Raw genomic sequence first — 72,089 nt, 5'->3', positions numbered from 1 at the left:
TTACCATTAGTACCATATTACCATTATTTACCATTATCCACCATTAATGTTGATGAAGATGGTAGCTACCATCCTGTTAAGGGTTTAATACATGTGCAATCTCATTTAGTCCTCGCACCTTCTCTGTAGGGATTATATTATTATTATTATCATCATCATCATCCCAATCTTTGAGAACAGGAAACTCAAAGTTCTGCCCCTCTGACTGCAGAGTCAGAGCTCTTGCATCATAGACTATACTGCCTCTTAGGAGTTGGGGTAAGCTTACCTCACCCACGTCCTACCAAAGGGACAAGCACAGTTCACACAGATAATTTTAATATTGGGTTCATTTTTATATAAAAAAATAGATTCCTTCTCAAAAGAAATAAAGCTGTCCTCTTCATTCACAAGCATTAATTTGGTAAATATCCGGTTGATTTCAGCAGTGCTGTGTGTGCTGTCTGGCCAGGCTCCCTCTTTAAATTAGCCCAGTAGTTGGAGATTTAAACAGAAAGTGATTTTCAAAAGTTTGTCATTCATCTTAATGTGTTAGCAAAAATGTCCCACCTCGAAGTACATCAAGATGTACAAAAGAGTAAATGGCTCTTTTAATGGACACAAAAATGATCCCAAGAAGTTCCTCACCCCTGGGAGTTTAACAGGGAGAGCAGGCACACATACAATTGGGACAAGAGTCTTCTCACTGAGCTTAGCCCTTGCCAGAGACTCTGGACTCCAATCTCCCATGACATCACAAGTGAGAAAAGTGGGGTTCAGAAGTCAAAAAGACTGGGTTTCAATCTCAATGTTCTCACTTTTAACTTCGTGAATGAGGGCAATGTTATTGAATATCTCAGATGTTCACTTTCCTTCAGGTAAAATGGCAATTATATTATTTACCCCAAAGCTGAGTTGCCAGATGAAAATATAGGGGATCCAATTAAATTTGAATTTTGTATAAACATTAAATATTTTTAAAAATATAAGTATGTCCCAAATACTGCACGGGGAATACTTACACCAAAATTACTACATGAGGCCATAATGTTAAAATAAATATTTTGTTATCCAAAATTAAAATTTAATTGAGTATCCTGTGTTTTGTCTCTACCTCAAGGGCTATTGTGATGTTGAGATAACTATAAAGCCTAGCCCACTTCTTGGTACATAATAGATAGATAACAGATGTTAGTCTCCTTCCTCCTGTCGAAGAACCTTTGTCATCGATTACTCCTTCTTGGGCCAGCTTCTTCAGCTCTCCTCTCTAGAGTTATCTCTTCTGTGACTACAAATATTCAAGTCTCTCATATCCATTAAATTTAACACACACACACAAAATAAAATCCGACATGTCTGCCATTTAGCATTTTTTCTCCTAATGCTTTCATTCCCAAATTTACTAAAAGTGTTTCTCACTGAGTTCCAAGACCTCTTTGCCTTAAGCTCTGTCATTGTTCACTTCACAAATGATTGAGGAGCACCTGCTATTTGTCACACACAGTGACTGGAACTGGGGACACACTGGGAGTGAAAACTGACTCTGTCCCTCCTTCCTGGTGTCCACCATCTTCTTGAAAATGTGACTTCTGACTCATTGTTCTACTGATGTCTTTCCTTCAAAAGTCACCACGGCTCACCTAACTCCTCATTTTTCTCTTTACTGCCCTTCTACAGAAACACATAAATCTCTTTTCTCTCTCCCTTGGGACATCATATCCTCCTGAGTCTTTATCCTTCCTTAACCCCCATCCCAGGCCAATTCCTCTCTCATCTTTCTCTCTCAACAAAGAGCTTGTTCAAGCTAAAAACCCAGAGACTCTTGATTCCCTCTCACCTCTTTCATCTCATCTACCAGCAGGTCCTGTTGACTCTACCTCTAAAATACATCCCCAAACTGTTCATGTCCCTTCAGTGCCGTGGTTACTGCTTTGCCTCAAGAGCCATCCACCTCCCACAGAACACTGTACAGCCTCCTAACAGGGCTCTTTTCTTCACACAGCCACCAGCTTGAACTTTTAAAAAAGCAAACCTGATCACATTGTGTCCGGAATTGGTGGGTTCTCGGTCTCACTGATTTCAAGAATGAAGCCGCGGACCCTAGCGGTGAGTGTTACAGCTCTTAAGGCGGCGCGTCTGGAGTTTGTTCCTTCTGATGTTCGGATGTGTTCGGAGTTTCTTCCTTCTGGTGGGCTCGTGGTCTCGCCGGCTTCAGGAGTGAAGCTGCAGACCTTTGCGGTGAGTGTTACAGCTCATAAAAGCAGTGTGGACCCAAAGAGTGAGCAGTAGCAGGATTTATTGCAAAGAACAAAAGAACAAAGCTTCCACGGCGTGGAAGGGGACCCGAGCGGGTTGCCGCTGCTGGCTCGGGCAGCTGCTTTTATTCTCTTATCTGGCCCCACCCATGTCCTGCTGATTGGTAGAGCCGAGTGGTCTGTTCTGACAGGGTGCCGATTGGTGTATTCACAATCCCTGAGCTAGACATAAAGGCTCTCCACATCTCCACTAGACCCCGCAGAGCCCAGCTGGCTTCACCCAGTGGATCCCGCACCGGGGCTGCAGGTGGAGCTGCCTGCCAGTCCCGCGCCGTGCGCTCGCACTCCTCAGCCCTTGGGTGGTTGATGGGACTGGGCGCCGTGGAGCAGGGGGTGGCGCTCGTCAGGGAGGCTTGGGCCGCACAGGAGCCCATGGAGGGGGTGGGAGGCTCAGGCATGGCAGGCTACAGGTCCCGAGCCCTGCCCCGTGGGAAGGCAGCTAAGACCCGGTGAGAAATCGAGCACTGCTGGGGGACCCAGTACGCCCTCCGCAGCCGCTGGCCTGTGTGTTAAGCCCCTCATTGCCTGGGGCCGGCAGGGCCTGCCGGCTGCTCTGAGTGAGGGGCCCGCCAAGCCCACGCCCACCCGGAACTCCAGCTGGCAGGCAAGCGCCGCGCGCAGCCCCGGTTCCCGCTCGCGCCTCTCCCTCCACACCTCCCTGCAAGCTGAGGGAGCCAGCTCCCGCCTTAGCCAGCCCAGAAAGGGGCTCTCACAGTGCAGCGGTGGGCTGAAGGGCTCCTCAAGTGCCGCCAAAGTGGGAGCCCAGGCAGAGGAGGTGCTGAGAGCAAGTGAGGGCTGTGAGGACTGCCAGCACACTGTCACCTCTCAATATCACTCCCACACCACAATAAAACAAAACAAATTAACAAACCAGAAGACTCCAGTGTCTTCCCATTGCACTCAGAATAAGATCCATACTGGCTTCCCAGCCAACACTGGCCTTCATTATCTGTATCCCGCCTGCTCTCTGCCCTCACCCCGTCTCTCTCCACTTGTTCATCACCTTCAAACCTGGAACCCTCTGCCAGATCCTCGCAGCAAGGGCTCCCACCATCAATCAGGTCACAGCTCAGACATCCCTGGCATAGGGAGGCTGTCCCCCACTCTCTTCACAGCACTCACATCATTCACTCAGTTGTTGATGGTTCATCATCTGTCTTCCTCATTGGAAGGGAAGCTGCCAAGGAGCGAAGACCTTGTCTGTCTTATTCACCAGGAGATCCCTGGTGCCTGGAACAGTGGCTGGAAAATGGTAGATGTTCAACCGATATTTGCTGATGAATGAATGAGTCAGTGAATGAAAGAGAGAAGCAGATGAAGAGCAGGAGGAAGTGATTAGGAACAAAGTCCCTGTGTTGGTAAATCTATGTTAACCTTCATATCTGAGTCAAAGAAGACAAAAACAAAATTATAAAGGCATTGGAAAATCTCTTGCTTTAAAAGCATTTTCTTGCCTCGTTCTAAACATTTCAGATAAAAGTGTCCCCTGAGCTCCCTCCCAGACCTGTTCTGTAATAAATTTATATCAAACACCAAGATTAATTAAGGAGGGAGAGGGTGGGAAGAACGCTCTCCTCCTCAGCAAACCTAGGGTACCTCTTCTCTGTGCACAGGACTCTTCCCCCAGGGAAGGGGAACATGTTTGTTCTTCTTAAGTCTTCTCAGACCCACAGCTCATCACTTTCCTTCCAAATGATGGCATCCAGCAGGGTTTCTGCTTGGTTCCTAGCTACTCTTTTCTTGTCTATTCTAACATGAGGCAGAAATAGAGGGAGGGAAGAAAAAAAGGAAGGAGAGTTGAAGAGAGGGAGAGAGAGGGAGGTCATAAGAAGCTGAGCTTGCTTCTCCAGACATCACAGGCTGCACTAGGTGATGCTGGACATTGAAAACACAGGGACAAGGACACACACGCACACACGTACACACACACGACTCATGGGGACCCGGGAATCTGTGACCATGGTTCCCATGGCAACGAGGAGTGGAAGATGTTTCAAATGTTTGTGCAGCAACTACTACTTCTGATTTTCTCAGTGAGGGTGGCTGGCAGTGAGGAGGTCCAGGAGCTCCTAGGTTCCTATGGGCTGTGCTGATGGAGGGCCTCACTGGCTCCCAATACACATGGAATTGAGAGAAAACAAAGTTAAGTAGAACATAAGGATTGCGAAAAAGAATAGCCGTACCCTGCCCCACCAGTTGTCCTGATCCCAGGAAGCAACCATTCTTATCTTTTAGCTCTTTTTTTTTCTTCAGATATTGGCCTCCATGTTTCTAGATAATATGATTATATTAAAATTTCCTGATTTTTCAATTATAGACATTATTAATTTCCTACTAAAAAGCGTAAGACTTTATCTTTTTAAAGTGAGTATTATCCCCATCACCATACAACTACTGTGACCCTATGCACACACATAAATGCACACAGCCACTCTTTCCATACTTTGAATTCTCTTACAATTTTTGGTTAAATCAGTATTTAGTATTCAATTATTATGACCTGGTAACTATGGGTTACAGGTGAGCCACACACTGAACTATGAGTACATTTTCTTTCTTGAACCCATTTGAGAATCAACTTTATCCACATCAGACTAGCAAAAGTTAAACAATCTGATGCTATTGAATTTTGGTGAGGATGTAGAATAGTGGGGCCTAATTGCTGGTGTGACTATGAATTACCACACCCATTCTGAAGAGTAGTTTCTCTGCACATGGTACCTCAGCAACTCCAATTATAGGTATATACCTTAGAGAAACTCTCATCTACATGCACATAGACACTATACACTCATGTAGCATAGTTTGTAATAGCAAAAATGTGGAAATAGCCAAAATGACTCATAGGAGAATGGATGAACAAATTCAGGAGATGAAACCTTGTACAGGACTTAAGCTTAATGAACTTTAGCTACATATATCAACATAGGTAAATCTCAAAAACCTGATGTTGACTAGGAAACAAAGCTACACAATAATAAATGGAATGATAATATTTATTCAAAGTTTGAAAATAAGTCAAATAATGTCATTTATTATTTATGGTATTATACTTTCAAAGTAATAAGCATACAATATACATAGGATAGGAATGATAAATGCCAAATTCAGGATCATGGTTACTTCTAAGGAGGGAGGAGAAATAGAAAGTGGTAAAAGAATTCAAATGTGCCTATAATTTGTGTTGGTTTTTTTTTTTTTTTTGAGATGGAGTCTCACTCCGTTGCCCAGGCTGGAGTGCAGTGGTGCAATCTTGACTCACTGCAACCTCCATCTGCTGAGTTCAAGTGATTCTCCTGCTTCAGTCACTCAAGTAGCTGGGATTACAGGCATGCATCACCGTGTCTGGCTGTTTTGTAATTTTTTTTTTTAAAGTAGAGATCGGGTTTCACCATGTTGGCCAGGCTGGTCTTGAACTCCTGACCTCAGGTGATCTGCCTGCCTCAGCCTCCCAAAGTGCTGGGATTACAGGTGTGAGCCACCACTCCTGGCCTATAATTTGTTTTAAGGAGATGAATATGGTACAGTGTCAAGGTTTGATAGAGCTGGGTGGTGGAAACAGGCATCCATTATGTTTTCTCTATACTTTATGTTATGGGTTATATATATAAAAAAATTTTAAAGTAAAAAAAAGAAAAACTTCCATTACAAATGTTGCCTCTTGAGAGGAGTCTGGTAAGGAAATCCCATTCCAGTCTTGCAGCCTGAATTTAACATAGGAATAAAGTTATCTTCACTTGTGGAAGTGCATCTAGCATTTGTTTTGTTGTTATTTTTCTTTGGCTTGAATTATAAAACTAAAGGTCTAAAATTGTTCAGTGGCCAGATGCTTCATCTAGAATCAGCAGATTAATTTGAGGGGAGTGGTGAACACTAAGATTTGGTATAAACTTGTGCGTGTGTCCACACACGCATGTGTGTATGTGCGTCTGTGTGCACTGCTCTGAGAAGAGGATCCATTGCTCCCATCCAATTTTCAAAGGGTCTGCTGTGGAAAAAACTAACCCAAAATCTAGTAGAATAAAACAACAAGCATTTAATTAGGCTCACAACACTGAGTCTGGAATTCAAGCAGGGCACAGAGGGAACGACTGGTGTCTGCCCAGTGATGATTGGGATCTCAGCTTGTGTGGCTCAAATAGCTGCATATTCCTGGGGCTTTGGTTTTGGCTGTTGACTTGTTTCTTCAACTTTTCTCCTTGTTGAGTCTGTTAGGCTGGAATGACCAAGATGGTTTTTCCACTCATTCTTGGGACCTGGACTATGATGGCTACAGCAGCTAAAGATACCAGGTGTCTATCTCAACATAGCCTCTCCACATGGCTGGCTTGAGCTTCCTCACAGTATGGCAGTCTCAGGGTGGTTGGACTTCTTACATAGTGGTTGGCTTCCCTCAGAATGATTGTTCTAAGGGACTGGAGTTGCAAGTTCCTTAAGGCATGGGTCTAGAAACTAATCCAGTGAATCTCTTGTCATGTTCTGTTGGTCAAAGCAGTCACAGAGGCCGTCTGAATTCAATGGATGGAAACATAGACCCCACCTCTCTATTAGGGGAATGTCTAAGTGTTTGTGGCCGCAGGGTATCTGCCACAGGGCCCATGACCCTTCAGACATTAAGAACCCTTGATCTAACAAATGTCAACCCTAAATAATGAGATTTAGAAAACATGATTAAGTATAGAGTTTATTTGAGGGCCAAGCTTGAGGACAGCCACCTGGAAAACACACACTCCAAAGGAATGGAGTCAGTGATCCAAAGTGGAGAAGTTAAGTTTTTGTTTTTTTTTCCTTTTTTTTTTTTTTTTGAGACAGAGTCTCACTCTGTTGCCCAGGCTGGAGAGCAGTGGCGCAATCTTGGCTCACTGCAACCTCTGCCTCCCAGGTTCAAGCAATCCTCCACCTTCAGTCTCCCAAGTAGCTGGGATTACAGACATGTGCCACCATTCCTGGCTAATTTTTGTATTTTTAGTAGAGGCGAGGTTTCACCATGTTGGCCAGGATGGTCTTGAACTCCTGACCTCAAGTGATCCACGTGCCTTGGCCTCCCAAAGTGCTGGGATTACACATGTGAGCCACCATGCCCAGCTGAAGTTAAGATTTTATATGGCAGAGACTGATAAATTTAGCAGGGTTGCAACGTTTGCCATATAAGGTTAATACATATATTACAGTGAATTGATGGGTTAGAGCTTGCTACAGCCGAAAGAAGATTGCTTTAACATTTTATAAGGAAGGATAATGATCTCGAGGGGTCCGATCTCTGGCAACGACTTTCAGTCTGTTCTCATTATTACATGAAAAAACAAAGCTTCAGCTGCATGCTACATGACTTGGGCCACATAGCCACATTCCTCTCAAGGCTCGAAACAGCTTTGAGTTCCAACACCTTTATTTAATTTCACATAATACAACTGGTTCATGGTACAAAGGGGAGCCAGGCTTTGGCAGCAGATGTGCTAGGAGTTCTCCTGATACTTGTTCTTTGTTCCTCTGTTGTAGGTGGGGGTGCACACAGGTTAATGATATAGTCTCTGTAGTCATACAAACTTGGGTCCAAATTCCAACTTCATCCCTTGTTAGCTGTTTCACTTTGGGCTGGTTATTCTTCAGACCTCAGTTTCTTCTTGTATAAAATGAAAATAGTAATGGGCCCTATCTCATAGGGTTGTTGTGAGGCTTGGCAGGTGCAGAGTTAGTGCTTAAGAAACATTAATTGTCATTGGCCTGAAACTCCCCATATAAACTTTAAAAAATTAATCAAAATTAATCAGGAAACAGGGAGAGGGAGAAACCAACATAAACCTAGCCTGTAGCACATTCAGCATTAATCATGAAGTTAGCTCACTCTCTGACCTGCTTCCTCATAGTTGCTTGTTATCTGTTGTCCTAGAATCATGTAGACCATGTTATAAGATTACACTTCCCCTTAACTGCTCTGTAAAGAACAACTTGAACATTATGAAACATTAAGAAGTTTTTTCTTTGCGATACTCTTTCAGGTTATGCATACTATAAAACTACTACATCAGCAGGTCCAAAGGACTCCACTGACTCAACTGATCTGAGGGACCCCATGAGAAGCCTACTCATCAAAGAATGCAGTTTCTAAATCCTGATGAGTTCACCCACCTTGACCTGACCAATCAACAACCCTAATTCTCCAGTCCCTTGCCCTCCATGATCCTCTTAAAAACCCTAGCCCAGAATTCTTCAGGAAGATGGATTTGAGGGTCTCCTTCCAACTCCTCACTCAGCGCCCTGTGGTCATTAAACTTTCTCTGCTGCATCCCTGCTGTCTCAGTGTAATGAGTCTGTTATTGTGCAGTGGGCATACAAACCTGTTCGTCCTATATCAGGCAAGTCTCCCTGTTATATATTTTTATGGCATTCTGAACTTGCCATTTGTAGCATTATCACAATTGTAATCAATTATACTCTAACCACTGTGTGGTATCTGCCTCCTTCATCAGACTGTAAGCACTTTGAGGGCAGGAATCATATCTTATCTCTTTCTTGGCTTTATATCTAAGGCCCAGTAGAATGCCACACACAGGATACATATTGAATAAATAAATGAATGAATACTTTCATGTGTGGAGATTTTCTGGGTGTAAGAGCTAAATGTTTTTAAAAGCACAGAATTTGAAACTATTAATTATGGGGTTTCTATGCTACATGTCAGCAGCATCAGTCCTCCTGTAGAACTTCTGCTGGTTTATTATGAAGAAGGTTAAGTAGGATTATTCAGATAATAAAAGAGACAATTACCCTCTTTGAGAAAAGCCTGGCTCAACAGTGACAGGATAAAGTGGAAAGAAATGAATGTAGGCATCTGTGGGCTGGAAAGTCATGAGACCAGAGGAGACATGACTACAATGATGACATTAAAATAGTTTTGGACTGAACCAAAGGGAAGGGTCCGCAGTCAGTTGTCACATCCTTCTGTTGTCAATAAGGTAAAGCACCATAAGTTAGGAAGCACGTGCAAAGAGGATGCAAGAAGAAAGTGGGAAGCAAGAGGGATTTATAGATGGTTTTCTAGAAAGCAAAATGGGAAATGTAGTTATTCCGATTGGTTGAGAAGAAAGAGAGGGAGACATCCTCAACCTCATGTAAGCCAAGAGTGGGTCCTCTGGCTCATGGGTTTTAGGGCACTATTGGTTCTTTGTGGTAAAACATGTGCCTGACATGAGCTTGGGTCAAATTGATGGCGGACTCCTTGTCTTTGTTTCACACACTGGGATTTACAAAGAGCCAGTTGAGCACCAGGCTATTAGACAATCCGCAAGGATCACACACCCAGACAGGAAGGTGATCAGGATGTCATGACTTGTCCCAGCTTGTTACCAGTCAATAGTCTATCCATTGTCTTCACATCAAGGAGAAAAAAGGCATAGGGAATTTTTTAAAATACAAAAAAAAAAAACCTCATTTTTTTTTAAGTTAAAGTTTTTTAATCTGACAAGGCAGAGAATAAATCAATCACAGACAAGTAAAGTTCAAAAGAGATAGGGCCTTGTAATTACTGCCATTAAAAGCTTAAGAGTCTGGATGTCAAATGGCTGCTATTTATGGATTTAATAGAGGAAGAAAATGTCAGTATGTGCTTAAATTTCTAATAAGCTTCAGTTATTTTTACCATTAATAATCTATAGGCAAAAATGCATATGCTCAACTTCTTTCATGAAAATAGGTGACTAAAGTAGCTCTTTGAATATAACATGTGACAGATCATCATCAACTGATCTTCCTGTGTGGTTTGTGGAATTCTAATAGACTTAATTACTGGTGTCATTAATTCTGATAGGCTTAATGACTAGTGCCTCTAACATTAACAACAAAGTGCCTCATTGCTTTGCAGTCAGACCAGAAGTACCTTCCAAGGGGCTCCACACTGGGAGGACCTAGGAGGGTTTGAGAAGGCTGTAAAGAAAATGTAGGTCATTGCTGGATTATGTAGCAATTTTATTTTTAGTTTTTTAAGGAAACTCCATGCTGTTTTTTAAAATGGCTTTACTAATTTATGATATCATCAGCAGTATACAAGTGTTTCCTTTTCTCCACATCCTCACCAACACCATCGTTCATCTTTTTGATAATATCCATCTTAACAGATGTGAGATGATATCTCATTGTGGTTTAAATTTGTATTTCTCTTAGAGATTTTGAGCATTTTTTCATGTATCTGTTGCCTTCTTTGGGGAAATAGCTATGATCTCATTTATATCCAGAATCTAAAAATTTCAAACTCATAGAAGCAGAGAGTAGAATGATGGTTACCAGAGGCTACTGGAGGGGAGTTGTGGATGGGAAAGGGGAGGTGTTGATGAATGGGTCTGTATTAGTTTATTTTCACACTGCTGATAAAGACATACCTCAGACTGGGCAATTTCCAAAAGAAAGAGGTTTATTGGACGATAAAGACATACCTCAGACTGGGCAATTTACTAAAGAAAGAGGCTTATTGGACTTACAGTTCCATATGCTGGAGAGGCCTCACAATCATGGCGGAAGGCAAAAAGCATGTCCCACATGGCGGCAGACAAGGAAAGACAGTTTGTGTGGGAAAACTCCCATTTTTAAAACCATCATATCTCATAAGACCCATTCACTATTACGAGAACAGCACAGGAAAGACTGACCCCCATGGTTAAATCATCTCCCCCAGGTCCCTCTCATAACACATGGGAATTATGGGAGCTACAAGATGAGACTTGGGTGGGGACAGAGAGCCAAACCATATCAGGGTCCAAAGTTTCAGCTAGATAGGAGAAATATGTTCTGGTGTTCTATTGCACAGCATGATGACTACTGTTAATAATAGTATATCATATTATTTCAAAATAGCTAAAAGAGAGGATTTTTTATGTTCCTACCCCAAGAAAATGATAAGCATTTGAGGTGATAGGTATGCTAATTAACCTGATTTGATCATTCCTAAATGTATACGTCTATCAGAACACCACACTGTTCTCCAGAAACATATACAATTATTATTTGTCAACTGAAATATAACTTTATAAAATAAATAAAAAGATAAAATTTAATTTAATTAAAAAAAGAAAATATAGGTAAGATTATGGGAAAATGCAAAGGCCTAGGAGTGGGGAAAAAGAGCTTAGGGCAAGGGTTGTGTGATACCTTCTCATTGGTATATCTTCAGCTATAATTTGTGGATGTGATTATGGCATGTGACGAACACAAGAGTTCGTTCTGTGGTCATTTGCCTAAAACCAAATCACACAGGATACAAGAGGGGTCTCTGAAAGATATGATTACACTTAATCCTTATGATTAATTACCACCAAAACAGACCTTGGGACAATATCCACCTTTTGGGAGCCAGCATCACCAGTCTGGGTAGTCTTGGGGTATCATCGTTACCTACCTCACGTGATCTCAGATCACTGCTCCTGTCAATGGGACCAGCTCTAAATTTTCTTTTCCACTACTTTACTCTTTCTTCTCTCTCCTTAGTCTCTGTGTGACCCAGCTTTTACCAACATCTGTAGACCCAGACAAGGCTCACTGGTAACCACATGGAGGAGATTGTATACTCTAGAGTTAACAGGTTTTTAAAAAATATATTTTTTAATTTCAAGAGCTTTGTGGGTACAAGTAGTTTTTGATTATGTGGGTGAATTTTATAGTGGTGAAGTCTGAGATTTTAATGCTCTCATCACTCAAACAGTGTACATTGCACTCAATATGTAGTTTTTTTATCCTTTTTCCCCCTCCCACCTCCCCCTTTTGAGTTGCCATAGTCCATTATAACACTCTGTATCCCTTTGTGTACCCACAACTTAGCTCCCACTTATAAGTGAGAACATGGTATTTGGTTTTCTATTCCTGAGTTACTTCACTTAGAATCATAGCCTACAGCTCCATCCGAGTTGCCGCAAAAGACATTATTTCCTTCTTTTTTATGGCTGAGTAGTGTATATGCACTGACTAGTGTATATGTAGTAGTGTATATTCCATGGTGTATATATACCACATTTTCTTTATCTACTCATAGGTTGATGAGCACTTAGGTTGGTTTTATATCTTGGCAATTGTTAATTGTGCTGCAATAATTATACACATGCAGGTATCTTTTTGATATAATTACTTATTTTCCTTTGGGTAGATCCCCAGTAGTGGGATTTCTGGATTAAATGGTAGATCTACTTTTAGTTCTTTAAGAAATCTCTTTTTTCATAGAGGTTACATTAATTTCCTTCCATTCCCACCAGCAGTGTATAAGTGTTCCTTTTTTACCATGTCCATGCCAACATGTATTTTTTTTTTGACTTTTTAATTATGGCCATTCTTGCAGGAGTAAGGTGGCATCTCATTGTGGTTTTAATTTGCATTTCCCTCATGGTTAGTAATGTGCATTTTTTCATATGTTTGTTGGTCATTTGTGTATCTTCTTTTGAGAAATGTCTGTTCATGTCATTTGCCCAGTTTTTGATGGGATTATTTGTTTTTTTCTTACTGATTTGTTTGAGTTCCTTGTAGATTCTGGATATTAGTCCTTTGTTGGATATCTCATTTGAAAATATTTTCTACCAATCTGTGAGTTGTCTGTTTACTCTGATGACTATTTCTTTAGAGCTAACAGTTTTAGGGGGAGCTCATAAAGAGGGTCAGTCACTGAGTCTGTCACCAAAAATAACCAATCAGCAAGCAGCAGGATTAACATGAGGAAACCATGGAGAGGTAAAATTAACCTAGGACTCAAAGTCCAATGACAGACATTCACTCATACACGGCCACTGTCTAACTTAAGTGACTTAACCTCAAAGACTCTCAGTGTCCTCATGTAAACTGTAAATGAAAATGTGTCAATGGTGAGAGAGGTGGAAGTCTGGCTGTGGTTTTCTTTTTTTCATAGCTCAAGCCTATCCATGTCAGTACGTGTAAAATTGTTCAGGCAAGTGTATTACTACAACATACACGTGCTGGATGCCAATGGATGACAGACGAAAACTAGACATATCTACTCCACGAATGTTTGCATTGCAGGAACCCTATTTAGTTTTTCAATAACCAAAATAATTAGCATGATGCGTTTCAATAGTATTCTGCTATAAATACTTGTAGTATTTATGTTTACTTATGTTTACAGTTGTTGTTTATTTTTAAGTACACAACTCTGAACCTAAAATTTTTTATTTAATACTTTTACAAACTTTGAATCTATTTAATTGAAAACTGTTCAGAAATTCACAAGCTATAAAAACACTATTATTATTTGGCAAGTACTTTTCTGTGCAGATCAATAATTTTCTCAAAACTGTACAACTGAAACAAAAAACTGAAATAAACTGGATGTAGATATAAATTTGCAGCCAACAGGTGTTTTCCAGTTCCACATTTTTTGTCGATTTTATAATAAGTAAATGTTAAAAGTTTTAGTTTATAAAATAAATTTATACTAGTAAAGTAAATGTTACTTATTATGATGGGGTGCCATATGAGATCACCTTAGAAAAAGTCCTATTACTACTTTTTTAAGTGACAGTTTGAAGACCAGTGTTTTAAGAAAATTTCTCTGAATAGTCTTTCTGCTATTTGATATTGAAACTTTAAAAATGACTATGACTTTGACTTATCTTGCTTGTGGAAAAGGTAAAAGAGGCCATAAACCAAGCACACTCCAAACACCGTGATGCCTGTCTGTTTCACCAGTATCACACAGGTCCCCAGAAACAAATTGAGCAGCAATAAGAAGAGAGAAACCCTGGGAGGAAAATATTCCTCAACACAGCCCTGATCCAGGATCCTGAAAAACAAATTAGAGATCTTTTTAATCTAAGGAGGAATGATTGCCATGGGAAGTCAGAGAAAGGGAATAATTTTGATTGTAGGGTCCAGGAAGGCTGCACAGAAGACCCAGCCTGTGAATGAAGATTTGAGGACAGATGCAGAGGATTTCAGGAAGCAAAAGTGAAGGAAAAATGCATTCAAAGCCAGAGAGAAAAAGTGTATTTGAGGCAGGGGAACAAACAAGAGTGAAAGAACAGGTGTCTAAAACAATATGGAATGTTTTCAGAAAAGGCATAAAATCACAAGAGCGGAGAACACATAAAAGTATGGAAGGGCTAGGGGAGGGTGATGGCAAGACGAAGCTGGAAGTTAAATTGGGACGAGAATATGAAAAGCCTTGACCATCACACTAAGGTGGGCAGACTTATTTCTGTTATAATGAAATGCAAAACTGTGAGATACTGAGAAATTCGAAAAGGACTTGGTCAACTCATGGTCAACGAAACATGCATACAAATAGGCAACATATATTTTGGCTTCAAACTGAAGGCTGCCATGCCAGGAAGGTGAATGGAGCTAGAACTTCAGATACCATCAACACTTTCAGGAGTTCCCTGGAAACATCACCAAGCATTCTATGCTGTCACAAAATATGCAGGTGAATATTTGTAGAAAGAATGAATAAATGCACAAATTATTTTCTGCCTACCCAAGTTAAAATTAATTTTCCTCCTGGCTAAGGTTCTTGTTTGGATCTCAACACACCACTAGTTCTTGTAGTTTTTTTTATGTTCTTTTACTTTCCCATGAGATCTAAACAACTCATGGGCAGGGACCAAGGTGTGTCTGTGTGTACCAACAGAGTGCCTTAGGCCCAGTAGATGCTTATTAAATATATTGTGTAATTAATATGGTAGATGAAATACTCTAGTGCCAAAAAAAGTAGTTTCAAAATGTTTTTCTTGCTTTCTTTGGTCAGTTATGGTCTATATTTTGTTCCTAATTCAATGAACGTGTGCTAATTCTCATTACCCTTTTGTCTGTGTGTGTTAGTATGTTCTCACATTGCTGATAAAGACATACCAGGGACTGGATAATTTATAAAGTAAAAGAGGTTTAATGTATTCACAGTTCCATGTGGCTGGGGAGGTCTCACAATCATGGCAGAAGACAAAAGGCATGTCTTATATGGCGGCAGGCAAGATGGAGTGAGAGCCAAGCAAAAGGAGAAACCCCTTACAAAACCATCGGATCTCGTGAGACTTATTCACTACCACAAGAACAGTATGGGGGAGACTGACCCATGATTCAATTATCTCCCACCACGTCCCCTCCCACAACATGTGGTAATTATGGGAGCTACAATTCAAGATTAGATTTCTGTGGGGATGCAGCAAAACCATGTCACTGCATAATCTTAATTTTTTAAAAATATAATTTATCTTTATGTTTTGCACAAAGCACATCTATTTCTTTTTCTCTCTCTTACTTTGTAGAAAGCTGAACTGAGGTCTTCTTTTTAAAATTAATCTTTTTGTTTTTCATTTTCTATGGTAATTTGCTTTACCAAATAATTTTCTTGACTTCTTCCTATATATCTCCTATCTTCCTGTGAATGCAAATGGCCTTTTTTAACATCCTTCCCTAAAAGAATATCTGCTTTCAGACTCCTTTGCCCCTTTAATCTTGTTTCCATGGCTTTTTTGCATTTAGTATCAAAGCCTGCTGAAACGTTTTAAAAAGTCATTTTACTAATAGAACTTTCCTTTTTCCTTAGAATTCTACCTAAACTTTATCAGCTTGTCATCACTGTCTCCAAGGTCACCTGCAGTTTCATGTACTCCCTCTCTGCAAGCATTGAATTAAGATGGTTACCTGCCTTGCTCATTTGTTCCTTCTTCTGATCATTGTCTCCAAGGTACTTTAAGTACAGATTTTCAACTAGACTCAAAAAAATCACTTACCAGAACTATAATGCTGACATTTAAAGCAATGTAACACACTGCCAGTGACCTATTGTCAGAGTTCTATAGAGTTCACAGTAGAGGCATTTTACCTTTTTGCCTCATAAAAGAATTTTTAAAAATTATGTGTCCTCTCTCATCTTTTAGGTTAATATTTAAATTTGCACCATAATTTTAAATAAAAAGATTTTCAGTTCATTGTATATACTGACATTTTAAAATAAAACCTTAACATCACTGCTTTAAACGTGCCCAGTGGAGTCTAAATGCCATAGCAATGTGAAACTTCATCATTTTTCATTTATAAAAAACATGAAGAAACTCTTCCTTAAAAGCTAAGATATTTTACATCCTTTATCAGGGAACCTGCCCCAATAGTCACGTAAGTTCTTTTCTATTTTCCCTAAGTGTCGGCTGGTTTGAGAAATAAAGGGACAGAGTACAAAAGAGAGAAATTTTAAAGCTGGGTGTCTGGGGGAGACATCACATGTTGGTAGGTTCCGTGATGCCCCCTGAGCTGTAGAACCAGCAAGTTTTTATTAGGGATGTTCAAAAGGGGAGGGAGTGTACAAATAGGGTGTGGGTCACAGAGATCACATACTTTACAAGGTAATAGAACATCACAAGGCAAATGGAGGCAGGGCGAGATCACAAGACCACAGGACCGGGGCAAAATTAAAATTGCTAATAAAGTTTCGGGCACCATTGTCATTGATAACATCTTATCAGGAGACAGGGTTTGAGAGCAACCTGTCTGACCAAAATTTATTAGGTGGGAATTTCCTCATCCTAATAAGCCTGGGAGTGCTATGGGAGATTGGGTCTTATTTCATCCCTACAGTCTCGACCATAGAAGACGGCCACACCCAAGGGGGCCATTTCAGAGGCTCACCCTCAGGGTCTCATTCTCTTTCTCAGGGATGTTCCTTGCTGAGAAAAAGAATTCAGTGATATTTCTCCCATTTGCTTTTGAAAGAAGAGAAATATGGCTCTGTTCTGCCCCGCTCACCGGTGGTCAGAGTTTAAGGTTATCTCTCTTGTCCCCTGAACATTGCTGTTATCCTGTTCTTTTTTCAAGGTGCCCAGATTTCATATTGTTCAAACACACATGCTCTACAATTTGTGCAGTTAATGCAATCATCACAGGGTCCTGAGGTGACATACATCCTCCTCAGCTTACGAGATGACAGGATTAAGAGATTAAAGTAGACAGGCATAGGAAATCACAAGGGTATTGACTGGGGAAGTGATAAGTGTCCATGAAATCTTCACAATTTATGTTTAGAGATTGCAGTAAAGACAGGCATAAGAAATTATAAAAGTATTAATTTGGGGAACTAATAAATGTCCATGAAATCTTCACAATCCACGTTCTTCTGCCATGGCTTCAGCCAGTCCCTCCATTTGGGGTCCCTGACTTCCCAGAACATCCCTTTCTTTCTTCCTGGAAGAAATATTTCTGTTCTATTTTACCCACAGCATTTTAACTTACTGTAATATATATTTATGCTTCAAAATCTCTTATTAATTGCTTGATCCTTCAACATCACAAATATGTGTATAAATTTAAATTATTTTTTTTTTTGAGATGGAGTCTTTCTCTGTCACCCAGGCTGGAGTACAGTAGTGAGATCTCAGCTTACTGCAAGCTCCACCTCCTGGGTTCAAGTGATTCTCCTGCCTCAGCCTCCTGAGTAGCTGGGACTACAGGCACCTGCCACCATGCCCAGCCAACTTTTTGTATTTTTAGTAAAGACAGGGTTTCACCGGGTTAACCAGGATGGTCTCAATCTCCTGACCTCATGATCCGCCTGCTTCAGCCTCCCAAAGTGTTGGGATTACAGGCTTGAGCCACTGCATCAAGTCAAATTTAAATTTTTTAATGTATTGTAATCATATGATTTTACATGCCAAAAATTAAATTTGCATTATTACCTTTATTATTAATTCAGACTTGATCAAACCACACAAATATGTATCTATAGATATACCTACATACATATATATGCACACGTATATATAACACATTTTGACAATTAAATGTTAAATGTAAAAATGCATTTTTGGGGGCTATTGTTCTTGTATCTGAATATTACCTATTGCTAGAACAAAGCATTGAGCAACATCAGTAGTATTCCCAGTTTTTTCTTTATGGATAGTTCATATAATAGGAAGAGTTGTCTCATAGGAATGATTCAGTTCTATAAATTCCTTTCAGAATGCCAAAATTCACATAGTGATTTATCATCAAAAATTATCTTTAATGTTGTAGCAACTGAAAACTCAATTCCTTTGTGAAAGCAAATAACTGGAACCCGCCTGATGCAAAGTGATTTGTAATTCTGTCATTAGAGTCATTTATTTACTCCTCTACTTTCTGAAAAATGCACCAAAAGCCTGGCCCTTTATCAAAGGAGTTTTTATTTATATTTGTTACTCTTTCAGCTAGAGGCACCTTGCTTAATCCAATAAAGTTAGAACTGGGTTATGAAGTGAACATTCTTTTAATTTTAATACACATTTGCAAGAAAAAATTTAAAAAATATATCAAATTTTAAAAATAGAATACATTTATTATATATTTGTATATAATATAATATGTTTTAAATATTTTCATTAAAATGGGGAGATTTAACTCATTCCATTTATGAAAGATGTCTACCATTTAGCTTAATTGGCAAAATTCATTTTCATTATCAAACCAATTGCAAATTAGACTAACTTTCTTTTTTTTTTTTTGAGACGGAGTCTTACTCTGTCGCCCAGGCTGGAGTGCAGTGGCGCAGTCTCGGCTCACTGCAAGCTCCGCCTCCCGGGTTCATGCCATTCTCCTGCCTCAGCCTCTCCGAGTAGCTGGGACTACAGGCGCCCGCCACCACGCCCGGCTAATTTTTTGTATTTTTAGTAGAGACGGGGTTTCACCGTGGTCTCGATCTCCTGACCTCGTGATCCGCCCGCCTCGGCCTCCCAAAGTGCTGGGATTACAAGCGTGAGCCACCGCGCCCGGCCCTAACTTTCTATCAGAAACTATCGTTTCATGTTTTTAAATCAAATAAACTGATGGTACCTATTTTGATGGGAACCCTTCTGAATTCAGAACATTGCAACAGAGATCTAAATATGCTGTTTCTAATGCCATGCTTTACTCTTTAGAGAAAGAGACTAGGTTTAGGAAGTGGACTTTGGCTTTATGGAGCCTTAATTAAAGGAGATTTTTGTTGACCCCAGCACTTCAATCATCCATTTGCACTACCTCAAGTTTCTACACCAGAGGTGTAAGGAAGGCATTAGTAAGATTCTGGAGCAGTGAGAATCATGACTTGTAAAGACAAGTTCACTGTGAACAGGAAAGAGAGGCAAGGAGAATCATCATGGTTCCACGGCCACAGCACATTCTCAAGCGCATCAGTTTTAGGAAAGTAAACAGGTGGAAGTTAAGCCTCTGGGAACTGGGCTCTTAAGAAAATGTTGTGCCCATGTGTCCCTTGAAGGCCTTTGTCTGGCCTGAAAGAAACAGGTGCCCACTCCAGGCAGACTGCCTGTGGTTAACTGTGATAGGGCACAGGGGACCAGATAATTCCAACTCTGTGCATCATGAAAAGAGGACTGCAAAGCCTGGATATCTCTGCCTTATAAATTAATAACTTTAATTTTGTTCCCATGGAGACACTAGACTCTTATGAAATAACTTGGAATATAATTTATACATACGTGTGTGTGTGTGTGTATATATATAAATATCTATAAATATACATATGTAAATATATAAATATATATATTTTTCACATAGCCTGTCATTCTAACTTGAAGAATGTTACGCTAACTTTCATACAGTCCTTTCAAAGCATTCACAGTTCTGTATCATAAATACTATGCACAAAAAGCAAGATGAGGAAAAGGTAAACTACACATTTAGAGTAAGAATAAAGAGCCAGCATGATAATAGGCACCTCATGATGCTTGCTGCTTGGAGACCAAAACCTTAGGTATCAATTTACTGCAATAAAAGACCGTGGGCCTTTATTTGTATTTATAATGATAATGATGTTTAATAATTTAAAAAAAGTGATCACTGGGATGCTCAATAAAATCCATTGTGATTACTCACAAAGGGAAATTGTCATGCAGATAGTTGGTATACACTTTATAAAAATGAAGAAAATACGATAGTGGCTTTTTAAGTCCTGCTCACCAGCTATTATTTGAATTCAAGTAGAGAGAAGAAAATTTAGCTTATACAGTCATGCATCGCTTAATAACAAGGACGTGTTCTGAGGAATGTGTCATTAGGTGATGCAGTTATGTCGTGTGAACATCATAGAGTGTACTTACAAACACCTAGATGGTATAGGCTATTACACATCCAGCCTACAAGGAATAGCCTGTTGCTCGTAGGCACCTGCACAGGGTGTTACCATACCGAATACCGTAGGCAACTGTAACACAATGGTAGTGAATGCAGCTTGCAGCACGAGAGGTTGCTCTGTGTGAGTCAGTGAGTGGGTGGTGAGGGAATGTGAAGGCCTAAGACATTACTACGCACTACTGTAGACTTTAAATTAATGTTATCTATTGTAATTTACTTATTTCATAGACTTTAAAATTTTTAACAAACTTTTTAACTTTTTTGTAATAACTGCTTAAAACATAAACACACTGTACAACTGTACAAAAACATTTTTGTTCTTTATAATCATTCTATAACGATTTTTTATTTTGAAAATAATTTTTAATTTTTTGCATTCCAAACATTTTTGTTAAAAACCAAGACACAAACCCACGCATTAGCCTAGGCCTACGTGGGGTCAGCATCATTAATATCCATGTCTTTCACCTGCACATCTTTTCCCGCTGGAAGGTCTTTGGGGCAATAACATGTATGGAGCTGTCTCCTCCTGTAACAATGCCTTCTTCTAGAACATCTCCTGAAAGACCTACCTGCAGTTGTTTTACACTTAGCTTTATTTATTTTTTAATAACTAGAACGAGCACACTGTAAAATAATAATAAAAAGTATGGTAAGTACGTAAACACTAACATAGTCATTTATCATCATTATCAAGTCTTATGTACCATATATTATTATATGTGCTCTACGTTGCAAGACTGGCAGTGTAGTAGGTTTGTTTACACCAGCATCACCACAAATCCATGCATAATGCATTGCGCCTTGATGACGTTAGAACAACTATGACATACTAGGCATTAGAAATTTTTCATCTCCAGTATAATCTTACAAATCTACCCCTGTATATGCAGTTATACAGTACATGACTGTACTTAATTTTCAGTCCATTACTTCATCTAGGTCCTCAGTATGAACAGGATGCATAGCAAAAAGTAGCTTGTAACAAAAGCAAGTCTGTGATTCCCAAAGACAGCTTTGTCACAGGTGTACATCAGCTTAAGAGCCACTTGTCAGTACACAATTATATTTACTGCATGGAAACAGAACGAGTTCATGCCTGTCAAAAATATGGTCAGCCAGGAGGAAAAAAACCCAAAGTAATGTATCTGCATTAGTTACAAAGAGATTACAGATACCATTAAAATAGCATGAGGAAAAGCAGAGAAAAATCTGTCATTTATAAAGACAAGCTATTTGATTACTTAGTTAAAAATGTGTCCCAACATGCAGTTATTCTATAAATTCGAGTCTGCATCATTTTTCTTCCTTCCAGATTATGATTAAATAACCATAAATATAGTAAAATTGTATTTTTAAAAATTTTGGTGTCATGGAAAAGACAAGAAGATAGGTGCTAAGCCCATCTGTCTCCTCACTCCACATAGAAGGCAATCCGAGCCCAAAATACATCATTCCAGCTGCTGGGCTCTTCCCTGAACAAATGGTGATCTAGAGGCAAGTCCCAGAGGGCTGGAGGCAACAGTCCCCGCCACTAGAGATGATCCCTCTTATGATCAGATCCACAGTTGGGAAAAACCAGGAATGGATGTTTTTTCTCCACCACGGTGCCACCACGAACCAACCTCCTAAACTGTGCATCTGGAAGCACCATTAGTTACTACCTCACAAGGGACTCTTCAGGGCATCAGAGAGCTTATTCACAGCTGCTGCTGAAATAAATAGAATGAGGAAAAGCATAACTTTTCGAATGTTTACTAAAAGCCCTCTTACAGAAATTCCCATTCAACCAAAACTCTGTTATAAGACTATTATAGTTAAACTAAAAAAAATTCCCCCAAAAGAAAGAAAAGAAACATACTGTTCAATTTCTTTAAATATTTCCTGAGATAGAAATGCAGAAAAAAACAGACTTCTAAACTTTATCTTAAAATGACTAAGAAGTTATAACAATCCCAATTGAATTAATATTGTTATAGGGAAAAAGAGAGTAGACAGCATGGTTGGGGGGACATACATCCTAACAGATATTGCCTGCAGATGTCTACACAACTAACGTATTTTACCAAACCACTCGTCCAGTCTTTATCCTGTGCCTTAACTTGCTTTTGTCATGCAAACGCTTCCTCTTTAGTAAGTCAGTTGAGAAAATTAAGGTCTAGACCAGCACTATACAACAGAAAGATAATGCATGCCACATATGTAATTTTAGATATTTTAGTAGCCATGTTTAAAAAAAAAGGTGAAACTATTTTTAATAATATATTTTAATTATGCCAATATATCCAAAATATTATCTTCTCAATTGGTAATCAATATTCAAAAATAATCAACGAGATATTTTATATTTTTTTGCTTTTGTTTTTTAAATTTTTATTTATATATTACACTTATTACATATTTCAGTGTGGACTAGCCACATTTAAAGTGCTCAAAAAAACACAGGTGGTTATTAGCCACCATTTTGGTATAGATGTTATGGAATTCCCAATACCTGATTACATGCAGAATTTATAAACCACAGTATTTTAAACAGTTCTAGCTATATTTTGACAGATCAATCTAAGGAACAGAGAGCAGACCTTGTTGATCATTCCTTTTTTTTTGTTCCCACTGGAATATTCAGAAATAATTATGGCAGATTTGTAAGTTGGTGATGACAGGCTAATTCTATACCTGATATATACATAATTTATAACCTATGGAATTCTGAATATCTCACACTATAGTATGACAAATCAAATTGGAACAGGAAAGAGATGTTGTCCACTTCATTTTCATTCCTGCTGGAAAAGAAAATTGAAGTAATCTTTTTCCCACCAAAGACCAGAACAATGAAATGTTCAGTGGATCTGACTCCAGTGCTCTGAGGTGATACTTGAACTTGTGAAATAGTTCAATTGCTATATGCCCCACCCAGAGGAAATGGGGAGAGGTCAGTGGGCTAGACCAAAGGTCCCCAGTCCCCAGGCCACGGGTCAATACCGGTTCGTGGCCTGTTAGGAACCAGGCTGCACAGCAGGAGGTAAGCAATGGGTGAGTAAGCGAAGCTTCCTCTGTATTCACAGCCACTCCCCCATTGCTCACATTACTGCCTGAGCTCCATCTCCTGTCAGATCAGCAGGAGCATTAGATTCACATCGGAACCTGAATCCTATTGTGAACTGCACATGCGAGGGATCTAGGCTGTGTGCTCCTTATGAGAATCTAATGCCTGATGCTCTGTCACTGTCTCCCATCACCACCCAATTGGGACTGTCTAGTTGAAGGAAAACAAGCTCAGGGCTCCCACTGATTCTACATTATGGTGAGTTGTATAATTATTTCATTATATATTACAATGTAATAATAATAGAAATAAAGTGCACAATAAATGTAATGCACTTGAATTATCCCGAAACCATTCCCCTGCCACCCTGGTATGTGGGAAAATTTTCTTCCATGAAACTGGTCCCTGGTGCCAGAAAGGTTGGGGACGACTGGATTAGACTATTGGGAGGAGCAACTAAAATCTCCGCATTCCTGATCTGAGGATCCATCAAAAATCAGACAGACCCTGGAGAGAAGGGCATGAAGGCTTCCGTCCTTGGAGAAGAAAATCTAGGCTCAGTGTCCACAGGGTGGCCAAATTTATACAGTTTCACACTTCTTCAGACTAAGCCTTCCTGACCAAGTCATTCATTTAAAATTAGGTGATGAGAAGAGGAAACAGCCAATCTCAAAGGCTCAAGTTTGTCGTAAAAGATTCAGCATAGACAAGACGAGAGACAGAAAGAAGGCAAATTCCTTGAGGTCAGGATCTTTATCATATTTTTAGCTTTATACCCAGTGCATAATGGTTGGCTTAAATGCACTCAATATATATTGGAAGGGATAGATGGGTGAAAGAATGAATGAGTGAATGAAATACTGAAGGAATACATTTGTTCTGAGTAATATCCAAAGAAATTTCCTCTTTGGAATTACAAAGACCATTGTCCATTCAAATGTAGTAAATAGACTGCTGTGGGCCAGGATTGGTCTGTGAACTTATTTGATTAGCTGTTCCATGTTTAATATGCAAACATGAAAGTTTTGTGTTGGCTTTTCTTGAAATATCAGAGGAATTAGTCACACTGGGCCAGGCTGTATGGATAGTTTAGGCATCCATTTAGATGAGGTAGGTTTAGGCATCCATTTAGATGAGGTAGGTTTAGGCATCCATTTAGATGAGGTAGGTTTAGGCATCCATTTAGATGAGGCAGGTGTTCACAATTGGCCATAGTCCCTGATAATCCTCATTGTATTCCCAAACTGAAGCTGTCATTTATCATTATATATGCATTATTGTGTATCTTATGGTAAAGAGAAGAGTGCAATTTTGTCTATATTACTATTAAACATGGGATATTAAACACAGGCTGAAATGCACACTTTAAGAAGAAAAAATGGAAGAAAGCAAATCTCCTGAAAGAGGAAAGCATTTTCATGTGTTTAATATGCAAAGTGCCCCTGAATCAAATGGATATAACCTTATACCCAACTCACTTCACTCAGTTAGTAAGCTTGCCTGACCCTTTGGGCATATATACTTAATATATAATATTAGTAACTAAGAGACAATTTCAGCTCAGTCAAAGAAAGAACTGGTATTTTAGAACTGAATAGTCAGAAATGTTCAGGCAAAAGCTTGATAATAGTCCATCCAGAACACCATCCGATGGAACCGGAGGCCATATCTTAAATGAAACACTCAGAAACAGAGAGTCAAATGCTGCACGTTCTCACATGTAAGTGGAAGCTAAATAATCTGTACACACGGACATAGCGTATGGAATAATAGACTTTGGAAACTCAGAAGGGTGGTGGGGAGGTGAGGGATGAGAAATTATTTAATGGGTACATGTACATTATTCATCTAATGGTTGCCCTAAACGCCCAGATTCACCACCACACAACATATCTGAGACAAACAGGCTGGCTGGCTTTTTGTTTTGATGTGGTCTAGAGAAAAAGCACAAAAGCCCCTTACTCAAGCTACAGCTTACCTAACTTTCAACCAATCAGCAACAAAAGACCCAAGAAGCTATTAACCATGAGTTCCTGCTTTATGGGGCTAAGGAGTTCCCCAGGACCCCATATGTGCAGTTAAACTTCAACTTATAGTTACCCCTTCCTTATTTTATTGCAAAAAATGTCACCCAGGTGTAGAGATTTAAAATGCTAATGTTATGTTCAGTGTCTAAAGAAGCACATCAAGCCACTGTGCAAGTGCTAGAGGAACTCCTCCCATATGTGCCCTGATGAAACCCTTCCCTATAGAAAAATCCTATAAAAGTAACCCCCATACTATCCCACCCCTCCCCCACGTTTTCCTTCCACAGTGCTGCCTTTCTTGAGCACAAGCTAAATAAATGTCCTCTTTGCTGCTATGTCTTGTGATCTCTCTTGATTTCTATCCTGGGAGATTACAAGAACCCAGGGTGCCAGTAAGAGATCCACGATAAAACAGAACTGCACTTGTACTCCTTAAATGTATGCAAATTTAAACAATTAAAAATAAAAACAAATCTTAGGTCTCATATGCTGAACCTTTCATTTCCATTATAGCACCTAACCAATTTTTAAAACTTCTTAACTGTCTTTTAATAGATCATGAACAATTTTTCCTTACTCTGTCTTGCTTATCATTGTATCCTCCACATTCAGCACAGAGTAGCCTTTAAAGGAAAGTTCACTGAATGAATCAATACTTACTGTATTGAGTCGGAAGCTGAAAATGATTGTCTGTCAGCTCTATGAGTCTCTAATTCTATTTGGTTTAGTCTTCATTTCTCATTAAAAATAAAGTAGGTAATAGGAAAAGAAAACAATATTTTTTCTGAAATAATCCTAATAACGATCTCTTCTAAGCTGAGAACCTTTCAGACTGTGGCAAATATGAATGCAAATAACCTTTGCTCCAGGTGAAACTCCCTTTGGCTCCTTTGAAAACAGACCAGGAGAGGGGAGGAGTAATGAGGTCACAGGGGCTAGAGCTCACCATCCCTGAGAGAGGGCACCCTGTCCAGGAGAGGCCTCAGGGGCACGCAATTGGGAAGGCAAGAAAGTCATGGGAAGGCCGTAGCCAGGCAAGGGAAGGGAGACGTGGACTGCCCTGTTCACACGCTCAGAAGCCAGGCACTTTGGATATGGTGCATCTTTTTCTTTTAGTGCTCTTTGAAAAATAGCTCGTATTTAAGTAGAAGAAAAAAAACTGTGGTCCTGGAAGAGAGACCTATACCAGGGAATATAAAAACAGCCACTCTTATGGGGATGAGAGAACAGCAATATGTTTTTTTATAGGCTCTTTTGTGTGATAACAACTAAGAATATGCTCCTCAGAAAAATGCATATGTACTTATATTAACTACATTTTGCCTGTATTTTCAAGCAATTCAAGACTACGCTGCACCTCCTGTTCCCTGAAGCACCACCACCAGACCCCACACCCCAGAGTCACCAAGCAGTGGGCCCACTGATAAACACATATAGAAAACAATAATATGATACTGGCTTTTAAGGGGGAAAAAAGCTTTATTGCAAGTTAATTGGCCAGGAGACAGGGAGCAGTGCTCAAGTCTGTCTCCCAGAGCTGGGGGCTGGGGGCAGGTTTTATAGGCAGAGAGTAGCTATGAGAAAGATAGGCAGATGCAATGAAGTGTGATCTGTTTGGGTGATGCAAAGATGTGGTGTTGGGTCCTTGGCTTTTAATTTCGTACTGCAACAAAACAGGGTACCCCTCACTTAACTGGGCATGGTCCCTTGATCTGAGTACTTAGGTTCTGCTTATGGATGACTTTTTTTCCTTCAGATTAGCTCCACAGTCTCAAATCTGACATGCTTGGTTCATCTGGGCATGCTCTGGTTACTTGACTTGCAACCCGGGGGTCTGTTGCAATTGAAAAACAATTCATCATTTTGTTACATACTGTTACGGACAACACTGAACCAGACTGAATTGGTTCTGTGGTTTCACTGAGTTAAGAAGCTCTGATAAAAATACTCTGAATGTCCCTCCACGTTAATGTTCTGCACCATCCTGTTGTACCTAAATTTTAATTTCAGGCCTGAAATTTTAGGTTTTAAAAAGGACAGTTTGTAAAAGCCCCACCGTACCACACATTCAGTGGCCAAGGAGGCCTTCCTCTCTGCCTCCCTCTTCACCCTTTCCCCTGCTCTTCACCAGGGCTCCTCCTCCTCAGAAAACTTTCTTCTTTGTGCAGGGAGAGTTCAACACAGCATCAATTCATCCTTCCCCAGGGAGCCTGCCCAAACGAAATAGCATGCGTCAGGAACAGTGCCTCTAACTCACTTCAATTTATTTAAAGTCACTTGGAGACCATTTCCAAAGGGCCTGTGCACTGTAAACACTGCAGGTAGTTACCCTTCTCGAACAGGAACTGTGCGTATAAACACACGGCTCTCCAGGGGCTTCTGGGAAATCCATATTAACACACGGGAAGAACATAATGAGTCCATGTCTCTCTGGGGAATTTCTAATGATCCCAATCAACACAGAGGTTTCTTTCCATCCCAGGGAAAAGGACGTAAATATCAACTGAGTGGAGCTTTAATGCCTTTGTGGATGATTAGAGAATCTCTGTCCAAGTTGTGGGAGAGAACACTGCTGAGGGTGGGAATCAAGAAGGCTCAAATCAGAGGCAGAACAGGTGTGTTCCGGAAGCTTCAATAAAAGACACCAAGAAAGAAGCCAAGGGTATTCCCAAGTGAGGGCCAAATGACTCAATGCATCCTGAGGTTGTACTGTGTTATTATGTTGTCCTGTGTTGCACTGTTGAGTCATTCATTTCAAGAAACATGCTATGCGTGGCTCATGCCTGTAATCCCAGCACTTTGGGAGGCTGAGGCGGGTGGATCACGAGGTCAGGAGATCGAGACCATCCTGGCTAACATGGTGAAACCCCGTCTCTACTAAAAATACTAAAAAATTAACCAGGTGTGGTGGCAGGTGCCTGTAGTCCCAGCTACTTGGGAGGCTGAGGCAGGAGAATGGCGTGAACCCGGGAGGTGGAGCTTGCAGTGAGCCGAGATTGCACCACTGCACTCCAGCCTGGGCGACAGAGCCAGACTCCGTATCAAAAAAAAAAAAAGAAAGAAAGAAACTTGCCATGCACACTCTTTCTTTCCGTGTTTTCTAGGATATTGTATATTCTCTCCATGGTCTAGAAGAGTAGGCCAAGAGACTTCAATCCAAATCAGCACAATTTCAAAAACACTTGGGGTAAAGACAGTGAGTTGCCTTTAATTTTTTTTTCCTAATAAAGACAGTAAAACAAAACAACTTTCACGTACTATCACAATTATTTTGCAACATATTGTAATATCCTAAGATGAAAAAGGACTATAACAACAAATTTAGTTATAGATCTAAATGGTATTTGTTTTTAAATTTTTGAGACAGGGTCTCACTCACTCTGTCACCTAGGCTGGAGTGCAGTGGCAGTGGCATGAGCACGGCTCACAGCAGCGTTGACCTCCTAAGTTCAAGCCATCCCCTCGCCTCAGTCTCTTGAGTAGCTGGGACCCCAGACCAACATAATACCCATGCCTGGCTAATTTTTAAGTTTCTTTTTTGTTTAGGTGGGTGGGTCTCACCATGCTGCACAGGCTAGTCTTGAACATCTGGGCTCAAGTAATCCTCCTGCCTCGGCCTCTCAAAGTGCTCAGATTATAGGCATGAGCCATGGCACCCGACCTAATTGACTTTTATTCACCATTCATGAATGGGGCAGCCTCCATTCTATAAAATAGAATGAGAGCTCCCACAGGGCATGGCAGGACAGGGGGCTTTATAAGGTGGGAACAAGGAAACAGAGCAATAGAAAAAAAAAAGCTGATTGGTTAACATCAGATTACTTCAGATTTCTTTGTTTTTTTTTTTTTGGAAGAGGAAACTTATTTATTATGCTGACCCAGGTAGACTGGAATCTCCTGTTGTCAGAAAAATTGGTCTGTTTGGGGATCTATCTGCTTTCTAAATGCTTCAGTTTGATTATGTGGTGCTTAGTTACTGAGTGACTCCATTGTGGTTTGGTCTGGTCTCTCGGTGCCTAGTGCAGGAGCTCAGTCAAAAACATGGCATCCCGTAATTTTTTTTTTTCTTTTTGAAACGGAGTTTTGCTCTTGTTGCCTAGGCTGGAGTGCAATGGTGCGATCTCGGCTCACTGCAACCTCCGCCTCCCGAGTTCAAGCAATTCTCCTGTCTCAGCCCCCTGAGTAGCTGGGATTACAGGCGCCTGCCACCACGCCCAGCTAATTTTTGTATTTTTAGTAGAGACGGGGTTTCATCATACTGGCCAGGCTGGTCTCGAACTCCTAGCCTCAGGTAATCTGCCCACCTCAGTCTCCCAAAGTGCTGGGATTACAGGGGTGAGCCACCTGTTTCTTTTCTTGCCACCTACAATCCATCGTCCGCTTTGCAGAAAGAGAGCATTTAAAACTTTCAGCACTCCATTCTTCTGCTTAAAGCACTCCAACTGCTTCCCATTGTAAATCAAACTGCCCTGCCCTGGTGTACAGAGCTCTGCTTCTGGCTTCAGCCCACCTCTCCCCCTCATCTGCAGCACTCTCTTTCTTCCCCTTTGCACTCCAGCCACACTGGTCTTTCCGTTTCCAAACCTATCATACTTGATCTCACCTTGTGGCCTGTATTAGTCCATTCTCACACCGCTATAAAGAACTACTTGAGACCGGGTAATTTATCAAGAAAAGAAGTTTAACTGACTCACAGTTCCACAGGCTTACCAGGAAGCATGACTGTGAGGCCTCAAGAAACGTAAAGTCGTGGTGGAAAGTGAAGGGGAAGCAAGCACCTTCTTCACATGGCGTCAGGAAGTCAGGAGAGAGAGTGAAGGAGGAAGTGCCGCAAGCTTTTAAACCATCAGATCTTGTGAGAATTCACAGTCACGAGAACAGCAAGGGTGAAATCTACCCTTATGATCCAATCACCTCCCACCAGCCCTCTCCTCCAGTTCAACATGAGATTTGGGCATGGACACAAATCCAAACCATATCGCGGCCCTTACACCGGGTGCCTTTCTTGCCTGGAATGTTCTTTCCCACTTGTCACTCAGATCTCATTTAAATGTCACCTCCTCTGCACAGAGGCCTTGCTTGACCACCTTATGTTAATAGACGTTGCATCATATCAGCCTATTTTAATTCCCTACATAGTACTTATCATTACCATTTATTTACCTTGTTTAACTTATTTTTATACTTGTTTATTCTTTATCTCCACTTGCTACCAGAATACAACCTCCCTATGGGTCTTTATTTTTGATATTTTAGAAGTGTCTCAGTGCATCATTGTGAATATTAGTTTTCTATAGTATATAATATGAGTTGAAAAATATGGACACAAAGACTGAAAGAAGAATCCTGGATAACACGCTACAAAGCAAACCAAAACCAACCCAGAAAACTTACAGTATAAAGTTCACTATTAAGGCCGTGCACTGTGGCTCACGCCTGTAATCCCAGCACTTTGGGAGGCTGAGGCCGGCGGATCACGAGGTCAGGAGATTGAGACCATCCTGGCTGACACGGTGAAACCCTGTTTGTACTAAAAATACAAAAAATTAGCCGGGTGTGGTGGCAGGCACCTGTGGTCCCAGCTACTTGGGAGGCTGAGGCAGGAGAATGGTGTGAACCCGGGAGGTGGAGGTTGCAGTGAGCTGAGATCGCACAACTGCACTCCAGCCTGGGCAACAGAGCGAGACTCTGTCTCAGAAAAAAAAAAAAAAAGGATTACTATTAAATGAATACCAACTTGGAAAGACTTCTAAGAAATGCTTTCTTGGTGTCCAGTCTGTTAAGCCTGGGTTGAACTCCTTTTTCAGGTAGGCAGTTTCAATTTTTGAAGAGCAATGAATATTCCTCATGAAAGCATCTCCCTATTTCAAATGCAGAAGCTCCTTTCAAACTTAGATATCCCAGCCTTTCATTCTCAATACAAAAAGACATAAGCCCCATGGCCAAGTTAGCACAAATCTAGGACAAATCTAAGGTGTTCAAATCACTACATGCTCACACATGTACACAGAGGGCCTTAAATCATTCATTCACCTCTGTTTAAAAACAAAAATAAGGGATCACTTCATTTTAGATAAAAGAGGAGTGGAACCCTTCCTCCTAGTTGTCCTAGCCCATGAGGCCAACAGGACTTCAAAGTTAACTTTTCTCAAAGAGGCAGTCTCCTGTGGGCATTAAGAATGTGGACTTAGGAGCAGACTGTCAGGTGAGGGGCAAATCCTGGCACTGGTGCTTCTTAATTGTGTCAGTTGGGCAATCACTTAACCTCTCTTTGTTGCAGTTTTCTTTTTTGCAAAACAGTGGCAATAATAGCACCTAATTCTTAGGGTTGTTATGAGGATTAAAATGATTACATGTATAAAACAGTAAATGCTACATAAGTGTTAGTTATTACCACACCTGGTGGTTCCCAGCTTTTGTGTATCAAAGAATTGCCTAGTGTGCTTGTTACCAGTGCAGATTTCCTGACCTACTCCCCAGAAATTGTAATTTACTAGAGCCAGAGGGAGCCCAGAGATTGGAAAAAATTTTAGGGCAGAGTGCAGAGGGCCAACTGCTACATCTTCCAGCCAAACCTAGCTCTCTCTGGTAAGTCAATATACATTCATTTACAGTTTAAGATAAAATCCAAGGAAGAAAAAGAATTAAATATACTCCTTTATCATCTGTTCCTGGTGTCTCTGATGTTGGGTTCCGTAACACTTTCCTGGTGAGTTCCCACAGCCCAATACACACCACATTGCCCTGCCTTCCTCTCTAGCCAGTTGTCTTTCTTCTTCCCCCTCTCTTGCCATAATTACAGCTCTCAAATGCTTGTAAGTGCTTTCTACAGTCTTCCTAGATTATTTAGCCAATAAATAACAACATCTGCTTCTTGCTTTTCCTCTAAGATGGATCCCTTCGGTCTTAATCAGTTTAGTTACTCTTTTAGTACATTTTCACCAATACCAGGAGCAAATGAGCTAATCGTCATCACAATCCATCTGAAGTACCAAAGGATGTAATTCCAGGAACCAGCGCAAACACAACGGTGCACTTGGAGGTGAACGCAGAGTTCATGGTTCTGATCTGAGCTTAATGCAGCTCGTTATCACCTAGCTCTAAAGAAAACTATAAGGAGAAGGCATGGGAGAAGAGGAAGAGGAGCTGGGTCCGTGAAATGAGTTGACATGAGAATACTGCAGCAGTAGCGAGATGGCGGAAACTAGACATGGTCCTCTTGCATCTTCTGAAGCACAGAATGCCAAAAAGAATGGTCTGTCTGCCAGCAAAACCGACAGACATTGCAAGTGGCTATGGGGCAGATTTCCATGGAGAGAAGGCCCTGAACATAGCTGGCAAGTGAAACTGATGCTGATAGCCCGGGGGGAGCTACAACTGGGTCTTGAGCAGATTAGACACTGACTCTGGAGTCGGCTTTGCTTACCCCGTGATAGGTGCAAATGCTCAGAATGCTTTAAAGAACCCAAACAGAGGATGTTACACCAGTATGGACCGACAAATCTTGTGTCTTCAGACCAGGGAACAGACTTTACAGCCCGTAATGTCTAACAATGAGCAGAGACATCCTCCTCAGAATAATAGCATACCAGAGAAGTGTAATGGGCAAATGAAACATTGGTTGTTTAAAACAGGGGGAGATAAAGCCACAAAGGGCTGGCGTACATGCCTTTACAGTGTGTGGGTCACACTCAATATGAGTGTGACTAAAGGAGTGTCCCCACTAGATAGATTCTTTCTTTTTCTGGTGGGTGTGGGGAAGAGGGGATGGGGAAGGGTGCTGGGATGAATATGCGATTATCGTCAAGAGGGGATGGGGAAGATGCTGGTAATGATGACTGTACTTCTTTCTGTCTTTCCTGCATCACCCCGACTTGATTGTTTTTCCCTGTCTGATTCAATGGTCAGTGATTCAGTACAGAACCAAGGCTGCAACTGCAAGTGCTGGAAGTAAGGGTGATTCCAATCAAGAAACTCCAACTATGCTTTAAAACCTTTATACTAGAATTCCCTAAAATCCTGACAGGGCAGGTTATGCCCTCCCCTTATCTGGCAAATTGGTGCTGTGAATGTAACTGTATTGTCTGATGGTAAAACATATTCTATTAGTTCTGTATCTCCGTAACCCTACCCTATATGAATGGGAGTGAAGTGAGAGGGAGGTTCTTGCTAGACTAGTATTATGCCTTGTAATCTAGACCAGCATAGTTGCCAAGCCTAATATCCCTCACAAAGGTGAAAAAGCTTGGTTACAAATAAAGAGAAGGAGGAACTGTCGCTTAGGGTAAAGGAATAAATAAATGAGTTATGCAATAAAGGAAATATAATGTTACATTAATACCTTGAAAGAGGTTCAGTGCAAGAGATCAATTATACCAGATTCCTGAAGGGGTGAAGATACACATTTGCTGAGACCAATCCTGGTTTTGGACCCTGACAAGATTGAATGGAAGCCTGCAAACCTGAGCGGCCTGGCCCTGGGAGACATGCTTATGCAATGTGATGTGATGATGCCTTGGAGTAACTGTTAATGACTCAGTGGGACTCTAGTAATGTGCCCATATCTATTGAGTTCTATTTTGTTTTGCCATAAGAAATGTATGGCCAGAGACCAGAGGGTGGACTGTGAAATAATAAGAAATGTATGTATTTGGTCTGTCACTAGTCTTCTGCACACAGTTCCTAAAACCCTTGGAATCTCCAAAAGTGGTCTTTTTGCATCAATGACGTGAGTGATGGCTGGGGGCTCCTGCATAGCCTCTAGATAGGGCTGGTTGCCAGAGGAATCAACCATGTAATTAGAGGGTTTGAACCTTCAGCCCTGCACCTCAACCTCTGAGAAGGAGAAAGAGACTAAGGGTTGAATTAATCAGGAATGACCAATGATTTAATCAGTCATGACTATGTAATACAATCTTCATTAAAAAACCCCTAAATAACAGGGTTTGGAGAGTTTCCAGGTTGCTGAGTACATGGAGGGTGGCACAACCCGAGAGGGCATAGAAGCTGAGTGCCCCGTCCCCGTATCTTGCCCTATGAATCGATTCCATCTGGATGTTCCTGAGTTCTGTTTATAATAAATAAGTAGTAGTAAGTAAAGTGCTTTCCCGAGTTCTATGAGCAGCTCTTAGTAAATTTTGAATTTGAGCAGGGAGTCGTGAGAATGTCTGATTTGTAGCCAAGTCAGACAGAAGTCATGGGTAATCCAGGAACCTACTGCTTGTGATTGGCCTCTGAAGTTGGGAGCAATCTCGTGGCCCTGTACCATTAACCTGTGTGAGGGGGGTCCATGCAAACTTGGGTTACTGTCAGAATTGAATTGCAGGACACCCAGTTAGTGTTTGTCAAAAAGTGGAGAATTGTTTACTGTGAGAGAAACCTCTACACATTTTGGTGACCAGAAGAAGTGTTGTGAGAATGCATAGAGAAAAACAGTTTGTTTTTCCTGCAACAGTGGTAAGAGTACAAAAGGAAAAACATTGCTTTTCCCTAGACCCTCAGAAGCAGAGCTGCTCTCAATATGAGAGTCTGCCACTAATCAGGACCCACCCACACTCTCTGTGTGAGTGCAGGGAACTCAGGCTGCCTCTGCTTTCTCTTGTAGCAAGAGAGAAAAAGGTAAGATATCAAGAAATGAGAACAAAGAGAGGTAATTCTCATATTAAAAGTGTCATCTTAAAAATTATGTGAAGAGTTGCTTACCATTCCCCTAATGTATTCATTTCCTGAGTACCTACTTTGTGTAGCAGGTATTTTAGATGGTAGGAGCTTGCGCTGTGGCTGGGGAAGAATAAAAAAATAAATATCTAATGCAGGAAAGTGATGAGTGTTATTAAAGAAAAAGCAAAATAAGAGAGTTTTGTTGAGGTCAGGGAGGTGTGCTTGCTGCTTGAGCTAGGATAACAGGGAAGGATTCTCTGAGGAGTGACTTTCCGCAAAGCCTGAGCAAGCGATATTCATCTTAATGAAGTGCTTTCCAGGGCCGGGCGCCGTGGCTCACACCTGTAATCCCAGCACTTTGGGAGGCCAAGGCGGGTGGATCACGAGGTCAGGAGTTCAAGACCAGCCTGACCAACATGGTGAAACCCCGTCTCTACTTAAAATACAACAATTAGCTGGGCATGGTGGCACATGCCTGTAATCCCAGCTACTCAGGAGGCTGAGGCAGGAGAATCACTTAAACCCTGGAGGCGGAAGGTGCAGTGAGCAGAGATGGTGCCATTGCACTCCAGCCTGGGTGACAGAGTAAGACTCTGTCTCAGAAAAAAAAAAAAAAAAAAAAAAAAAAAAAAAAAAAAAAGAAGTGGTTTCCAGAAAGGAATAGCAAGTCAAAGGTCCTAAGGTGGCAGTGGGTAACGTGTGCACCAAGAAAAACAAGTGCTGATTTGGAGTGAGTGAGTGAGTAAGATGGAGATGAAGTTGAAAAAATAGCTAGAAAATCTCTGCTGTCAGTAGGCATGCAATTCCATTACTTTGACATGATCAGGCATTCCTCGTTTTAAAATTGGGATGACAGGGTCCTCAAAGGTTGGAAAAATATACAAGTAGCTCCAAAAGAAGACAGAAAAACATTTATTGATTAAAATAAACTTCTTCATAAGAAGTCTCCAGACTTCAGCCATGGATTCATCTACATGATATGTACAAAACTCTCATGGCCCAGGACTATGACCCTTTGTTATTCCCCCACACTTTCACACTCCAGTGTAAAGCTGAAGTTACCAGCCTTCCTCCATTCATAGCCTTCTCTTCTCTGGGTAACTAAGATAAAACATGGTTTGCAAATAATTTTCAAAGGCCAGTGCTTTATGTTCTTTGTAAAATAAAAGGTCCAAGGCTCGGCATCATTTAAATTGAACACTCCACCCTAAAATACTTTTTGGCTCCCCCTTACACTTTAAACTATTAACATTAGAAACATCTCAAGGATACACAAGGAAAACCACTTAGTGAGGATGCCAGGAGGGTTTTGATTGCTGGTGGCTTTGTCAGGTTGGAGGCACCCGGGGCAGCCAAGGGTGGAGGTCCACTCTTCCCTCTTGTTGGGGAGAAATTCTCCATGTCATTTCCATACCTTTTCTTACAGCTTTTGTCCTGGATGACTTTTCAAGGATGTTTGTGTAGCAAATGGTCTTTGAAGATGGAGATAATGTCTCCCTTTGGAGCAGAAGCCAGATTTGTTTCCTGACCAGGATAATAATGTGTCCTCTGGGGAAAGGCAGTTTGGTGTGTGTGTGTGTTTGGTGGGAGTAGGGGTTGGGGGCGGTTGCTTGCTAAGAACCCCTTTAAAAGATTGAGGATCACCTGCTGTGACATGGACTAGTGTGGATGAAATATCCATCTGTGTCCACTGCTGTATCACCTACAGGACTTTTGGGTGCAAGAAGAACCAACTGAACCTGAAGCCGGTGCTGCCTGTTCTGTCCTGAGTAATAAAGTAACCAAGTACTTTGTCTCTGGCCCAGACTTCTCCTGTCTTCTGACAGCATCTATAAAATGTTAGCAAGGTAACCGTTTGCTGTAAGCAGAGTGGAATCTCAGATCCTTCCGTTTTTGATACCTTTTCTGCTTCTCCCCCAATCCACCCAGCGTTGGCAGATCCTAGCTACATTCAAGGGGGCTCACACAGTCTCCCCACCTGCAAACCTGCCCACAAGACTGAGAAATTACGGCCCTGAAAACAGCACTTCCCCCGCCTCTTCCACACACACCACACCTCTGGGGCCAACTGTGTAGGACTGGTTGTCTTGCTCACCCAGAGGGGCTGGCGGAAGGGGAGTGAGGTGGCGGCTACAGCTGCCCACTCCCAGATCTGTCCAGAGAAAACAGCCTAGAACGCAGACACCTCGGGAAACTCTGGAAACTCGAAGGGAACTCCCCTTCGCCTCTCCCGCCTGGTCCCAGGAACCCAGAGTAGCCTGGAGAGGACCTGGGAGCCTGGTGGCGTGAACAGCTGCAGTGGGAGAGGCAGGGAGGCAGAGAGGCCAAGGCGTGATGAGAACTAGAAACTCCCTTCAAGCCAGTCCCGCAACTATTCCCGGCCCTGGGTCAAAGGGAAGCCCTAGACAGGAATGCACTTGAAGGTGAGGACGCTGAGCGGCCGCTAGGACTTGTGGCTGGTGTTCTCGGCCATGCCCTGGCCCAAGAAGTCGTTGGTGAAGGTGCCCCAGCGGAGCGGGGCGCGGGGCCGTACGTTGGGGTTGTTCACGGTCGTCACACGTCGTCGTGCACGAACTCGCCCTGCAGCGAGCGGCCTTAGCACAGGCAGCTCGTCCCGGCCAGCAGCACCTCTTCCTCCCGCTGCGAATGCCTCGATCATGCTCCTCCAGACCCAACACACAAACACCCCGAAAAATTGTGAACCCACGGGGGTGCCTTCTGTTTACCGCAGCTCTCAAGCCGCGGGCGCTTGAGTCCCAGATGGCGAAAGTTCGCGCGCAGCGCGCGGCTGCCCAGGAGAGGAGGGGAAGGGCACCCCTGGACCCCGCCTGCGGTGCCCGGCTGTGCTCACCCCCACGCCCCCGCCCCCATCGTTCTCTCCAAAATGGGGCTGGGGAGGGGCACATCTGGCGGACCCCTCCCAGGGGACGAGACAGGTTTAGCAGGTGCGAAGCCTGGAACCCCCACACCCACCTTCCAGGGAGAAAAGTGCCGCTGCTTTCTGCCAAGTTCCCGGCTTTTCAGCATTGGCGCCCGGGGAGACGCTCTCCACCCGCCCCTTGCTCGCGTCCAGTCGCCGGCTCGGTGCTCTTCTGCCCAGGCTTTCTCTCACCCGCCCAGCGCTGCGTCCTGCAGACCCAGCCTCCTGCGGGGATAGGGAGTACCTTCCCCAAAGCCAGGAGAAGGGGTCTCCCTGGACAAGGACATCCTGCTCGCCCTGCCCGGGTGTGTTCAGAGGCGCCATCGGCTATTTAACTTCACAGCTCATTTCTTGGTCAGCACTTACAAAAAGTCCCAGGTTCGAGTTTTGGTTTGGGTCTGGGGGCTGAGTTGGTTCCTGAAAAATTTCTTACTAGTTAATTTTTTTAATTTAAATTATTGAGACAGTCCGGGAGATGCCAAGCAAATTACTCTTTCTTCTCATCCAAGTGGGTCACTGGTTCTGATGATTAGTTTCTGTTTTTTTGTGCAAGTTTGAATAATCCTGCTAACAATAGGCAGAGAAGTGTGTAAGGCTTCTTCTGGCTTTGGTTGATAATTAGATATCCCAAAGTGCGGAATCACCTGATTTGTTTTGAGGTTTGAAAATCTGTGAACTCTTTCAGGCCCCTTGTAAATTACCATTGCTGTATGCTATTGTATTTGTTACCTGGGAAATTTTACATATCCAATCAGAAAAAATTTTAATGTGGAATTCACATTATTAAGATACCTTACATCCTCTCAGAGATGAAACAATAAATATTGGAATATGAAACTTTTTTTGAATCTTAATCATTCCCTGATTCAATACTTTTCTGTATTACAGAAAAACAGTGTAAAAGTGTTGATATCTGAAAGCGTCTACAGTAGGTATCTACTAATGTGCCAGCCCATCAAGCTGTCTTCTTCTCTCTTAAAGTAGGGACACTTACTGTGCCTAAAAAACAGACCACAAAGGAATTAGACGAAAACCTTGTTATTCAGTCTATGTTTACATTTAAAGCATTTATTGTTATAATACTATTTTATAACCTTCTGAGACAACTTTTGTCTACTGCCATCAATTTAAAACATAATTATTACAGAAGTTCTTCTTTAAGGCTTATCCAGATTAAGTCACTTATGCAAATGAGGATGGACCAAATTCTTGAAAGAAATTAGAATGGAGAAAAAAATGAGAACAAGAAGTTTTTATAAAATTTGAAATTTGTTTTAGTAACACTTTATTAAATTACTGCCTTTTGTGCTTCTTGTGCGTAATTATATGTATAGTTCAGGAATGTCCGATATCACTAGTAAATATGTTATCCCAGTGTCATGAAAGCAGAAGGCCTGAATATAGAATCTACAATGTAAGAAAAGAATTATTTTTATTATTATTATTAAAATATTACTAGTTCTTGAAGAAATTCCGGAGAATTTGAAAAGAAAATAAAAATATCCCTGACATATCACCCAGAAATTACCACTGTAAATACATAGATATATTTATTCTAATCTTTTGTCTATGTATGTAAATACATCTTTAATGTAAATTTGAATTACACTATATCTACTATTCTATATAAAGCTCTTTAAAACTTAATAAGTTTTCCATGCAATTAAATATTGTGCTATAACAAGATATCTACCAGCTGTAGAGTACTACATCATGTAGATGAAACATAATTAAACCAACCAGTCACATTTTTCTTGGCTAGGTTGCCTTTCATTTTCCTTTGCTATATAAAAAAAAGTCAAATATCAATCCCAAGAAATTAAATTACTCTCACAGTTATAGTATACATTTATCATATATTTTGATAAAGATTTGGCTGGTATGAATAGTTCTTTAGAAATTATTGCCTAAGAGCCCATACAATTTTGAGTTTCAATCTTGAGTTTTATATCTACTCCATATGGATCAACTACTGACCAGGCCAAATCCGTCTTAATCCTGAGCAAGACTCAGTGTGTCATAATCTGTTACAACTATATCCACCAAAGTTTGATGGCAGAGTTTCAATGGTTACCAGTGTTAAAAGGAAGGGTGCAGGGAATCTTTGGTTGTTGTCTAACTTGGGAGAAAGGATTTAGCCAAGAGACAATTAGTAATGTAAGCCTAACGAGATAAGTGTATACTCCAAGAGAGGAATGGTTTGACCTTGCTGGAAAACAGCTCCAGGCTGATCTGGCTGGAAAAATAACAATAGCAGAGTTTATTTAAATAGACAGTACTCTCTAAAAGATGAGTCATAGCGGGCTACTCAAAAGAGAATGAGCCAGCAGCAGCTAGTGCGGGGGCACTCTAATCTTACATGATTATTCATGAAGGGATGTGAGGGGGTGTCACTTGCAATCATGTTTTAGGCAGTTCCTTTGAGTGTGCATGCCCCGTGGTCATACATGCTAATACACACATTGCATGTCTCATCAGCATTTAAAATATCCATGCAGGGTTGTGTTTTTCACTATTATGATGAGGAAAAGGCTACTCTAGGGTGAGTTATTGGAGGAGCATGCATGCTCCTCAGTAGGGAAAGTCCCTACCATGGTTATCACTGGTCGGGGCCTGATAAGTCCCCTTCTGGACGGGAGGAGCCCAGTCACAAGGCCAGAAGTAGCCAGTGTAGCCATTGCTTTTTTGCTGACTGTAAATGGGCGGCATCTCCAGGACTTCTTTTCCGAGGGGCTCCCTTGCCTGCTTATTTCTGACTATCTGCCTACTCTAATACCAGGAAGTTACAAACTCTACCATGTCTTACTCATCCTCATCTATGATCTTTGTCCAACGTGTAAGTCCCTGAGATTCAAGACAGCAATATGTCTTCTTCTTAGCTCTATTTCCATGTTATCTGTTTTTTGTCATCCCTGAATAATAATTGAGGCAATGTGGTGTTGGTGCATGGATAGACAAAGAGAACAATAAAACAAATAAGGGTCCAGAAACAGACCTACTCCTGTAACAGTTTTATCTTTCTTTCTTCTTCTTCTTTTTTTTTCTTTAATTACAAAGGTGCCACTGCAGTATGGGAAATGGGGAAAGGATTGGACCTTTAAGTAAATTATGCTGGGTCTATAAGATATGAATATTGAGGGGTGGGAAAGAAAAAGGAATCTTGACCCCCACCTCACACCTTACAGAAAAATCAATTTAGATGGACCATAGACTTACATCTGAAAGGTAAAATGTTATTTTCATGACCTTAGATAGGCATATATTGCTTTAAAATACTCAGAAACAATAACTTCATATGATTGTAAATTGGGATTCATTAAAATCAAGAACTTGTGCTCATCAAAAGCAGCTATTAAGAGAGTAAAAAGTAAAGTCACATTCTGGACTAGATCCACAGGCAGTTGCATTTGCTGCACTCTATCTTTTTTTTTTTTTAATCTTTTTTTGCTGAATGTCCTTAACTGAGAAATAGGAATTTATTAAATAATAGACACTAAACTAGGAAATAGCTTCCCTAACAGATATGTAGTATTTCGCCAAAAATTTGAGAGATTTCTTAGAACAAAGATCCTAAATAAGGTAAGATTTTGTGAACTAAACAAACAAAAATAAATGTAATGCTAAACTCTTCTTTCTTTAAACGAACTTTTCTTTCTTTAAGAATTGTCATTAACTTCTAAGAGCCAACATTACAATTTTCTTGCAGATAGAGATGCTACTCTTTGACAGTAAGCTATGGCTATGCTTATCCTTCTCCCTCAAAATCAACAAACCCACTTGATAGGTGTTCCCTACAGCCCTCAGATGTTCCCTGTCACCCAGCCAACTACTGTCACCCTTGGTCCTTTGACTCAGAAACATGATTTCTTCCTCTGTGATGCTACACCAATCAAATTAATCAGGAGGGATATATATTTTATAATGCACTTGTCAAATTAAATGATCTTTGAAATCCTTGAGGACTCTTTTGTTCATAATCAGATTTGAGCTAATCAGGACACAGACTTACCTGTGTCTTATGCTTAAAGCAGACACAGTTTGAAGAACTCTGTGAGGTACCAGATTACCTATGGGAGAAAAAAACCTACCAATATTGTTAGGATTATTGGGGCTGAGCCTTAGCCTACGTTGCAAAATACTTTTTGATACCAGGAAAAAAAGAAAGAATAAGGACTGTAATAGAAGAATGAGTAGGAAAAGACTCATTTGTTCTTGCACTGGTTCTTGTAATACTTCTATTCTCTTTGTTGAAAACCCACTGGAAGGAGGTACAGATTTGTTCAAGATCATAGGCTATCAATAGGGTAATTATAAATTGCTTTCTGGTGATGCAAAATTCAAACATGATCCTTTTTAAAACTGATAATCCTAATTGTTATTGTGTTAAATTTAAAATTTAAATAACAGAACTCTGCAAACTTAGCCTAATGTAGTAGTGGTGACGAGAAGAGAAAAGGGCATTGTGGAAGTGGAAATATGTTTCTTGTTACCTGTTTTTGTTGAAAAATATGCCACAGATGTGTTCTTTCGAAGTCTTTTAATTTGAGAATTAAAATGCTGAGAAAGAAAGGTGAACGATTTTGAAACGGGCAAAGAATCACTGGATGTCCTGTCAATGGAATGCTGGGCACTGTCTAGGGGTCCCTACTGGGGTTATTTGATTCTATATGGCTTTATGTTTTTTGATATCTTTTAGATATTTTACAGTTCTCTAATTTGTAGATAGCTTATAGTAATACAACAATTCTCATTGATAAAGATACAAATAAATTTTGTTAGATGAAGATGCAAATGATTATTACCCTAGGGACATTGACCAGTTTTACATTTGTATTAAATATATTTGCAAATGCATTTCACCATTTATGATTGCTTATAAATGTGTCTATCTTCAGATTTCCCCTTGAACATTTTGATTGGCTAGGGAGAAACAGGTTTGGATTGGTTTCTATCAGTTACTTTTAGGAAGAATGCTTTGCAAATGTTGTTGACAGTGATTAGAAAGAATTGGTTTTAGTGCTTAAAGACTTCTGCTACTTTGGACATGTTAGACCTTTCATCATGTTAGGGCATGTATGTTAGAACTTTTCTTATTAACCCAAAGGGAAGTTAGCTATCTAACGAGTCATCCACACATTTCATTCAGTGGTTGGTTATTCTTTAAACACTTCCTATTTAAACACCACATAGCCCAGTGGTGAGTGCATAACCTAAGGGATTATAATACAAGAACTATGAATGTTTTTTATTTTTCTACCTAAATATTCGTAAAGGCCTAATGATTTGTCTAAGCAAAGGCTATCAATAGGATATGTGTTGATTTATAGAAGTCTTTCATTAACTTCAGAAAGCATTCTCTTTAATCCATATTAAAATTCTAATGGAGTGGGAGGGTATCTAGAGAAGGAAATCTACCCCCAAAGTTCCCAAGATTCCTTTTATCTTCCTACATTCTCAAGTTTGTTCCCCCAACTAAACAAATCCAGAAAGTTGATGTCAGTTTGTCCAGTTCTTGGGGAACAACAACAAAAAACAGCTTAAATGGCTTAATATACATTAGCTTAATTTTTTATCTGAAAATCAATATAATAGTTTGCAATGTAAAATAACTTTCCAGTAAGGAGCATACCTTACAGCCCTAATTAGCATGGTGAGTGTGTGAATCAGAAGGTCCTCAGAGGGAAAAGCCTTCCTTAGGAAAAATACCCCTTTCTTCACATACTCTACTTCCAGATTCTCTCTGAAGTCCTCTTTTCAACATTTTAAGTTCCTCTTTTCCAACTGATACATTAATTTAAATTGAATCATTCATAAAAGTGATAAACTATACAACATTCCATAAATACTAGGTATTAATTTTAGGAATCCCTCTAATATGAATGCTTATTTGATATATTTCTCTTAATAGCTAGAAAAAGTTTGACATTCTTCTATAAATATCTATATATCTCATTATTAGGTAAAAGCAGTGTAACGTCTGTTCCAGTTTTGTCATGGATTCCAGGAAATTCTAAATTAGGTTTTCTGATCAATTGTGATAGTGATCCTTAGCCTGGTTTTCCAAAAACAATTATCCCTCCTCTGTTGTTACACAGCCCGTGTTCTTTTGCTCTTTGTGCTAATGGATTTATTATGTCTGTCTTTTATTATCAATCCACATCATATACTGACGTGCAGCGAGGAAATACATAATGATAAATGAAAGAATAAAGTATTCGGTCGAACATATGAAAAATTTCCTATATTTGACCAATTTTCATGTAAGAAAATGGCAGTATCATAAGGTTTAACCTAACAGTGAACAAATGAAGATGTTATCTATAATTACCTGAATTCACCTTTGAAAGAAGTTCTTTGTCAATATCTTCAGTAAAATTTGTAACTTAATGGGAAGAACATTTTAAAACAACAAATATATCCACTTCCCTATGGTCCCTCTCTGTGCCACCACCCTGCCCTTAAAAATTACTGAGAGGTCATTGGAACTGGGAAAAAAAATCTTTGAATACTACTTCTATAGAAGCATTTAGATTTCCATCATCTAGTGGAACTTATGTTCCACAACAAATAAAATATTCTAAGAAACTTCTTAGAATCTGATTTGAATAACAGTAATTTTGAATATCAAAAATATGTTTTTCTTTCTGAGTGGAAATAAAATACAATTTTTTTTTGGTCTAGGGACAATCTGCTCAAAACTTCTCAAGAAGAGTGTGAATGTACACTTCAAATCAAATACAATGTACCCTTCTTAACAATGTCTGAAACAGTAGTGTTTAATTTAGACAACTTATTTTAAAAAACCAACAACCAGTGTTTAGTCATAATTACAATGGCTGGAGTCAATTCCAAATGTCAGCATGAAATTCTTGCTTCTGATATTTTTCTGCCATGTGCTTTCTGTGTCTGTTGTGGATAGAGAGGAATAAAACATATTTAGGGACATCATTACAGAATTAGGATAAAGTATGTATTTAGTGAATAAAAGCAGCAAAAGTGATTTGACTATGACAACCTGGAAGGACAGTGACAACATTGTCACTGTCAGTCTTTTTACATTTTTTCCTGTTACATTATTTGACGCAATGCAAGGTATTGGATCACTTGTCAAGGAGCAGTTTGATTTCTCCACGGTGAGCCAGGGCATTTAGGACTGCTGCAGTGCAACATACACCTGAGCACTGCAGGTGAATTTGGTCTCTACCTTGTAATGTTTAAGGTGATTCAGAAAAATAATAGTCCATTACTCATTAAATATTTGTAAAAATGCTCAACATATTCCAACATTAGACAGATGTTAGACTAGTACTATAGATGTTTCTCTAACACTGTAGAAGGCTCCTATTTATCTTTCAGCTGAATTGTCAACATTGTTTTCTAGACAACTTACATTATTCTGATGTTGGTTAAAACCTATTAACTGAGGCCGGGCGTGATGGCTCATGCCTGTAATCCTAGCACTTTGGGAGGCCGAGGCAGGCAGATCACCTGAGGTCAGGAGTTTGGGACCAGCCTGGCCAACATGGTGAAACCCCATCTCTACTAAAAATATAAAAATTAACCAGGCATGGTGACGCATGCCTGTAATCCCAGCTACCTGGGAGGCTGAGGTGGGAAAATCGCTGGAACCCGGGAGTCAGACGCTGCAGTGAGCCGAGATCATGCCACTGCACTCCAGCCTGGGTGACAGAGTGAGACTCCGTCTCAAAACAAAAGCAAAACCAAACAAACAGACACAAACTATTAACTGATTAAATAATAAGGTTCGTTTATACAATGGGAAATATCTGACAGCTCATTACTGCAGTGAAGTTGTAATAGTTTGGGGTTGTATATAGTCCAATTTCCAGAGAGGAAAAACTGATTCTCTAAGAAAGGTTCATTTCCTTTGGAAATCCCCCATGGCTTTGGGTCAGTCCTCCTTTTTAAGCATGCAAATGCACCTATGCATGCAAATGCACCTATGCATGCATGTACTCACACACGCTTTTTAAAAGGTCCCCTCGCAATAGTGTGCCATGTCATTTTTAGCTGGGGAAAGGTACAGGAAGGAAATGTCCAGCCACGAAGATTTGGTGTTTACTTGGACCATATCATTAACATTTCCGATGTGTCGACTGGTTTCCATGTTCCCAGAGGTCCTCACCCTATAAAAACTGATGGATGGGCTGACAGAGCCTTCCTGGCTTGGGCTGGTATAATGTGAGCTCAATGCCTGGAAACAATAAAACAGCAGTTTTCTGAGAGATTTACCTGCAGAAGAGCCAGGAACATAAAAGCCTTTTCAGTTTCCCACCCTAAGTCTCTTCTTTTCTCTTAGTCCCAGGAGGGGACTAAGGGCTTTATCCTGTCCTCTCAGGTTAATTGAGGGTGACATTAAATGAAATCTCAGCATCAATCCCTGTAATGGCTGAGAGGGAAAAACTAGTGGAGCAGATGGAGGATTCATGTTGGGAATAATAGAAGCAAAGGCTGCAGGGATTAGAAAATGTCAGATATTTGCTCCTGCATGCTTCATGGTGGTATCCAGTTGACATTTGACAAGTGATGTTTCTGGCTCCATCAGGGGCTATGAAACAAGTTTGGTCCATCAGAGGTGGGCCAGACTGCCTAAAATTCATGTTGGATGTAGTCCACAACCCTCCATTCCCAGAGGGCTGCATCTTGAAGCTGGTCTTTTTATGTCACAGGAAAGGAAGGGGTAGACTCAGTGCCCTAAAAAGAACTGTGGGTTAAAGAGATCTGGACTAAAGTGATGTGACCAGTGTGATCTTGGCTCTCCAAGTCAGATTTGGAACAGTAATCAATTAACCCTAACCTTGAAGAAGCACAGATTCAGGTTGCCCCATCCAAATCCACGGCCCATCAGATACTTCTAATTTAAAACACCCAGAACTGTCGATTCTGACTACTGTTGCCATTTCTTCTCTGGAAAACTCAACTTTGGCATGTAGTATTTTATATTTCTGTTCATGCAGTAATCCTTATCTCTTCCAAGTGTTAAATAGCCATAAACTTAAAATAAGCTATCTGACTTACATTTAAAAATAGTGATGAAGTAATTTATTTTAGTGGAAATTTGGTTTTAAATAATAGAGTGGATCCTGCTCCCAAATAGCCTATTTTTTCAGGATTTGAAAATCATGAGCCTTGTTATTAAAAAGTCAAAATACAACAGATGCTAGCAAGGCTGTGGAGAAAACGGAATGCTTATACACTGTTGGTGGGAATGTAAACTAGTTCAGCCACTGTGGAAAGCAGTTTGGAGATTTCTTAAAGAATTTCAAACAGGGCTGGGCATGGTGGCTCATGCCTATAATCCCAGCACTTCAGGAGGCCAAGTGGGGCAGATCACTTGAGGCCAAGAGTTTGAGACCAGCCTGGCCAACATAATGAAACCCCATCCCTACAAAAAATATAAAAATTAGCTGGGTGTGGTGGCAGACACCTATAATCTTGGTTACTCGGGAGGCTGAGGCAAAGAGGATTGCTTCAGCTTGGGAGATGGAGGTTGCAGTGAGCCAGGTCTTGCCACTGCACTCCAGCCTGGGTAATAGAGTAAGACTCTGTCTCAAAAAAAAAAAAATTAAAACAGAACTACTATCATTTAATCCAGCATTTACATTACTGGGTATATAGCCAAAAGAAAATAATTTGTTCTCTGAAAAAGACACATGTACTTATATGTTCATCATTGCACTATTCATAATAGTAGAGACATGGAATTAACCTAGGTGCCCATCAATGGTAGATTAGATAAAGAAAATATGGTGCATATACACTATGGTATACTCTGCAGCCATAAAAAGGAATGAAATCATGTCCTTTGCAGCAACATAGATGCAGCTGGAGGTCATTATCCTAAGCAAATTAATGCAGGAACAGAAAACCAACTACCCCATGTTCTCACTTGTAAGTGGGAGCTAAATATTGGGTACTCATGGACATAAAGATGGCAACAATAGACACTGCGGGCTACTAGAAGGGGATGGAGGGGAGGCAAGGGTTGAAAAACTAACTTAGGTTCTGTGCTTACTACCTAGGTGCATGAATCCATAGCACTGCAACCTTGAAAACCTCGTCAGGACCAGAGGCCAACCCACGTGTTTGTAGAAGCAGTGGGTACCATGAGCAGCAGGACTGTGAACAGCAATGACACCCACCTTTGAGGCAGGACATGAGCTTATAGAAGTGGTCCTTTGGGTGGCAATCATGATGAACTCAAACCAAGATCCCTCTTTCACTTTTTCTGAATTGAATATGTCCTCCAAGCTTCTTGTAAGTTAAGACATCAACTTTCTTCTTAATGCATGCATATTTAACCTGATTTAGAAAAATTAAGAAATATAATGAGTTTTGTGCACTGATATTTTGAGGAGAACATTTATACAAATTAATGAGGAACCAGCAGTTTTGTTCCCAACTTCCTCAATCCATAGCTAAAATGGCTGTTTCTTAACTAATGAGCAACCATCATTGCAGGATCCTGGCAGGGATGACCACTAAGAAGGGAGCTAAGGGAGCAAGGTCAGCCTAAGGTTGTAAGGCAAGTGTGAATCTAAATGCAAAGTTTGTTTAGAATCATTAGGAGTTGCCTATCAACTGATGGAAATGATACACCATAGTGAACAGTAGAGTATCCATGATCTACTCCCTGTAAATACTGGAGAAAAAAGTGATTCAAGTCTTTGTTACATCCAACCTTACCCCAGAAAACTTGTAATCAGCTAAAAGCCAGAGATATGGCACATTTCCTTGGGCTATTCAGGAATACTCCTAGCCTTCAATCCTGGGTCTAGACTCACACTTTTAGCCTTGGCTGAGTTATTGGTTTCAAAGCAGTGAAGTATTAAACATCACCAACCTCTCCTTGTGCAGAGCATTGATGGGAAGCCCATCTGGATCCATCTTCCCAACGTGAGCTAGAAGTCAGAGGACAGCCTGGCCACCAGGCAGAAGCAGAGTGGATTTTATAAGCTCTGGCTGGGTGTCCAGAGCTGTGGGAAGCTCATGAACACTGGCCAAACGTCATGATGTTTTTCCAGAGAGAAGCTCTGATTGTGCTGGCTCAGCCTCCCATCTCTATCAAACTTTCCTCCCAGCGTTCCCTCCAGGCCGCTGCTGGTAGTGGTGCTCCCTAGACTGACTGCTCCCATTAAATGAGTTTCAGATGGTGATTTTCAGTCTAAATAGATGAGTTAGCATTTCCCAAAGATGCTTCTCATTTTGCTAACATCACTGATGTCTCTGCTTTTTTGCATCCAATCCGTCATTGCACTTCATCTTTGCATTTTATTAATGAGCCATTCACTTGCTTTTCAAGATTGTTAGTGAAGATGTCAAAATTCTGACTGGACCTAATACTAATTCCCACGGGTTGTTGCAGGCTGCCCTGACAGCTCCCATGCGAGGTATTTTTCACTCCCCTTTGAATTCCTTCATTATCACCAGCCAATTGTAACACACATTTTATTATCTCGCTTTTAAACACTTTTTTGGGTGTTGTAGATATTAATGTTTACCCAAGTAGCTCCTATTTTGCGTGGAAGGGACAGATGGCTACAGGTTGTATAGGCACAACCTACACAAAAACAAAATCCCAGCCTCCCAAGTACATGGTGCAGGCTGATGGACTCATTCACTTTTGTTTATCAAAGAACAGTGAAGTTTATGTCCTTTCAGCATCACACTTGTCTACAGATATACCTTTTCTACTTGGAAGAAGCTTTTGATTTTGGTCTACTGTCTTGGCCAGCTCTGGGAATATTTTATGAATATTAGTGGGTTTGGATGGCTTGGAACCTAACACAGATGGCTAGCATTTAACTTTGGGCAAGCCAGAGGTCTTATGGCAGGAAAAGCAGGGGTTACTTGCTGGGCATTACTTGCTGGCCTTCACTCCCTCTCAGTATAAATATGGTTCTAATTTTGTGGCTTAAGTAAAAGGAAATAATACATTAGATGATGCTGGTTTTCTTTTCTTTGTGTTTCTTTGTTGCTAGGTACAGAAAGTATTCATATTCCAGGCAAGCCTCATCAACTTTTTCATCTTTGCCATGCAGTTTCCTTTGACGTGATCAGTGGAAGTATCCTTCTTTCCCCTATTAAAATGATTTCTTTTAAAAAGCTTAGTATAATGAAAGCTGGATATAAAATTATATCTGCGCTATCACGTTAACATGTAAAAATATGCATTTGGACACAAACTGAAAGAAAAAAGAAAAAGAAAAGCTTGATTTGTCGAAGAGTAATTGTGGGTAAATCGGTCTTTATTTTAGAATAATTTCCTTTGGCATCGTAACAACATTATTTATGCAGTATATTCATATATTTCATGTTACAATATGTTCTTCCAAAACTATGAAAATCAGAGGTGTTTAGAAATCTCTTTAGGGAAAAATTTTTCCTTCTGCTTAGAGCCCAAACTGAAAATGGATCTACCATTAGCTATGCACTGTAGAATTGCCTGAGCAAAACCATTAAACATTTCCCAGACAACAGAATCTAGAAAGCTACTGGACTAGCACTGCATGCTAAGTATCATGGGGGCTATACCACGAGATCAGTAAATCATTCCAGAATGTTAGCTATCTTCTCCGTAATGACTTTGTATGTATGTTCCAGAAACAGTGATGCTTACTTAAATCTGCTGACTGGTATAGTTAGTGTAATGCAGTGTAATATAATATAGTATAGTTTATATAAATAATATATTGCAGTATAGTATACCATGTTTAGTGTGGTATATCATGCTATAATAAAGTATGGTATAGTATAGTATAGCATAGTATAATATAGTGTAGTGTCACATAGTATATTGTAGAGTGAAATGGTATAGAGTGGTATCGTCTAGAGTAGTATAGTATAGGATAGTATAAGATAGTATAGTATAGTATAGTATCGTATCGTATAGTATAGTATCGTATAATATAGTGGAATATAGAACACTATAGCAGAGAGCTGCATAGCACCTATATAACATAGTACTTAAAAAATGATTTTGGAATCACAGGGCTAGTTTTGAATCTTATTCCTACCACATAATAGGTGTATGATCTTGAGCATGTTACTTTATGTCTCTGAGCCTCAGTTTCATCATCTAAAAATGAGGACTAAAAATACTTACCATGTATTGTGAGGATTAAGTTGTGAGGGAGTGAAAATTATGTACATAAGGAGTAAGTGCTGACAGTTAATAAACCCAGCACTCTCCTTTTCATGGATCTCGCTGACAATGGGGCAAGAGATGAAGCTCCTAGCTTTAAGAAAAGTACCTTGCTCATGATTTGGCTCTCTGTTTGTCTGTTATTGGTGTACAAGAATGCTTGTGATTTTTGTACATTGATTTTGTGTCCTGAGACTTTGCTGAAGTTGCTTATCAGCTTAAGGAGATTTGGGGCTGAGACAGTGGGGTTTTCTAGATATACAATCATGTCATCTGCAAACAGGGACAATTTGACTTCCTCTTTTCCTAATTGAATACCCTTTATTTCCTTCTCCTGCCTAATCGCCCTGGCCAGAACTTCCAACACTATGTTGAATAAAAGGGCTAATATCCAGAATCTACAATGAACTCAAACAAATTTACAAGAAAAAAACAAACAACCCCATCAAAAAGTGGGCAAAGGATATGAACAGACACTTCTCAAAAGAAGACATTTATGCAGCCAAAAAACACATGAAAAAATGCTCATCATCACTGGCCATCAGAGAAATGCACATCAAAACCACAGTGAGATACCATCTCACACCAGTTAGAATGGCCATCATTAAAAAGTCAGGAAACAACAGGTGCTGGAGAGGATGTGGAGAAATAGGAACACTTTTACACTGTTGGTGGGACTGTCAACTAGTTCAACCATTGTGGAAGTCGGTGTGGCGATTCCTCAGGGATCTAGAACTAGAAATACCATTTGACCTAGCCATCCCATTACTGGGTATATACCCAAAGGACTATAAATCATGCTGCTATAAAGACACATGCACACATATGTTTACTGTGGCACTATTCACAATAGCAAAGACTTGGAACCAACCCAAATGTCCAACAATGATAGACTGGATTAAGAAAATGTGGCACATATACAGCATGGAATACTATGTAGCCATAAAAAATGATGAGTTCATGTCATTTGCAGGGACATAGATGAAACTGGAAATCATCATTCTCAGTAAACTATCGCAAGGACAAAAACCAAACACCGCATGTTCTCACTCATAGGTGGGAATTGAACAATGAGAACACATGAACACAGGAAGGGGAACATCACACTCTGGGGACTGTTGTGGGGTGAGGGGAGGGGGGAGGGACAGCTTTAGGAAGATTTACCTAATGCTAAATGACGAGTTAATGGGTGCAGCACACCAACATGGCACATGGATACATATGTAACAAACCTGCACATTGTGCACATGTTCCGTAAAACTTAAAGTATAATAATAATAAAATAAAATAAAATAAAAAAGAAAAGTACCTTGCTAAAAGCATCAGATAAGGCTTGGCTAAGATAAGGAGGCATTGGGTAATGCATATTCATTTCTTAAGACTAGAGTCCTAAGTGAAACTCCCAATCAGTTGCTATGTTTTCAAAGATAGGAGCTGTCCCTAGAAGGATATGAAGCTATCAAACCCTAGTACTATTGATGAAAACAGGAGAGAAGAGTTTTACAGTCGTTCATAAATCATAAACAGCTGTAGTGCTTTATATCTGGGAAAAAGCAGTGCTAACACCAAAAACAAGTGTACCTGTTTTAGTTTGTGATTTTGTCTTCCAAAACACGCAAGTATAAAAGATCCAGATGTACTGAAAGATCTGCTCCCTGCAATTGTGAAAGGAGGGGATATTGAGTACCAGAAGTGAAATGAAAGCCCACTGGAAATACAGTGGATTCAAATAATCAAAACATTACAGTATAAAAATAAATTTGACACAAATTTCTTTCTGCCTTGACTATAATAATGACCTCGCCTCTGGCTGACTTTAAAATGTCTCAGATTTAGAGGTGCTTGTCAAAGATGTTTGTATGCATAAACAGAAGAATCTCTGTGGCCCTGCACAATGGCTCATACCTGTAATCCCAGCACTTCGGGAGGCTGAGGCGGGCAGATCACTTGAGGTCAGGAGTTCGAGACCAGCCTGGCCAACACGGTGAAACCCTGCCTCTACTAAAAATACAAAAATTACCCAGGTATGGTGGCGTGCACCTGTAATCCCAGCTCCTCTTGAGGCTGAGGCATGAGAATCTGTTGGACCTGGGAGGCGGAGGTTGTGGTGAGCCGAGCCAAGATTGTGCGACTGCACTTCAGCCTGGGTGACAGAGAGACACACTCTGTCTCAAAAAAAAAAAAAAAAAAAAAAGAATTTCTGTGCCCCGACTGAAAAGAAAACCATCTCTAAAGGAACACATAAGGGTCAAGAACACACAGATGATGGACGTGAAAGAGAAAATATAGGTGTTATAAATTGGGAGTCAATTTAATCTTTTAAAATGAGTTGTAGGCCAGGCGTGGTGGCTCATGCTTGTAATCCCAGCACTTTGGGAGGCCGAGGCGGGTGGATTATGAGGTCAGGAGATCGAGACCACGGTGAAACCCCGTCTCTACTAAAAATACAAAAAATTAGCCGGGCGTGGTGGTGGGTGCCTGTAGTCCCAGCTACTCGGAAAGGCTGAGGCAGGAGAATGGCGTGATCCCAGGAGGCAGAGCTTGCAGCAAGCCGAGATCGCGCCACTGCACTCCAGCCTGGGTGAGAGAGCGAGACTCCACCTCAAAAAAAAAAAAAAAAAAAAATGAGTTGTAATGAAAAGCATATTGAAATGGCGATCAGAAGACTGAATTCAACACTTGATTGACATATTCTAGTGTTGTGATCTTGGGAAAGTTTCTAAGTTGTTGTTTTCATGGTGCATTACAGAGAAAATATGATTGCCCTTTCCTATTTTCCAGAAGAATTGTGGTGATCAAATAAGACCATGCATGTAAAACTACTCTGAAAAGTGAAAATGCTGTTATTTAAAAGAAGAGGTGAGAGGCTGGGGAGAAAGTGGAAAGGGCTTTGGAGTCAGGCAGGCCTTTGTTTTCACAGTGACTCTGTGTCTTCTCTTAGTAGCTTTGAGACCACAGGAAAGTCACTTAACCTTTCTTGCCCTCGGTTTCTTCATACATTAAAATGTATTTAATAAACATGACTTCATTGTTGTTTTAGGGATTAAGAGAGGTAATGTATGTAAACTCAGACATTTTTGTTTGCTGTTAAGTTACGCCTCATGCCTCTGAATATGTTGGGCCTTTATCTTAATCATACAAGCATTTACATTTGGAGAGGCCGAGCGGCTGGCCCAAGTTTACTAAGCCATATACCAGCAGATGTAGACTTCTTGGTGGAATTTTCTTGGTCATATTAACAAATTTATGTTGAAATGTTAAGACCTTGAAAATACCTGTTTCGACTCGAATTATGGTGACTATAGCCCCCATGAAAACAATGAAAAAATACATCTTACAATTCAACACTAAGAAATACTAGGAAGCTTAGAGTATTTTAGAGGGTTTTTTTCTCTTATGTTGGACAATTTTCCTGCAGCTACATTTCAGCTCAGCTTCAAATGTACTCTTTTGTTGCTACAGATAAACTTTTCTAGTGTTAAAAAAATTAACATTTTTTTAAAAAGGGAAGAGGTTAGTGAGATTCAAACAGCTTTCGATTTCCTAAGCAAACCAGATGTACATAAAAACACTCTGAAGGGTTTGCAACTCTTTGGGTGACTGGGACTGAGACCTATCTAGTGTCCAGTGAAAAAACTGTATCTTATATCCCACTGACAACTCCGCATTTCAGGCCACCATCAATCACTGTTACCAGTGGGGAGAGGAGAGAAAGAGGAAGGGATGCAGTATAAGTCCAGGTGTTCAGTCGTATATTTTGAATTATAACATAAATACCAAGTTATCAAAATATATGTTCTTGTTTCTGTAAATAAAAAATTGGAGAAATGTTACTTCTCATTCACTTCTATTTTCCTCTAACTCTCATTTACTCAATTAAAGGTCTAATGAAACAAAAAGCCCGTTTCATTTATCTCACATTCCAAATTTACAAGCTGTCTCCCTTTGCCTTTATAATTAACTGTCACACAAAGGCTGTGCCTATGGTGAGGGCTTGGACTATGTCTTCTTCAACTTTTGGGTCTCCAGAACCCACCATTCAGCGTGTACTTAATAAATATTTGTTGGAGAAACAAACAAGCAAATTTTTATGCTCAAAACCAGTCATCTGCAGCTATGGACTGAATTGTGCCCCTCTCCAAAATTTGTATGCTGAAGCTCTAAATCTCCATGAGGCTGTATTTGGAGATGGGGTTCTTAGGAAGTAATTAATGTTAAATGAGGTTTTAAGGGTGGAGTCCTAATCTGACTAAGTTGGTGGCTTCATAAGAAAAAAGAGGAAGAGTGGGCGCTCTCTCCACTTGCATGCCACCAAGAAAATGCCCTGTGAAGACAAAATGAGAAGGCAGAGTCTGCAAGTTAGGAAGAGTGCCTTCACCAGCACCTCACCATGCTTGTATCCTGACCTCAGACTTCTAGCTTCCAAAACTGAGGAAATAAATTTCTATTGTTTATACCAGTCTGTGGTATTTTGTTATGACACTCCTATCAGACTAAGACCAAAAGTAAATACTGAAATATTTATCTCAAAGAAAAATGAATCATGCACAAACGTACATATTTATATTCATCTCATATGCATAGAAAATAAAGATAGCTAATTTATTAAATGTATCAAGTGTGAATATAATAAGACTAATTACAAATGTCACATAAAAATGCATCTAACAATGAGAGTAGAACAAGTGAAACTCTTGGTCAGTAATTTAAAATACAGTTTCACCTAAGCAGCCAAGTAGATGCTAAATCATCAAGGTAATGCATCTGCTTCCTACTGAGATAATTCATTTTTAATTCCTAACAAGATGCAAGGTTTTTGAAGTTCAGGAGTAGCAGCAAACTGAAATACACTCACACATACACACACACAAACATACACACATTTTAAAAAGGAACTTTTCACATTGATTAATGTTTAAAAGATACAAATACAAGTTAGTACTACCTCTATGCTCCTAAAAAACCTTATATCTTTCTAATTCTTTCAGCACCATAGAGAATCTCTTTCCTAAATATAATTTTCAGCTTTTTGGTGTATAATTTACATGTGATAATTTTATTATCATATGTACCTCTTTAAATGTATAGTTCTGAGTTTTGACCAATGCATACCCCCATGTAAACTCCACTCCAATTAAGACAGGATAGTTCCCTTGACCCTTTCGTGGGACTCGTGAAGGGGTGGCTCACTTACTCAACTTGCAGCTCTCAAACCCCTGTGGCAGGGGCACATGCAAGTGAGGAGATTCAGAAGCCTGGATGAGTGCTTCTGGGCGCTGGCAGGAGTAGAACTCTGCACTGCTCTGTGGCAGCATCTGGGGGTTGCTGTGATCTCCAGAGTCCCAGAGGGTGTGTGTTACAGTGAGCTTCTTTAGCTTTGCCATCCATGGACAGCTTAAGTGTTAAACAGCTCAGTGGGGTATCAGTGTGACAGCCTCTTTCACCTGCACCCAGGTCCTTGTCTGTCATCCAGGAGGAATGAGGTTGTGCAAACAAATTGGAGGGTGGTGAATGTGGAGGATTTTATTGAGTGGCGGAAGTGGCTCTCAGTTAGATGGGGAGCTGGAAAGGGAATGGAGTGGGAAGGTGGTCTTCCTCTGAAGTTTGGCCATCTCTGACCAAAACTCTTCTTTGACTGTCCCCAGCTGAACTCCTCTCCAACTGTAGTCTCTGATATCCAGCTGCTTCTCCTCTTGACGTTCAGATGCTTCTCTTCTCTCCTCTGCCATGCTGCTCTGCCACTCTGTTGCCCTTCTGCCAGTGGAACCTGGAGTTTTTATGGGTATGGGATGGGGGACAAGGCAGGCCAGGGTGGTTTTGGAAAAGGCAACATTCGGGTGGGAAAACAGGAATGCATGTTCTCACTTAGGGTAGTGGTTGCAGGCTTGAGGGTGAAGCCCTCTCCAGGGACCCCACCCTTTTCTACCTGGTATTTCCCTGACTCCTGTTCATATCACAATAAAGATATAGAACATTTGCATCACCCCAAAATGTTCCCTTATGCCTGTTTGTATTCTATCCCACTCTCTTTGCCCCTTAAAACCAGCTGTCTGCTTTCTGTCATCATGGATTAGTTTTGTCTCATCTAAAATTCATACAAATGGAATCATGTATTATGTACTCTGTGTCTATCTTCTTTCACGTTGCATAATGTTTTTAAGATTTATCTGTATTGTCATGTTTGTTAGTGGTTGGTTCTACTTCATTGCTGAAAAGTATCTCATTCTTCCAACGGTAAAAATTGTCTTTCCCATGTACATTGACATATTTACTCATTTGTTTTATCTTTTGAAACACAAAAAATTTCTGAATTATCTTGTTCATTAACTTATTTTGATTATGTTTCTTACTGTTTTCTAATTGAAGGGTAGAAATTTACAGTAAGGCTTGAGAAGTGGTCTTAAAGGACAACTGTGACTGCAAACATAGGATCAGTGTGTGCCAAGACAACTGAGCTTGGCTTTGATGATTTTCTGGAGATATGACCACTCTAGTCTTCCTAAGTTGGGGTACCTTGAGGTAGCTTTTGTTTGACTCAGGTGGCTTCATAGCATTGCTATTGTATGAACATTTTAACATCAAGCATGTAAACTGCTATAATAAAAATAGGTCCCACATATTAAAGCCTTTTATTCTGTGTGTGGCTAAGCACTGTATACTTGATTTCACTTGATCCTTATAACGTCCTGCAAGTCACCTAATGTCTACCAGCTGTCATGAAGTTTACATTCTGAAGGGGAAACCAGACATTAAAGAGAGTCTGATAGTTGTTATGCTAAGACTGAGAACTATGAAAACGTATATTAGGGAGAGCTAATCTAATCTAAGGGGGAACTAAGTCCTTGCTGAAGAAGTGATCCCTCAGCTGGGACTTTGAAGACAAGTAGGGTTAGTCAAAACAGAAAAGAGAGTTCCAATGTAAATAACAGGTATGCAGGCTTGGAGGTGAGAAGGGCCTTAGCAGGTAGGAGGAACTGATGAACATATTTGTGTATTTGGAATCAAGAACTGGAGGCAGAGAGGTGCCAACTGAGCCACACCGTGCCTGAGCTGCAGAGACCTGTGGCTTAGAATAATAAGTTTTGAATCCTGTTCACTCTGGAATGACAGTGATTTTAGACAGGAACCTATGTAATACAATTCAGAGAACTGAATTCCAGTGGGTTGGTAAGAGAATTCAGAGGGGAAAAAGTCCAGTGGTTTCTCAGATTGATCATCTGGAATAACAAGATGTCGATTTATTTATGACATTCACTTTATACACTACTTTATTATTAAAATTCTAGTTAATATTCTTCACCTTCAGGAAATAATTCTTGGTTTTACAGGTGGACTTTCTGAGGTAGAATTCAGAGGGCATATGCAGCATGAGGACTGGATTCTATCATTATGTTCTTTAGCTAAAAAGAGTTTAATTTGCAATGTTGTTAATCTGATACTTTTCATATACCATATTTTATTTTTACAAGTTAATGGTTACCATATAGAACACTTCTGTGTCCAAAATCCAAGAAATTGATTAAAAAACAGTCAATGATAAATATCTGTGTGTTTTGAGGGCAACATTTACATTGAAAATTGCATTTCTGCTTTGCATTTATAGTAAGTGAATAAATCCAGTATTGTAAATTCTCAAGACAATTGCAGGGAGACCAAAGCAAGTTAGGTCATTAATCATACTGTGAAACCAGACACAGCAGAAAAGAAATTGAAATGAAACTCACTGAACCAAAATAACACCTATTGAAAAATGTGTGGATTTACTGGTCACATAGGAAATTCAAGTAATGTTGTGTTTCTTAACTCTGTCCTGACCTAGAATAGCAATAATGAAAAAAAAATGATAATGTTCTTACAAGGAACAGGTTAAGACTTAAGAGAATATGTTTTATATGTTAAAATTGCTCTTAAAATTAAGATGACGTTATCATTTGTATTGGTGTAACTATAATTTTATAATTGCTATAATATTGTGGGAGTTAAAATATAGACAAAACACTGAAAATTGGGTCTTTGAGTTAATGACAGCATCACAAAATGTTTACCTAAGACTATAAGTAATATAACAATAAAATGTTATATGTAACCTGACATTATTGGAATAATAAAGCATTAGAGAAATGGACATTTAAAGATGCTCATCACCAGTGAGCTACCAGTTTAACAGAAATTTTTTTGTTGTTGCTAGAAAAGATTTCTAGTTATACATTTAGGCTTTAAAAGCATCATAAATGTATAACAACTCAATAAAATTAGAATGATCTTGTTGGAACTGTAGTTTCTTTGAAATTCCAGATATTTAAGGTATGAAAGTAGTCACCCCAAAATACTTTATTTCCTTCTTGCTCCCATTCTTGTCTCATAAGGCTGATGAAACCATTCTTAATATTTTTCTTTTCCTGTTTTGTTGCAATGGTTTCTGTGGAGTGACCCCCAGCTCCACTTCCCTCTGACAGGCCCACAGGCTCATTCGGGTCTCTTGTCAGCTCCCTCCTGCAAGGCAGCCACAGCACCCTGGCTGGCTTCTCCTCTGTTTTCTTTCTTGTTGGTGTGCTCTATATCCACCGGTAGAACTAATTTTCTCAAATGGGCTTTATCATGCCATTTCCTTGGTAGAAAGTCTATGGAGTCTTGTTTTATTACATAAATCTCAACTCTTCTACCTGCCTTTGGAATCCCTACTACTCTTCTTTCTTCTTTTCACCCACGTTCAATACTTATTCTCTAACATGAATGAACTATAAGTTTCATGAATTCAATCAGAATAGGTATTCAGGAAAAGACAACTTCAGACAGTGTTTTGGAAAGATCATTCTGGATCAGGGCCGTGTGTGCCAAGAAAAGCCATGAAGCTTTCTGTTGAGGCCAGTGCAGGAGCCTTATGGGGAGGTGACAACAACTTCAAGCAGGAACTTGGCAGCAGAGATAAAGTGAAATAAATGGTTTTGCAATCTATTTAGCAGGTGTGTTTCCCCTATGCCTAAATTTTCTACCAATCCTTTTACTTAGAAATGGAAGAGCTCTTAGAAAATGTCCTATTCTATTCTCTCATCCACAGATTTAGAAATGTAGGGACAGTGTGGGGGAGGTGACAGTTCATTAGTGCTAGTTCCAGAATCAGAGCCTGGGTCCCCAAACTCCAAGGTCAATGCCTTTTTGCCTGGATCACAGACTTTTCCCCAGTACAACAATGTGTGTTTTATCTCAAGTAAAATTTATGCTACTTGAGGAAATGGCCCCTCCTCTGGTGATTGGCTCATTGCTCAGCCAGAAGTCTTGTACCTAAACGCCTGCTGCCACACTGATAATATGGAAATGGAATCTGATGTTTTATGTTACAAACTAGATTAAATGGATTTATGTGCTAAACCACTTTCAGTTCCTATTTAGCACATAATAGGAGAGATTAAAGCCACGTAAATGAGTCATACTTTATTTAATAACCATCTTACCAGGCACATTTTCTAATAATGTTCTGATGCTCCTGGGCTTGAACTGCTCTTTGAGAGGAAGTGAGACGCTGCTAGGGCTTCAGTTATATAGTTAGGATGTTTCTGAGAGTAAATAATATGGTTAGGGTACCTTTGGGTGTACCCCAGTGAGTATTTGCAAATTTGCTCTTTCAGTTTATTGGGCTTTGAGGGAGAGTCCTGTTCACTGTTTACTTAGTCCTCATAGCCCCCTATGAAACCAGGGCTGGAAATTAGAAAGGAGAGATGCAGTTTTCTGTTGCATAGGTGGAGAGACTACCTTGTCACGGGATTAACTATTCAGTGCCTTCACTAAGTCAGTGGTATGACAATAAGACAGAGGAGAGAGATTTATTCCTCTGGATGCCTGTGTTTGAGAAAAACTTACATATAATATGTTTTTTGTTTTGGGGGATCATATAAAACTAGGCATCCCTTGTACGTGGCCTAATTGGAATCAGTAGAATGCTTCTTCTTCCATTGGATAACACTGGGAGATTACATTTGCTGGCTCTGGTACTTAGGACTTACTCACACTAAGGTGATGGTGTTGAGACTTTCCACAGGGAAATACATTTGTTCACAGTGTCATCATAGGAAACTTGTAGATCTCAGCTCATGGTATAACATTTTTTAATATTACCTATGTTTGCTTTTTCTTGCTCCCCTGATTCCGTATTATCTCACTCATTCCCAATGTCTATGTTTTTTAATTCCAATCTTCTTTTGTTTCTTTGCCTCACCTCAGTTTTTAAAAATGACTTTTGTTGTTAAAACTTCCCGAATTATCCCCCAAACAATAATAACAACTGTAACAGTAAAAAAAAAAAAAAAAAAAAAAAAAAAAAAAAAAAAAAAAAAAAAAAAAGACTGTCACATTGTTCTTACAATATGTAACTCTAGGAATACTGGCTTTTACAGAATGATAGAACTTTTTAATTTTAAGGGACTTTAGACAGTTTTCGCAGTCAGTCACTTGGATATCCTCATTGGGAAGTGCCATTCAAACCCTTTTCCCAGTAAGCTACATTGTGGCCCCCCAAAATGTGGTCCCCCTGGAACCTAAATATTATTTATAGGGTTATACAGATGTGATCAAGGATTTTACAATGGGGAGATGATACTGGATTATCTGGGTGAACTCTAAATGTAATCCCATGCCTTCTTACAAGAGACAGGCAGAGGGAGATTTGACACAGACAGAAGAGAAAGCAAGGTGACTGCAAAACAGATATTGAAGTAATGTGGCCGCAAACCAAGGAAAGCCAGCAGCCTTCAGAATAAGCAAGGAATGAATTCTCCTCTACAGCCTCTGAAGCAAACAAAACCCTGCCAACATCTTGATTTCAGTTGAGTGATAATTATTTCACAGCTTTTGCCCCAAACAATGTGAGAGAATAAATTTCTGTTTTTTCAAGCCATCGAGTTTGTAGTAATTTGTTACAGCAACCATAGAAACCTAATAAACTCCCTCTGCAAAAATTGGGTTATCTTTTTTCTTATTGGTTTAAATGAGATTGTTATATATTCTGGACATAATATCTTTATAGGATATATGAACTGCAAATATCTTATTTCATTTAGGGCCTTGCCTTTTCCTTCCCCAAATGGTGTCTTCACAATTAGACATTCTTTATTTTAATGAAATCTAATTTATCAAAGTTTTCATTTCTGATTGGTGTTTTTTGGGTTCTGTTTAAAACAACTTACTTATTATTCTTAACATTTAGGTCCAAAATCCATCTAGAATTGATTTCTGTGTATAGGGTGAAGCAGGGGTCAAGATTCGTGTCTTTCCCATAATTCATTGACCCAGTGCCATTTATTTAAAAAGTGATCATTTGAATTCTTTGAACAAAGATATATTGCAGTTGTATCTTTGTCACCCACCAATCAAGTGGCTGTATGAGTTAGTTTGGTCATCTGGGAAGCAGATGTTGAGATAAAATTAGAAGTACAAGAAATGTACAGAGGGTAAAAAAATAAAGGGAAGAGAGATAAATGGAAGAAGACGTAGAAAAAGGGAGGGAAAACCTTCATGCTTGTGATGATCTGCCACCTATGAAAGGAGAGGGAAAGGAGGAGTGCATAAGAGCCTCAGAGGACTGTACAGCTAGAGAAAGTCTAGGCTGGTTTAGTGGACAGCTCAGGGCAGAGACTATCTGTAAGAAAAGTCTCCAACTGGAAAGAAGTGGCCAGATCCTAAAACTTCCACTGTGCTTGGTCATCAACTTCCCAGGAAGAATGTGTCTCTGACTTGAATGCTGTAGCAGATCCCTAAGGCATCTCAGCAAGTGAACCCTTCAGGGCAATTTCTTGCTTGAAGGAAGATCTGAGAAGCACACCTACATGGCATCCAAAGTCCACCCCTTGCACCATGCAGGTCCACTTCTCCATGCATATTCAGACTCCATGGTTTCCCAGTGGCCTCTCTTCCTGATTGAATGCTCAAAGAGGATGGTTAGCAGGATGAACAACCACTCTTGTGTTTGCAGCTACTCTTGTGTTGCAGCTGCAATCGGTATTTATGGTCTTTACGCCACCATTCTCCATTCTTCTCACCTTCAGCTGTCACTGCTGCAGGTCTTGGTAGTTTACCCTCAAACCCTCATTTTTGAGTCATTGGGGTCCTTAGTAATGATACTCTTAGCAGGCCAGGGTTGCTGTGCCTGTCTGCTGAGTTACATTTGGGTGAGGGAATACCAAGAGGCACCACAGTGGATCCCTGAGTTTACATATATTCCACTCTGCCTCCTTATGTAAGAGAAGCCCTATCTCATCCTACTAATCAAGGACAATTACCCTTGTCTAGAGGTGGATTCCTTTTCTCACCTGACAGTCTCAGGACCACAAACAGTTCAAAGTGCCAGGGAGCAGTCATTGGTCAGTAGGTTCCTTGTATTGTTCCCTGGCTAGAGTATGGCTTTTTTGAGGTTGCAAATCTCTAGACCTGCAGAGCCCAGGATTTGTGGGACAGAAAGCACAACATTCCCCAAGAGGTATGAGGAGTCATGGTAAATGGAGCCACTCCTGCTGCCACCCATTGTTTCCTGAATCCATGTGTTTCTTCCTCTTGGAGATATAGTACCTTATAGGGGTCTCTGGAGGGGAGCACTTCATACTTGAGGAAGAGAATGGCCTCTGAGCTGGTACTGGAGCTGCACATTCAGCAGGACGTTGCAATGTTCTATCACATTGGCTGCTTCCAGATTTTGTGGCATGGGATGCAACCAGTGTACCCCATAATCATGGGTTTATTCCCACACCTCCTTCACAGGGAAATGGGACACATGGCTGGATGCTATGTTGTATGGAATCGAGCACTCTGTAAGCCTTTGGGTAGTAATGATGGATGAGGTTCTTTGGGCTACAAAGGCAAACACATACGTGGAACAGTTGTTTATTCCTGTATGAACAAGCTATGGGCTCTTCTAGGAAAGATGGGGCTCAATAAATTTGCCACCATGTGTCCAGTTGGCTTCCCAGAGGAAGTATGATATTGGGAGCTTACCTTGGTCTTGTTGCTGTCGGGTTGTATATTCAGAGGCAGCAGTAGCTGGATCAACCTTCATTATTAGTTGGAGCTTAGGCTTTTGGGCTCATTTGTAGCTGCTCCTCAATGGGGCTGTAATGCCGATCCGTCTCTACCAAGCATCATTCAGAATGAACCAAGCTCTGGGTTCGGTCAAAACAGATCCTCTATGTGGCCACATGTGTGAAAAGCAGGTGGAGTGCTGGTGCAAAATTGGTGGATAACATTAGGGTCTACACTTCCCCTAGCCAGTTTAACCATTGGTTCTCAAAAAAAGTGTGTGTGTGTGTATACATATATATGCACATGCATAAGCTGATAATTTTACTGATATGAAGGATATGTAGTATTCATTTACAAATAATAGTAAAATAAAATAAACAATATTATTTTAAATTCCATATAGCCAATAAATTCTTATAGAATGATTTTGTTGATTTTTGACAAATTATTGTATCCATAGCCAACCTATGATTGCAATTGATGAATGAATGTAGTTCTGATAATAATGTGAACTGATAGTTTTATATCCATCAACTTTAATGAGTAAGATAAAAGTGAAAAAACAAAGATATATGTTGGAACTTCACTGCTTTGCTAATGATGTAACTAACTTGTTGGCTGAATGGAATAACAATTTTTAAAATATTGGAATATTTTTCATTTTTTGTGCCATACACAATATAATGGTGATAGAAATGACACACATTTAAAACTTAATCTAATCCTGGGCAAAGAGAGACACTTTGTCTCTAAGTTTTAAAATTAGACAGGCATGGTTATTGGGGGAAATTCAGCCTGATATCAGGCAAAATTCACCCCCAATATTTCACGTAGGTTCTTTTCTGTTTTCCCTAAGTGTCAGCTGGTTTGAGAAATAAAGGGGCAGAGTACAAAAGAGAGAAATTTTAAAGCTGGGTGTCCGGGGAAGACATCACATGTCAGTAGGTTCCGTGATGCCCCCTGAGCTGTAAAACCAGCAAGTTTTTATTAGGGATTTTCAAAAGGGGAGGGAGTGTACAAATAGGGTGTGGGTCACAGAGATCACATACTTCACAAGGTAATAGAATATCACAAGGCAAATGGAGGCAGGGTGAGATCACAGGACCACAGCACCGGGGTGAAATTAAAATTGCTAATGAAGTTTCAGGCACCATTGTCATTGATAACATCTTATCAGGAGACAGGGTTTGAGAGCAACCTGTCTGACCAAAATTTATTAGGCAGGAATTTCCTCATCCTAATAAGCCTTGGAGTGCTATGGGAGATTGGGGCTTATTTCATCTCTACAGTCTTGACCATAGAAGACAGCCACACCCAAGGGGGCCATTTCAGAGGCTCACCCTCAGGGGCGCATTCTCTTTGTCCGGGATGTTCCTTGCTGAGAAAAAGAATTCAGCAATATTTCTCCCATTTGCTTCTGAAGGAAGAGAAATATGGCTCTGTTCCTCCTGGCTCACTGGTGGTCAGAGTTTAAGGTTATCTCTCTTATTCCCTGAACATTGCTGTTATCCTGTTCTTTTTTCAAGGTGCCCAGATGTCATATTGTTCAAACACACATGCTCTACAATTTGTGCAGTTAACACAATCATCACAGGGTCCTGGAATGATATACATCCTCCTCAGCTTACGAGATGACAGGATTAAGAGATTAACGTAAAGATAGGCATAGGAAATCACAAGAGTATTGATCGGGGAAGTGATAAGTGTCCACGAAATCTTCACAATTTAGAGATTGCAGTAAAAACAGGCATAAGAAACTATAAAAGTATTAATTTGCGGAACTAATAAATGTCCATGAAATCTTCACAATCCACGTTCTTCTGCCATGGCTTCAGCCGGTCCCTTCGTTCGGGGTCCCTGACTTCCCGCAACACATGGTGGCACGTGCCTAGTATCCCAGCTACTCAGGAATTTGAGGCAGGAGGATTCCTTGAGCCGAGGAGGTTGAGGCTGCCACTGCCCTCCAGCCTGGATGACAGAATGAGATCCAGTTTCTAAAATAAACAAATACATAGATAAAGTCTATAGGATTAAGATTTTTCCTATTACATTCTGTGTAGACAATCTACACAACTGTACAACTGTATAGACAGTCTACAAAAAACAATAAATCAAGCCCTCATTTGTAGCAGTTGACAATATAAGTTATACAGATCCTTCAAAACAGCTATTTCAAACTACAAACATACCAGCACTGAATGTGAAGTGGTAAAGAGATACACTGTAGCACACTATTATAGAGTATTTCTACCATTCATACGTAAAAGACATAATCTCAAAAGCATAGGTAGTAGCAAAATGCAGTAAAATCATTAAGAAGTAATAAAGTTTGAGTATTTCTTGCCTTTGTCTTTAATATATTTAATTGTAAGTTTATATGATTTAATTTGTAATGATAGTTGTGTTTAACAACTGGCTTCCAAAATTCCTGGAAATTTAACAATTGGCTCCAGGAGACAGTACAGGCTGCTGCCTCTGGCCTCACTTGTACTTGATCCCAGATGTACCATTTCCATCGTATGTCGGAATGCTTTATGTCTGTTCAACCTCATGACTTGGTGGGTCTGGCAGAATCCAGATCACAATTGGCCATTCTACTGCATGGTCATTTAGAGTTGCATGAGTCCAGCACTCTGTCTCTACCAGGGCCCAGTAGTGCATCAGGAATGTTCGTGAGTGTATATGATTTATTACTGCAGGTGGCATGGACTTGTCCCAGAACCCTATGAGTCTGCATTATAATTCTCCTCCAGGGCCTTGCCAGACACTTTACATGGTGTCTTTTCCTAGCACCGACACTTTTAACACAGGGTTCTGTCCACACACATGCCCTCAGGGGGAGGGCAGCTTGCGCAACAGCCTGGACCTACTGCACAATCCTTTCCTGCTATGGGCCTCTCCAAACTGGCAGCCACTGGGGTACCAGTACGTGGGCAGGAATAGTATTCCTAGGTGTAGAACATGCTGTCTCCACAAATAGTAGAGGCCTACCAGGTATTGTGCTTTCTTCTTGGAGGTGAGAGTTGCAGGATGCAATAATTTGTCATTTACTTTGAAAGCAAAGTCCTGCTACTTGAACCCTAAATATTTTACTGATTTGACAAGTCTTTTCATCTTTGTACGATTTTTCCTTCCACTCTCAGGAGGGCATGTTTCTTACCAAGGTCTCCAGCTTTAGTGGTCAGAGGAGAAGTGGAAGCAAATCCTTAGGGGTACACAAACTGTCTTGCAAAGAAGAGGCTATTGCATCTTCTTCATGGGTAATGAGGTTGGGGACTCACCCTTAGTAGGGAGCATTGGGCCACTTCTGCACTCTCAGGAGTTCCAGAGGAAACTGAGAAGTTACTATTTTCTTGGGCATCAGCCTCAATATACCTATTTCATATGTTGACATCCCATTGTTTTCACAACCAAGGTGCTGACCTTGGCATGGCAGACCAGCCTATTTTGGGAAGTTAACTTTCTCTTGGGCTCTGCCACTCTTATGGATTAAATCTCGGGCCTGATCTTCAGTTTTCTTTGCTGTCTGGTTGCAGAAGATGAGAATTTCATAATATGCTAAGAGGCCATCTGGATTTTACATTTAGCTTTTAATTGCAACTAATCGCTCCAATTTTTTCATTAACTTTCCCCAAAGCATCAACTGGGAGCCACCCAATTCCACTGTCCCTAGAGTTACAATTTCTCTTGCATTTCCCAAAAGCCTGAAACATTGCACAGGCTAGTGCTTTCACTGTACAAATAACATCCCCTTTTATCACCTGTGAACGTTTTTATAGTGGAACTGCTACCTTGTGCCAGCATTATCTGTGCTCCAGCTAGCTCCAGTGATGGTACACTTTTTCCAGCTGGGTTGGTGGGTAATACAACTCCAAGAGCTGATCTTAAAATCTGCTTTCTGGGGCCACTCCTAGTACCAACTTTTTCAGGTTGGGATCCTTAGGAAGCAGACTCTGATGGATTTTTAAGGAGCTGGCTGTGTATATGGGAGTGCTGTTGGGATCACCACCTGTGGAAAGTAAGGGAAAAAAGGATTAGTCAAAGGGAGCAGCTGAGCCATTTAGGGCCTCAGTGGAGACACCTTGGAAAGATCTGAAGCTGGAATGATGATCAGAATTGTCACTAATGAGGGCAGGAGGGTCAAGCGGGTCTCCATAACCCAACATCCATCAATCGTTGGATTCATGCTACCCTGGAAGGAGGAGGTGACCTTGGTGGAGATGTCCCTTTTCAGGCAAGACAATTCTAAAGAGGACTGATACCTGAGGGTTTCCTGCCAATAGAACTCTCAAGAGCTGGGAATAAGTCCATTGGTTTTGAAGAAGGGTCTGGAAATCTCATCAGAGGCCCACCACTAACGTGCAACAGTGGTAATCTGCAAGGGGCCCGAAAGAGGAGAATTTCGAATGTAGAAACTTATTTAGTGTGCAGCACTCTGAGCTAATTATTGATAGACTATAGCTAGTATTTTAAAAAGAGAAACTTTGAAGAAGACAGGGACTTTTAGGATCCAAAACCAAAGGCCTTACTCAGTTCTTTGCATATTGACTGAGCAGAAGCAGTTCAAACACCTGCAAAGCCCAGAAATGAATAATCAGACCCAAGTTACTGCCTTGCATAAGAATAATTTGCTCGTCATATCCCAGATTGCCCAAAGAGTTGAAATAAATAAAAATGAAAAAAGTGGTTCAGAAGCCAATTCAGCTCCCAGGCCCAAACCAAGAATCAAACCTGGGGCTTTCTGTAAGTGCGGGCCAATAAATGGGCTGTGAAGTTAAACCGCCGGTGGCGCCTCTAAACACACCTAGGTAGGGCGAGCAGGATGTCCTTGTCCAGGGAGACCCCTTCTCCTGGCTTTGGGGAAGGTGCTCCCTGTCCCCGAGGGAGGCTGGGACTGCGGGACGCAGCGCCCGGCGGGTGAGAGAAAGTCCGGGCAGAAGAGCACGAAGCTGGCGACTGGAAGCCGGTGCGGGGCGGGGTGGAGAGCCTCTCCACAGGTGCCGCTGCTGTTGTCCCGGGTGCTGAAAAGCCGGGAACTTCCCGAGAAGCAGCGGCACTTTTCTCCCTGGAAGGTGGGCGTAGCCGTTCCAGGCTGCGCACCTGCTAAACCCGCTTGGTTCCCCGGGAGGGGTCCGCCAGATATGCCCCTCCCCAGCCCCTTTTGGGGTCTGGGACGTGGGGGTGAGCACAGCCGGGCACCACAGGCGGGACCGCGGGTTGCCCTTCCACTCCTCTCCTGGGTAGCCTAGCGCCAGGATCCCCACTCCACCTGTGCGCGAACTCTCGCCATCTGGTACTCAAGCGCCTGCAGTGAGAGCGCTGCGGTAAACAGAAGGCACCCGCGTGGGTTCCCAGTTTTTTGGGGGCGTGGATGTGTTGGGTTTTGGGGAGCATGATCTGGGCATTCGCAGTGGGGAGGAGGAGGTGTTGATGGCCGGGTCCGCGGCGCTGCTGGCAGGCGCGAGCTGCCTGTGCTAAGGCCGTTCCCTGCAGGGCGAGTTCGTGGGCGACCGTGAACAACCCCGACGTGCGGCTCAGCGCCTCGCTCTGCTGGGGCATCTTCACCAACGACTTCTGGGGCCAGGGCATGGCCGAGAACACCAGCCACAAGTCCCATCGGCCACTCTGCACCCTCACCTTCAAGTGCACTCCTGTCCCAGGCTCCCCGCTGCGCCTTGGCCGGGACGTGTCACGGAGTTGTGGGACTCGCTTTTAAAAATTTTTTCCGGGCCCTCCCTCCGAGGTCCCCTCCATTCTCAGTTGCCCACGCCACTCCCCAGTATGGTTAACGCCCCAGCTTCTCTGGGCTTCTAGGGCTAGGTTTGCTAAGCAGCACACAGGGCGTCCTGTATTTTTATTTGCTAAGTCCGACAGTTCTACCTAGAGCGGTTCAAGAGGCACAGGTTGGGGAGTTGGAATCGCCTGTGCTTTTCCCTGGGTGCAGTGCTTTTCCCTGGGTGCAGAGCTGGAACGCACTCCCACGTTGCCCTCCAGACCTGTGGGGCCGCTGCAAAAGAAAATCTGCGTGAACTCAATGGCCTTGGATGGAGCGGGCAGGAGCTGCTTCCAAGTTGAGACCTTTTGCAGATTGGTGAGCAACTTTGCAATGAGGAGCAGGATCCTGAGAGACAACAGAAGACCCTGACCCGTGGGTGCTCACTGAGCCTTGCCAGCCTGTCAGAAATGTTCGCCATGGAGACTTGAAAGAACAAAGGAAGTAAGGCCCAAGGTGGGTTCTTCCTGGCTTCCCAACCTAAATAGTTCTTCTCTCTCCATCTCCTCCTCTTCCTCATTCCCTCTTCGTCTTCCCCACGCCCACCTTTGCTCCCTTCCCTTCCTTCCTTCTTCCTTCCTTCTGTTCAGCATTTCTGGTGTGAATAATTTACACTTGTAAGAGCAACTATTATGCCATTTCTCCCCTTTGAGCCGTGATTGGTTTAAATGTGTTTTGCTCTTCCCCCGTTCTCTTGGTAAGCGGTTTCTGCTGGATTGTTAATGCCCTTAAATACTAAAGAGCAAGTGGAAGTCTTCCTCTCTTAGAATTACTGAGCGTGCAGGTGAGCTTGATTTAGATAATTTGCCTTAAATAAATATAGACGATTCTCAATTCTTAAAGAAATATTACTACCGGCCCAGTGAATAGTGTCTCTTTGTTACAGGTGGTAAATTTAAGCCAGATACACTGTTTATTCATTCGTTCAACAAATGTTCACAAAGTAACCTTTGTGTGCAGTTAGTTTTCCAGCCACAGGGTCCCCAGTGATGTAGGTCAGGTTAAACATGATTGAAGGCAGTGGCCCGTTTACAGAGCAAAATAAAAAGTCTGCCAAACTGAAAACATCTTAGCTATTTAGAGAAGATGGCGTAACAAATGGGGACTAAACAGATGTGCCTTGTATTCCATCTTCGTTGTATGGAATGGAGGAAAACAGGGGAATGATATTCCCAGATCGTGCAGGCTTTCATGGATATTACTTGGTGGGTCCCTAAATGAAGGGTTTTTCTGAAGCATCTATTTTTTATCAACAAATTTATTCCTGACTTCCTTCATAGCAATATTTATATTTTTCCCATGTTTGAGCACTCAGTTATCCCACTTAAAACCAAAGGAACGCTTGATTATGCCAAAGTAATGTCATCTCCTGCCTCAAACAACAACATACACATGATAATGGATGATTTCTGTTCTCAAGGCCCTGTGTGATCTGACCCCGGTTATACCTAGGTTGTAATTTTTTATGCATCTCTAACACATTCAGTCCATACACTTGTTGCATTCTACCACCCGTGTGTTTTGTGTGTTCCTTGTATGCTCAAGCACACTGCCACCTCAGGGCTTTTGCACTTTCTGCTTGCTCTTCCTGTAATTGTCTTCCCCCAGATATTCTCCAGGTTGTGTCTCCTCACCTCTGCCAGGTCTCTACTCGCATGTCTTACCTCATTGGAGAGGCATTTGTTGTCCACTCTATCTAGAAAAGCAACCACTTCTCCCTAGCCTCACCATTACTCTTACCCTGCTTTGCCTTAGTAACACTCATTGCTGACAGACATTATATATTTGCTTATTTTTTTTCTCTCTCCAGTACAGTGTAAGCTCCATGAGGAGTATCCCTAGCCTCTAGAACAGTTTCTTACATACAAAGTAGACAATAAACGTTAGTGAATGAATGATTGTTTTTTTGTGAATGTTTAGTAACTTTTCCAGATAATTATTAAGGCTGGTCGGTAATGTTTTTGTTTATTGCTTAGTGGAGGTATAAATTCTCCTTGTTCATATTTCCCAACCTGTTTATCGTTTCTTCCTCACTCTTAGGAGAAAAACAGAAGCAGAGTAGGAGGTCCCTAGAAAAGGAGATTCCAGGCAAAGGGTGCAGCTGGTTCACAG

General features: G+C 40.8%; 1 long non-coding RNA gene across 2 annotated transcripts; it reads right to left on the bottom strand.

Annotated features, from left to right (window-relative positions):
- Positions 1-26,926: 26,926 nt before the first annotated feature.
- Positions 26,927-37,631, bottom strand: LOC129481894 (uncharacterized). 2 transcript variants are annotated; one of them, XR_010121087.1, is made up of 3 exons: positions 37,210-37,631; positions 36,529-36,662; positions 26,927-27,664 (listed from the first exon to the last, which is right to left on the bottom strand). It is a non-coding gene; the product is annotated as an uncharacterized lncRNA (long non-coding RNA). The 2 variants fall into 2 exon arrangements; XR_008657543.2 differs by having other exon boundaries at positions 36,529-36,638.
- Positions 37,632-72,089: the final 34,458 nt, after the last annotated feature.

The sequence above is a fragment of the Symphalangus syndactylus genome, chromosome 5 (genome assembly GCF_028878055.3).
Source record: "Symphalangus syndactylus isolate Jambi chromosome 5, NHGRI_mSymSyn1-v2.1_pri, whole genome shotgun sequence".
Taxonomy (NCBI): Eukaryota; Metazoa; Chordata; class Mammalia; order Primates; family Hylobatidae; genus Symphalangus; species Symphalangus syndactylus.
The sequence above is the reverse complement of the archived record's forward strand: the minus strand, read 5'-3'. Positions and strand labels throughout refer to the sequence as shown.